Source organism: Benincasa hispida, chromosome 4 (genome assembly GCF_027475165.1).
Source record: "Benincasa hispida cultivar pf3 chromosome 4, pf3_genome.v1.1, whole genome shotgun sequence".
Classification (NCBI taxonomy): Eukaryota; Viridiplantae; Streptophyta; class Magnoliopsida; order Cucurbitales; family Cucurbitaceae; genus Benincasa; species Benincasa hispida.
The window spans coordinates 32,348,972-32,421,060 of record NC_143481.1 but is presented as its reverse complement, the minus strand read 5'-3'; the positions used below and the strand labels follow the sequence as shown (position 1 = coordinate 32,421,060).

The 72,089-nt window shown below is 38.4% G+C and overlaps 2 protein-coding genes, 1 long non-coding RNA gene and 1 other non-coding gene across 7 annotated transcripts; 2 read left to right on the top strand and 2 right to left on the bottom strand.

Moving 5' to 3' along the window:
* Positions 1-18,584: 18,584 nt before the first annotated feature.
* LOC120075480 (hypersensitive-induced response protein 1) lies at positions 18,585-24,573 on the bottom strand. Of its 4 annotated transcripts, none has more exons than XM_090312843.1 (7): positions 24,259-24,419; positions 23,586-24,089; positions 20,336-20,538; positions 20,072-20,192; positions 19,398-19,489; positions 19,212-19,308; positions 18,585-19,129 (listed from the first exon to the last, which is right to left on the bottom strand). In XM_090312843.1, exons 3-7 carry the CDS (start codon positions 20,522-20,524, stop codon positions 18,771-18,773), a joined length of 858 nt encoding a protein of 285 aa, XP_090168969.1. In that variant the 5' UTR covers positions 20,525-20,538; positions 23,586-24,089; positions 24,259-24,419; the 3' UTR covers positions 18,585-18,770. The 4 variants fall into 4 exon arrangements, with proteins under 4 accessions (XP_090168969.1, XP_090168970.1, XP_038884834.1 ...); XM_090312844.1 differs by lacking the exon at positions 24,259-24,419 and adding an exon at positions 21,133-22,797 and having other exon boundaries at positions 23,586-23,730; XM_039028906.2 differs by lacking the exon at positions 23,586-24,089 and having other exon boundaries at positions 24,259-24,573.
* A 15,818-nt stretch (positions 24,574-40,391) lies between these two features.
* On the top strand, positions 40,392-42,994 carry LOC150036644 (uncharacterized). Its single transcript, XR_016529335.1, has 4 exons — positions 40,392-40,871; positions 41,150-41,248; positions 41,468-41,516; positions 42,302-42,994. It is a non-coding gene; the product is annotated as an uncharacterized LOC150036644 (long non-coding RNA).
* Positions 42,995-54,561: 11,567 nt separating this feature from the next.
* LOC150036643 (protein FAR1-RELATED SEQUENCE 6-like) lies at positions 54,562-55,384 on the top strand. The gene is made up of 2 exons (XM_090313194.1): positions 54,562-55,227; positions 55,325-55,384. The coding sequence occupies exons 1-2, from the start codon at positions 54,562-54,564 to the stop codon at positions 55,382-55,384; spliced, it is 726 nt and encodes a 241-aa protein (XP_090169320.1).
* A 2,760-nt stretch (positions 55,385-58,144) lies between these two features.
* On the bottom strand, positions 58,145-58,251 carry LOC150036642 (small nucleolar RNA R71). Its single transcript, XR_016529448.1, has one exon. It is a non-coding gene; the product is annotated as a small nucleolar RNA R71 (small nucleolar RNA).
* Positions 58,252-72,089: the final 13,838 nt, after the last annotated feature.

Sequence of the window (72,089 nt, the reverse complement as noted above, 5' to 3'; positions counted from 1 at the left end):
AACATGTACGAATTAGGATCACTTCGTTTATAGCACTTTACAACTCTTTGTAACAACTACAGAGTAGGCCGCATCCAATAGTGTTACCAGAATAAGGCACCCAACCTTCTTCATACACTATAGATCATTTTGACTATTTACTTAAACCTGATCCACTTTTATGTCTCCACATAAAGTTCAAGTACTCATGTAATAGCCAAGGGTCTTTTAGGCTTATTGGATTTCTAATAAGCAATACATATATTCAATAACAACTTATTGATTTTTTAGAATAAATTTTATTGTTTACAAACCACAAATTTTAGAACATAAAACCCAACAAACTCCCATTTGGGCTAAAACTCCAGTGGTAACTCATATATATATACAAGACTGAGTTTCTGAATTTTATAGAGAAATACAATAAACTAGGGCATCTCATACCCATGGTTATTTACCTGGTGTTCCTAGTCTTACTAGGTGATTCTCAAACACTTTAGCCAAAAGAATCATTGTAAACATGTTAGTTTACAATAGAATTCTTATTAAACTATATAGGGAATGCATCTTATTCTCAATAATGACCAGGAAGTCATACTTTTCTCCCAGTACATTGAGGTACTCTCAACTCTTTGAGTAAGGCGCATCTGACCTGTCTTAACAACTCTTATTAACAGTGTTAAATAAATCTAGAAATCTTTAAATTTTCTATACTCTGATCTAAACAATTTTTAGCCGTTTTTAAATATCTGAATATTTGCAAATGGCTTTTAACTAGTTTGATTCTTAACAGAAGCTGCTATGAGATTGAACAAACATAATTTTCGAAAATGAACATTTCATTTATAACAAAAGTATATACATTTTGTTCTTTACAAGATAACAAATGCAAGTCAGATTATCATCAAACAGCAACATCTCCCACTGGTTAAGCTGAGCAAGCGGTCCTGAGGAACTAGTTTGCCTATTTAGCTTTCTCTGCTCTCTTCTCAGCTAGGTACTAAGGGCAATTTCTCTTCCAGTACTTTTCTTCGTTGCAGTGGAAACACTTTCCTTCATCTACAACATTGTTCTTGCCTTTCTTTTCAACGGGTTTCTTCTTCCCTTTCCCTTTGTTCTTCTTAACAGGAATACTCTTACTCTGTGAAGAGGAAGCAACATCAGGCCTTTTGGAGGACGTTCCTCCCTTTTCAGCAGTAGTAACATTTACTTCTGATTCCAGACCTTTAGTTCTCAACATAGTCTGCTAAACCTGTAACTCATTCCGCAGAGTAGTCAAGCTATATTCAATTTTATTCATGAGTGCATTCGTGTAGAACTGTAGAAAACTCTTTGGAAGAGATTCTAGAATAAAACCGACTTGACTTCTCTCATCAACATTAAAGTGGACCATCATGTCCAGGACATGTTCACGAACAGAAGCCCCCCTCTCTTTCATGCGGTAGTTGTAAACATACTTTATAACATCATGCCTTAGAGAGGACGGTTGCCCGAACATCCCTCATAGAGATTCCATAATCTCTTTAGCAGTGCCTATATCCTCATGTTTCTAAGCCAAAACATCAGATATCCTAGTGAGGATATAAGTGCGGGCTTTATCATTTGCCCTGATCCATCTATCATGTGCATCCTGAACAGTTCGGTTTGTGTTAGAACTCGGAACGGGAGGACAATCTTCTGTTAAGACGAACCGTAAATCGTCTGTCACCAGTATAGTATTCAAATTTGATTTCTAGGTTGTATAATTATCCCCAATCAGTTTATCAGACGGCAACAATTGTACTATTAAACTTGTCATTCTGAAATTATAAACAAATTCTAAAAGTAAATTGCTTATAAACTCAATCAAGTTTTAGCAAAGTAATAATATACCCAAGATTATTTTTGAAACGATACTATAGCAAGACATTCTTGACTAAATACTATCTCCATAATAACTCATATTCCGATAGTCATTTAGCTACCGCCTTTGGTCAGAAATTACTAACACTTTAATAATTCTGTAAGTGTACCCCTCCATCTTCAGACGTCAGAGGTCGACCCCAACTATACTACCGAAATGGAGAGTCAAGGTTGGGAATGGACCTAAGAAATCCTATCCATTCCTGGAGTTTGAGTTATTTCGAATCCTATGTTACAACCCTCCGTGGGGATAGTCGTCGTTAAACGACTAGCAAAGAGCCGCTTAAAGAAAACCAGCAGGTGCAACATAGGAATCTCATGCTTCAAACTAACGGAAGAGATTGCAGGATATGTTAACACATATCCTTCACCCACTTACTATAAACTACTTCCTCCGTTCATCTTATTATTGACTCATACAAACACTTTTCAAATGGAGGTCACTTCCAGGGTGACACGAAGCGTCATATGAATCTCATGGTGTGAACTATGTGGAGATGTGGCAATTGAAATCTATATATCTAATATGATAGACTTATGTTGGAACCACTTCCCCTTATTACCGAAATCTAGATTTATGCTAAAAAAAACTTTTCGATTGGAGGTCACTTCCAGGGTGACACGAAGTACCGCTTAAATCTCGATTGTGAACTCTTAGGGACGTGGGAGCTAAAAATAATGTATTATATTTGTTATTAATCTCCCACTGAAGTGTTCTAATAACTTTATCATATAAAAGTTATTGAACTCCCACTAAAGTGTTCTATTAATTGTGTAAATTTATACTTAGGTTCTTTTCGGCTAATAAAAACAACCCTAAGTCTAAGTGGTTTATCCAAGTATAACACTTATAAATGGATTTAAACCTACGATATCTAGATGATAAACCGTTTTATTACCTCACATCGCTCGCGTATTGTAACGACCCGACTCCCTAGGACTTAGATAAGGCCATTACTAAAATAAATGCTTGCACAGAATTTAAAAACAACGCTCAGTTATTTGCAATAAATGCTAATTAAATAAGAGAAGTTCAAAAGATGTTTATTAAATGCAATTGTTAAAACAGTTAATAGGTTACCCAAAATTCTTAAAGGCTAATCAAAGGCATATAAAAGAAATAATCCTTAGTAATAAATTTTAAACAGTAAAACCAAATAACAAATTTCAAGATGCGGAAGCGAAAAGGTCTAGTCCCAGTGACACGATCATGAATTCCGCTGCGCCATTGCCCGTGCTTCTTTACCTTTTCCTGAAACATCAACATAAGAAAGGATGAGTATGAAATACTCAGTAAGTAACCCCACCACTGGGGTCAGGCTAGGCATCTATGTCCTCTAGATACCCGCATATGGCACATAAACACATGAAATAGACAAGATACTGAGTCTTATCCTATTGTAGTTAAGTATGCCCACAAAACTGGTGAATCCCGAAGGAAACACAAAACTGGTGAATCCCGAGGGAAACACAAAACTTGTGAATCCCGAAGGAAACATAAAACTGGTGAATCCCGAAGGAAACACAAACTGGTGAATCCCGAAGGAAACACAGAACTGGTGAATCCTGAAGGAAACACAGAACTGGTGAATCCCGAAGGAAACACAGAACTGGTGAATCCCGAAGGAAACACAAAACTGGTGAATCCTGAAGGAAACACAAACTGGTAAATCCCGAAGGAAACACAAAATTGGTGAGCATCTAACTAATCAATGAGGATATTCACACAGTCTCAACGTTCAAAGAATCAACACCGTACAATTCTAAAACATACATGAAATCCTTGGTACCATGGCTCCATCACATACACATAATCCTCAACAACATATTATACAACATTCATGTAAACCTTACATCATAATTCTACAACATATAAGTATGCCTCAACACCAGCAGATCAGACGTCGACATATGAAAACACATACCATCACATACTAACAATCAAGTTCTTAAGTGTGTATTTAAACAATTCAGAACTCATGCCAGAACATACTTTGATTTAGGTCATACTATCAATCAACATGCTAACAATTTACCATAGCATACACTCACCATGCTAGCATACAACTAAAGCCTGACCCGTGGGCAATTCTAGTGGTAAGATTACTTACCTTAAATAAAGTCCAAAAGTTAAGACAAGCGAACAAACTCCTTTCTAGCTTTCCACAACTTTCGCAGGGGACGTAGGGGAATGCCAGGTCACCGCAAATGGTGGGCGCATCCGGACGAAAGGACAATTAAGATCGATGGGACAGAAAGCTGATAGCAGTCAGATCCAAATTAAGTTGACAGCCGATAACGGTCACAGAGTACATCCAGCTTTATCAGTGACAATTATCCAGCACATCAATCAAGAATTAAAGCTGTCCCATCTGAATAACCAGGAAATAGAAGTCGCCTTTCACCTTTTGATGCCCTATAAATACCAAGTACATTATTCAGAGAAGGGGTTATGCAGTTGATTAGTTCACCATTTTTAGTTCACGCCTCTGTCCATAGTTTTCTTTCACCTTTTTAAGGCGGACGCAAGGAAGAGCTTTCACAGGGGACGTAAGGGAATGCCAGGTCACCGCAACATAGTGGGCGCATCCGGACGAAAGGACAATTAAGATCGATGGGACAGAAAGCTGATAGCAGTCAAATCCAAATTAAGTTGACAGCTGGTAACAGTCATAGAGTACATCCAGCTTTATCGGTGACAATTATCTGGCACATCAATCAAGAATTAAAGCTGTCCCATCTGAACAACCAGGAAATAGAAGTCGCCTTTCACCTTTTGATGCCCTAGAAATACCAAGTGCAATATTTAGAGAAGGGGTTATGTAGTTGATTAGTTCACCATTTTTAGTTCACGCCTCTGTCCATAGTTTTCTTTCACCTTTTTAAGGCGGACGCAAGGAAGAACTTGTGCTGGTAGATCGTTTTGGCAAGCTTGGGAGAGCATCGGAAGCTACTAAAACGGAGAGAGGGCCCGACTCCTGCGGAAGCGGGAATATCTTTAGTTCAGAATAGAGATTCCAGTGTAAAAAGCCTCGGTCAGCAAGGAATTACCACCAGGCTCTCTGCCTTAACTTCCATTAACATTTTGTACTTAACTTATATATAAGAATGGAATTTCTTTCTCTATATCTGTTCACTCTCTGTGATTCACGCATGAGTAGCTAAATTAGTTGAATGGGTTGAGAAACATTTAGCTAGCACAACGAGGGAATCTCATTCTGTGTGATTATCTTGTTTATGTATGCTTCATTCGTCTATTAGAGATACTCGGGAGGGTAGTCTAAGGATAGGATCTAGACTTGGGAAGGTCAGGTCAGAATCTAGGTTTGGAAGAACCAGATTAGAATGCATAAACTGGAGATAGGCACTTAGGGATGAGCACTATTTGTTAACACCGCATCGCATGCATCTTAGCAATAAGATATGATTGTATGCGGTCACCTTACTTTCTTGAATTTTGCACCAATGCATAGGACAAGAGTAGAGACTTAGGAATAAGCTCTATGGACATTTTGCATGCAACACTTGCAACTTGCATCCTAGATTTAGGAGCATTGCATTTACATTGGAAAATGACTTGATGTGCATGGTAGTAACATGATCACATAGTCTGACGCATTCCCAAGTAACGCTAGCTAAAGATCTTCTCAACCCGTTAATTGCATACTCATTGCTTCTATCAACGCAACTTTGTTTCTCAAATCCACCACATTTATTTATTTCTTTTTATCAACACAATAACAACCCAACCACTTCATTTATTTACCCAGTTACCGCAAGATTTTCATAAGAAAATTATCCACGCAAACTATTTTCACAAGTCCCTGTGATTGGCCCTGGACCTACCAGGAAACTCAGGGGAATTTACACTTGAATTCCGCTGGGGAAACTTGAATGCACAACGTAATTCCACCAATGCATTTCATCCATATTCCACACTAAATAAAACCATGCATCAAGTTTTTGGCGCCGTTGTCGGGGACTTCGGCAAAATAGTTTGTTAACGCTAGTTTTTTTTTTACTTCTTTGTAGGACTCTCATCTCTGGCGAATTACGACCCGGAGATTGAGAGGACTTTTAGGAGGAGACTGAGGAATCGCCATCAGCGACCACAATCTGATAAAGAAGAGATGGCGGAGCAGCCTAGGAATGAAGCACCAAACAACAACAATGTCATTGCAAATCCAATTCTATTGGCCAACGATCGCAATAGGCCCATTAGGGACTATGCATCGCCAAACCTCTATGATTTCTCTTCGGGAATCATGAGGCCTACCTTAGATGGAAGTATATTTGAAATGAAACCGGTGATGCTGCAGATGATCCAGGCTAAAGGTCAATTCGGAGGAAGGCGTGGTGAGGATTCGCATGCCCATCTCCGAAGTTTTATTGAAATCTGTAATACTTTTGTGTTCCTGGATATCTCTGCTGAGAAGGTTCGACTAACGCTGTTTCCATTTTCTCTCTGGGATCACGCTAGGAAATGTGCTTACTCACTCGAACCAGGGGAAATCACTTCTTGGGAGCAGGTGGTGGAGAAGTTTATGAAGAAGTATTTCCCACCGTCAGAGAATGCCAGACGAAGAAAGCTTATCACTAATTTTGAACAAGACATGGACAAATTACTCAGTGATGCCTGGGCGAGGTTTAAAAGGCTGGTCCGAGATTGTCCACATAATGGGTTTCCAGACTGCCTTTAGATGGAAATTTTCTACCACGGTTTGAATCCTGCTTCGAAGACTGCTGCCAATGCGGCAACAGCTGGTGGTCTGCTTGACAAGACTTATGATAAGGCGAAGAATATCCTGGATCATATCTCCAAGAATCATGAAGACTGGAGGGAGACCGACCAGAGATTAAGACTCAAAAATTCTAACGCAAATAACGGTGCTATTGTTTCACTACAGAACCAAATGACCACAATGATGAACTTGATCCAAGGAATGACGATCAATAGCCCAACACCACAAGGTGGGCAAATCAACACAATAAGTCAAAACACCGCAAGGTGTGCGACTTGCGGTGATGGGCATGTTATGGAAGATTGCCCACAAAACCCACAGTCTGTATATTTTGTAAAGAACAATCCTTTTTCCAACACCTATAACCCCAGGTGGAAAAAACCCAAACTTTTCTTGGAAGAATCCACAACAAAACTTTCAATCTGTGTCACAAAAAAAAGGGCCACCAGGATTCTTTCAATGCAACAACGGTCAACAGAGCAACCAAGCAAGTAGCTCACAACAACCACCGCAATCTTCTTCCCTATAAGGCCTATTGAAGCAATATATAGAGAAAAATGAGACGGTTCTTCAGAGTCAGGCTACGTCCATCCGCAACCTTTAATTGAAAATGGGCCAGATTGTAAATGAGCTCAAAAGTAGACCGCAAGGGATGCTGCTAAGTTCAACCAAGCTTCCACGCAACCCAGGAGGTTCAGGTAAGGAGCAATGCCAGGTTGTGACATTGCGTAGTGGAAAAACTGTGGAGGGAGAAAAGAAGGAGCAGAACAGATCAACCTCCATCGCATCTGAACCTGCAATTGTGGTAATGCAAGAAGAAGAAAAAGAAAATGAAGCATTAGAACCTAAGGTTGCGTCAACCTCAAAGTCAAATGAAATGGGAACCGTGAGAGTCCAGTTACCACCTTTCCCTCAGAGGCTAAAGAAGAAGAAAAATGAAGAGGTACAATTCCAATGCTTCATGTTTATGCTTAAGCAATTACATGTTAACATTCCTTTCAGTGAAGCAATTGAGGAAATTCCTGCCTATGCCAAGTTTCTGAAGAACATGGTAACCAAGAAAAGAGGCGCTGGAAAATTTGCCACGGTGGCACTAATGCAGAGTTCCAAATCTATTATCCCACTGAAGATGAGTGATCCTGGGAGCTTCACTATTCCTTGATCCATAGGAGGACTCTATATTGGGCAAGCCCTGTGTGACCTGGGGGCCAGCATAAATTTGATGCCACTGTCAATCTTTCGACAATTAAATGTGGGGGAACTTGTGCTCACATCCGTGACTCTCCAGTTGGCTGACAGATCTCTGGTTCATCCAGAGGGTAAGGTGAAGGACGTGTTGATCACCATTGATAAATTTATTTTGCCAGCTGACTTCATCATCTTGGATTATGAGGCCGATAAAGATGTGCCCATCATTTTGAGGCGACCTTTCCTATCAACAGTTCATGCTCAAATTGATGTGCACAAGGGAGATATCACTTTGTGCATCAACGGATAGAAGCTTAAATTTAACATAATTCGCGCCATGAAATTTCCTGATGAGGAAGACTTGCCAGATCCAGAAGATGAATTGGATCTGATTGAAGAAGAAAAGTCTGATGAAGAGTATGAAGAAGAGGATGCCAACGCATCCGTAGCTGCCTGCAATGCGATCGTAGCAAAGACAAACAAAGAAGAAGAATCAATCGCAACGTAAGAAGAAGAGCTAAAGGAAGAAAGAAAAATAACGCAACCTTCTCTCGTGGAACCACCAACCCTTGAATTAAAAACCCTACCAATACATCTGAAGTACGCATTTCTGGGGCAAAATGAGAAGCTGCTGGTAATAATTTCCTCTGCGCTCAACGAAGAACAAGAGAATGCGTTGATAAGCATTCTCAAGAAGTATGTGCAAGCAATCGGCTGGACGCTCGCTGATATCCGAGGAATTAGCCCCGCGTACTGCATGCACCACATTCATCTTGAAGACGACCACAAGGCAACCATTGAAAATCAACGCAGATTTAACCCTACGATGAAAGAGGTTGTCAAAAAGGAGATTAGCAAATGGCTGGATGCGGGCATTATCTATCCCATTGTCGATAGCACGTGGGTCAGCCCTGTACAATGTGTGCCGAAGAAGGTCGGAATGACGATAGTCCCCAATGAGAACAATGAATTAATACCGTAGAGGACCATCACTTGATGACGCATCTGTATGGACTACCGCAAATTGAATGTGGCCACAAAGAAGGATCACTTCCCACTGCCATTTATCGATCAAATGTTGGACAGACTAGCAGGGAATGATTTTTACTGCTTCTTGGATGGATATGCCAAGTACAATCAAATCATGATAGCTTCTGAAGACCAAGACAAGACTATATTCACCTGCCCATATGGGACATTTGCTTTCCGTCGCATGCCGTTTGGCCTCTGCAATGCGCCAAGCACGTTCCAAAGATGCATGATGGAAATCTTTTCAGATTTTCTCGAGGAATCAGTAGAAATATTTATGGATAACTTCTCCGTTTATGGGAATACTTATGAAGTCTGCCTAGCCAATTTGGAGAAAATTCTGAAAAGATGTGAAGAGACGAACCTGGTGCTTAATTGGGAAAAATTTCACTTTATGGTGATAGAGGGTATAGTGTTGGGGCACAAGGTCTCTAGAGAAGGGTTGGAAGTGGACAAAGCAAAGATTGACACAATTGAAAAGCTTCCACCTCCAACCAACGTGAAGGCAATACGAAGCTTCCTGGGGAATGTCGAATTCTACAACGATTCGTTAAAGACTTTTATAAGATAGCAAGACCATTGAGTGTGTTACTAGAGGCAGATAGAAAGTTTGAATTTGACAACAATTTCCTCAACACATTTCGAATTTTAAAGGATGCACTGATTACCGCACCCGTCTTAATTACGCCTGATTGGACACTGCCATTCGAAATCATGTGCTACGCAAGCGGGTATGCGATGGGAGCTGCATTAGCGCAAAAGAAGAAAAATATTTTGCATTAAAACCCTGAACCCTGCTCAACTTAATTACACCACCACTGAAAAAGAGCTCCTGGCTGTGATTTTTGCGTTGGAAAAATTTCGGGCATACTTGCTGAGAACCAAGGTACTCGTTCATCCTGATCACTCGACAATCAAATATTTGATGACAAAGAAGGACGCAAAGCCAAGATTGATCAGATGGGTTCTCCTTCTTCAAGAATTTGATATCGAGATAATTGATCGAAAGGGGATAGAGAATCAAGTTGCGGATCACTTGTCCAAACTGGAGAATCCTGAGGTTGATCGCAACGAATCTGAAGTGAGTGTCGTGTTCCTTGACGAGTATCTGTTTCACATAGAAGAACTGCCATGGTATGCAGACATCGTTAATTATTTGGTCTGTGAACAATTTTCTGAAGATTACACCTACCATCAACGGAAGAAGCTCAAGAATGAATGCAGACACTACTATTGGGATTAGCCGAATCTGTATAAAAGAGGTGCAAACCAAATCATTCGATTATGCGTACCAGATGCTACTCAACAACGCATATTCTCACAGTGCCACGATTCAACTTATGGAGGGCACTTTGGAGGACAATGCACTACAGCCAAAGTTTTGCAAAGTGGATTATTTTGGCCTTCATTATTCAAGGATGTTGCTGACTACGCAATGAAATGTGATCAGTGCCAACGCACTGGCAACATTTCATGGAAAAAACGCAATGCCGATGAATACTATCCTAGAGCTGGAATTATTCGACGTATGGGGGATTGATTTCATGGGACCATTCCCTCCTTCAAACGGTAAGCATTATATTCTATTAGCCGTTGACTATGTCTCCAAGTGGGTAGAGGCAATTGCATGTGCCACAAGTGACGCGGCAGTAGTATCCCAGTTCCTGAAGAAAAATATTTTCACGCGTTTTGACACTCCCCGTGCCATCATAAGTGATGAAGGTTCACACTTTGTTAACCAAAATATAAAGGAGCTACTGCGCAAGTACAATATCCTCCACAAAGTGGCCACCGCATACCATCCGCAAATAAATGGCCAAGCTGAAGTGTCCAATCAGGAAATTAAATCGATACTTGAAAAGGTAGTCAAGCCTTCACGAAAAGATTGGGTAATGAAGCTTGATGAGGCTTATGGGCATATCAAACCACATTTAAAACACCAATAGGTATATCCCCCTATGCGTTGGTATTTGGCAAGGCATTTCATTTGTCTTTAGAGTTGGAGTATAAGGCATTGTGGGCGGTCAAGAAACTGAATTTTGATTTAGATAAGGCAGGGGAAGCGAGGAAATTGCAACTGATCGAGCTAGAAGAATTGAGGAACAACACATATGAAAATACGAAGATTTATAAAGAGCACACCAAGCGCTGGCATGATCAACGCATATGCGGTAAGAACCTCCAAGTCAGGCAAAAAGTCTTACTCTTCAATTCGAGATTGCGACTCTTCCCGGGAAAATTAAAATCGCGCTGGTCCGGTCCCTTCATCATCAAGGAAATATTTCCACATGGTGCAGTGGAACTGATCACCGAGGATGGCAGCCGAACATTTAAAGTTAATGGACAACGGATAAAGGCTTATTGCAGAAGAGATTTCCAGCCAGACAAGGCCTCCGTAAATTTGGAAAACCCGAACTAATCCTTACTCAACTCTTGAACATTTCACTCTTCGTCATTTTGCTATTATCAGTTTTTCATTTCTTTCTCTAAAAATAAAATTTTAAAAAAAAAAAAAAAAAAAAAAAAAAACTCTTGTTGTTTTGTTAAAATCAGTTCACCCTCTCTTTGTCTGCTTACAATAATTAAGGCACGGGATTGTGGAGATATCACCAAAAGAAGTAAATGATCTCCGTAGTAGCAAAGATCACCGCAAGGATGAATGCGTCAATCTAATGCAGGCGACAGCGCAAATTTGGGGGTGTACTCTTCCTTATCATTTCAAATTTTGCGCCATCGAATTGAATTTTTCTTTTCAAAGTTTTACCATCGCATCTTTTTTATTACCGTAATTATTTAACAAGTAGATAAATTTAGTAGTTTACCGCATTTTGTTTCTTTACCGAGTAAGATTTCAATGATGAAAAATATGCTTCTATTTCTTTCGTATATATTAGAGTCAACTAAATCTTAATATAGTCACCTCATAAAATATTTCTAGAAGTTAGGGGTTTGTTAGTTTTTTATTTCAAACTCTCTTTACAACGCATTCTAGAACATCGCATAATTTATTTTCATCTTTTGGCAATGGGGACATTGCCGCATTTTATATTTGGGGGTGAGGTATTTACTTTCGACCTTGCTATGTTCTCTCTAAAAAAAACATTTCGGAAAATAAAAACTCCACTGTCAATGCAAAGGAGAAACTCATGTTGATAAGAGTTAAGTTGTGAAAGGCACTTACCTGTAGTTGGATGTCCGCATGACACACGTGGGGGCAAGCCAAAACGAAAGTAACTTACCAGGATCAACGCATAAATCGATGACCGCAACTCCAATGCCAAATCGAAATGAGTTTAGTCTGAGAAAGAGTGCATTGCTCGTAGTTGGATGCCCGCATGACACACATGGGGGCAAGCCAAAATGAAGGCAAGGCACTTGGATCAGCGCAAGGTCAGAAAAAAATAGCAATAAAGAATTTTTTTGTGCAAGGATAAATCTTTTGTCACCCCGGTAGAAAATTTTCTTTTGAAAATAAATCATGTGATGTTCCGAAATTTAGTAAAGTCCTTTTGAAAGTTAAACTTGCAGTCCCTAGGTCTTAAAAATATTTTAAGAATAGACTTGAATAAGACTTAAGGAAATTCTAGTATATAGGATTTAAATGAAGTCTCCTTGAGAAATCTAGGAAAAGAACTTTGCGGTGGACTAGCTAAAGGAATCTTTAGCTTATGCTGGAGGACAAGTATTGTTTAAATTTGGGGGTGTGATAATGGGCAGGAATGCACGTTATCATAGTACTAAGTTATTAAACAATGTTGGATTGCGTTGATGAAAAATGATAAATTGCATCCATTAAGCATAGAATCTATAATATTGCGGTCGCGTGCGTTAGCGTATTGGAACTATTGAATTTTGTATTTTTTGTGCAGAATATGCGTTAACACATTACAGAGATTGCCATCATAGGAATTCATCGGTCGAGCGCAACTTCACCGCAAGACTTTGCGATGATCGTGCTCGCAAATATTCACCAAAGAAGAATCACCGCAACATGGTGGACGCATTCGGACGAAAGGACAATTAAGATCGATGAGACAGAAAGCTGACAACAGTCGGATCCAAATTAAGTTGACAACCGATAACGGTCACAGAGTACATCCAGCTTTATCGGTGACAATTATCCGGCGCATCAATCAGGAATTAAAGCTGTCCCATTTGAACAACCAGGAAAGAGAAGTCGCCTTTCATCTTTTGATACCCTATAAATACCAAGTGCATTCTTCAGAGAATGGGTTAAGTAGTTGATTAGTTCACCATTTTTAGTTCACACCTCTGTCCATAGTTTACTTTCACCTTTTTAAGCCGGATGTGAGGAAGAAGTTGTGCCAGTAGATCGTTTCGACAAGCTTGGGAGAGCACCGGAAGCTACTAAGACGGAGAGAGGGCCGACTCCTACGGAAGCAGAAATATCTTTAGTTCAGAATAGAGATTCCAGTATAAAAAGCCTCAGTCAGCAAGGAATTGCCACCAGGCCCTCTGCCAACATTTTGTACTTAACTTATATATAAGAATGGAATTTCTTTCTCTATATATGTTCACTCTCTGTGATTCACGCATGAGTAGCTAAATTAGTTGAATGGGTTGAGAAGCGTTTAGCTAGCACAACGAGGGAATCTTCATTCCGTGTGATTATCTTTTTTATGTATGCTTCATTCGTCTATTAGAGATACTCGAGAGGGTAGTCTAAGGAAAGGATCTAGACTTGGGAAGGTCAGGTCAGAATCTAGGTTTGGAAGAACCAAATTAGAACGCATAAACGGAAGATAGGCGCTTAGGGATGAGCACTATTCGTTATCAACGCATCGCATGCATCTTAGCAATAAGATATGATTGTATGCGGTCACCTTGCTTTCTTGCATTTTGCACCAATGCATAGGACAAGAGTAGAGACTTAGGAATAAGCTCTATGGACATTTTGCATGCAACAATTGCGTCCTAGATTTAGGAGCATTGCATTTACATTGGAAAATGACTTGCTGTGCATGGTAGTAACATGATCGCATAGTCTGACGCATTCCTAAGTAACGCTAGCTAAAGATCTTCTCAACCCGTTTATTGCATACTCATTGCTTCTATCAATGCAACTTTGTTTCTCAAATCCGCCGCATTTATTTATTTCTTTTTATCAACACAACAACAACCCAACCACTTCATTTATTTACCCGGTTACCGCAAGATTTTCATAAGAAAATTATCCACGCAAACTATTTTCACAAGTCCCTGTGATCGACCCTGGACTTACCAGGAAACTCAGGGGAATTTACACTTGAATTCCGCTGGGAAAACTTAAGTGCACAACGTAATTCCACCAACGTATTTCATCCATATTCTACTCTTAATAAAACCACGCATCAGTATCACTCACTCAGCTTAATTCGAGTTCGCTCCAGTACTTAATGTGTTTATTTGATGATTTTGTATGCTTCCGCATTTATGAGGTAGAATCGAACATTAGGAAAAAATTGAGCTAAATCAAAGCATTTGGATCCTTAATTCAACAGTTGGGTCAAAGAGGATAGAAAATTACCAAAATGCTTATGGACCAACGTTGCAATGCTACAAAGCAATAGTCTAATGTCATGATGCTCTCGAGAAGTAGAATCTAGGCAGTTTGCTTGACACTACAAGGAACTAGGATTTTTGGGATAGCGTACTCCCTTAGAGCATTAACATTGCGACGTTATTAACCTGATATATGGTCTCTTTCCTTTTCTAGGTCAAGTTAGTTGCATACTTCTTAATGTTTGTCCTGCAAGGAACTAGTATTTTTGGGATAGCGTTGCAACACTCCCTTAGAGCATTAATATTGCGACGTTATTAACCTGATATATAGTCTCTTTCCATTTTTAGGTCAAGTTAGCTACATACTTCTTAATGTTTGTCGATTTCTTTCTCTTTTTCGATTGTATTTATTCTATTTTTACTATTTTGGGACTGATATGGCTACCTTAGAGATTAATGATGATTATCAGTGGCTACGGTATGCCCTTTGGCTTAGGATTAAGAAGAAACCCAATTGTATGTTGATTGTGAGGACTTGAAATTTATGAATTATTCGTTAAATACTTGTGATTTTGGATCTCTTTTTAATTTCAATGCACTGAATTTATGTTCGATCAACCTTGCATATCTATTTTTTTTTACTAGAGATTAACTCATGATTTGTGATAATTAGTTATCTGTTTAATCGTTAAGTAGCACGAACTAAAAGCATGTTTTTGATTAATTAGTGGTTTAGTTTACAATCATTGCATGATCAGTTTGGTTCAGAATGAAATCGATTAGTCTATTTAGACATTATCTAATAGTTAATCATCTTAGTTTTCCCCATAATTGTAATGTGGGTGTTAGATTTTTATACAACGTTATCATGACCAATTAATCTAGTGTCTAATTTAATTAATCATCTTTATTAATTTTCTAGGGCGCTTGTTTCGACGTTTATGGGCAAGTTGATTAAGCACTTGTATGAATGAGTGATTACTTTTAGAAGCCTGTGATTTCGGTAAATCTGAACTCCTAGGCTAGACTTTTAAATTTTAGTTAACCTACTTTTCAATCCTCCCATCTTTACCTTTCATGCAATTTAAATTCTCATCTTTACGTTACATTAACTATTCCAATCACAACCCCCCAATCATCTTGAAATTTGATTCGTAAGTAGAGAAAGCAAAACAAGGGAATTCAACACGTCCTGCTAATGCAACTGTTTTACTGAGATAAATTTGTTTGGCTAAGGGCCTCAAAAACCCTTCAGTTGTTCCTTCCATCTTCACTTGTCCATTCTCCATTGCTTCTTAAAATACACTCTGCAACAATCATATCATACAAACTCAATCTCTTTGAAAACAGAGAGTTATTCACTTTCTCAATCATACCTTTGTTACCTTGTAAAGCCTCTTGCATTCATATAAATATATTATTATACTTAAAAAGGAGCTAAAATCTTCTTCAAATTTTCCCACACTAATACCTTGTAGTAAAACTAGCTGAAACTCTATTTGTCAGACAGCCACAAATAACCTACCTTGAAGTAAAACAAGTTCAAAAAATCTGCAAGAAACATTTTGAAAAACAACCAAATTAATAGATTGCCAAACAAGGCTATCTTCTAAACAATTGGTAACCAAATTCTAAGAAAATTAAAATTGAGTTTCAAAAATTAAATAAGATATTAAAAAATATTTGGAAAGAGAATAAGAAATCTAAAAGAATGGAAAAGTAGTTTAGTTACCTCCTCTGTAAATTGAAGGGCAATTGAAATTCATCCAGATTTTGTAGGTGGCTTTATATCAATAGGGTTTCTTTTTACTTTTACCATCTTTCAATATGACAGTGTAATTTTTTTTTATATGTATAAGAACAACTTTCATTGAAAAAAAAATGAAAAAATACACAGACATACAAAAAATCAGCCCACGAAAAAAGGGAAATCCCACTACAAGAAGGGACTCCAACTAAACAAGATCATGTCAATTGAATAATTACAAAAAACCTTTGAAATCGAAGCCCTGTGAGACACATAAAAGTGAACAAGAGACAAACTCTCCCTAGCATCCCTCTCAAGCCCCTTAAACACCCTACTATTCCTCTCACCCCACAAAAGCCAAACTATAGCATAAACACTAGCAAGCCAAAGAAAACGTCATCTCTCCCCAAACGGCGGATTGAGGAGGAACTCCTCGATCATCTCTCTAAAAACTCTGTGACGAACACATTATAACTTGTAGAAATACAAGTTATTATAGTTTTTTACTTAGAATAATAAGGATAGATAAGGAAAATATGTGTCAATTTTGTTAAGAATTCATGCTATATAATAAACATGCACCGAAGTATCTCATAAACACCCACTGACAGCATATCATGAATTATGTTGCGCCAAAGTGTCTATTTTGCAAACTAATTGCAGGACTTTGTCGCATGCGTGAAACCCCTATCCGATGAACAAACAATTGGTCGCATGCCTCGATCTCTAAGTCGGCACTAGCAAATCGCATGGCAAGTATTGAGAAGATTGACCATGATAGCAGTGTTGACATTCTCACCTACTGCGTCAGACGACAGCGATTTATCAGAGTGGGAATCCCACCAATTGTCAGTGCACGGCTCTATAAATAGAGTCTTGACGCCATGAAGAATAGAATCTACAAATGGAGAGACGGAAGTTTTTACGAGAGAAAATCTCACTTCAATACTTCACCCCAATTCATCATCAAAGCTTCGTCGGAGCAAGAGTCTGAGAGGGCCTTCACCATACACCCAACCATTATATTACCAGCAGCCCTGACATTCATCTGTGGGAAGCAAGAAATTGCTAACAACAGCTCTTACCTTATCTCTTCAATTCTTTAGTTGTTGTATTGCATTTTGTTTAAGAGATTACTCATATGTGTATCTAACAACAATATTTCTATTTCAATATCATCATGTCCACTTTCATCATCTTCTCTACCTTCACTTCCACTTTATCTGTTCATCTGTGTATCTAACAACAATATTTCTATTTCAATATCATCATGTCCACTTTCATCATCTTCTCTATCTTCACTTCCACTTTATCTGTTGTCATGAGTAGCTAAGTCCAACGGGGTAAGGGGAAAGATTAATACCATGATCTAAGTAGAATTCATGGGAGTTATTCTATTTGCTTAATGTATGAATATTAAAATGCTTACCTATGAGAACTCATTGAGTCAAGTAGCTACGACCAACTACCTAAGAAGGAAAGTAGTTGTGGATCTCATTAAGCAAAGCAAGAAGTGTTTCCAGAGATAAAAACAACCTTACCATCATGGCAATTTTATTCATGCATCATAAAAATATGATAAATGTGGTTGATCGCTGAGAGGTGTGCAATAACCTAAATTGCGAGCTAGGACAAACTCTCACTATAAGCTTAGTGATACAATATTGATCTTCCCCAAACTCTGCCTTCCCATATATTTTCCTTCATGTTAAGACTACTATTTCTCTCAAGTATTCCCATAATTTTATCTCATGGTTGTCTCTGTTAGTTAGAAACTCATAATTTTGTTATACTTGGCTCGATGACGAGAACTTTTGATTAGCACATGATTGCTGCATCTAAACATATAATATTGATATCACATCTTCAATCTAGTATAGCTCACAATAGACGCATGATTAATATCGCAACAGCACACATCCACCCGAAAGTCTAGAAAAGTAGCCCCAAACAAGGCTTGCAAACTCAGTGCCAAAGAACATGATTCAAGTCTTCCTCTACCTTCCGACAACGAATACAACAGAAGGAGCCAACCAGTAAAGGCAACTTTCTAACAAGCCTATCCAAAGTACTAATACGCTCATGAAGAACCTACCAAGTAAAGAATCTAATCTTTCTAGGGACCTTAATCCTCCATAAGGAAGAAAAAACTGACTCACTCGAAGGAGAAGGATTAACTAGACACTAAAAAAAAAATACTTACACGAGAACTAATCCAATGTTATAAGGCTCCAAACTCTCACATCTCACCTCCCAAGATAGAAGTGATAGACATCCAAAAAAAGAGAGGAGAGCAACACATCCTGTCATTTCTCTATTGAAAAGAGCACAATAGAACCCCCAAAGGAAAACGAAAAGTATTGGAAAGAGCACGATAGTGTAAATAAATTCGGTCCAATTTCCTTGTTTAAAGCGTACTTCAAAAAGTAGATGTTTTTTTTAGTCCAACAACGATAAACATTCTTTTTTTCTAACTTCCTATTCTAAAATTTTAGTTTCATCAAAAATAGTCTTTTAATTAATCTAAATGGTTTAACACACTATTTTAAATGAAAACTATATGTATCACTCAGAACAATGAAAATACGCAAATAAAACAAAACAACCAAACCCATTATACAAATATCATCTTCTATATACTTAATATACCATCTTCACAAGTGTCTTCAATCTTTACCCGTCTACTGAGTTCGGCCTGCTTGGAGAAGACCATCTCTGATCTGTGAAGCAATATCTTTAACTGCACCAGGTCCATGTGGGATGAAAACAGAATTAGACTTCGATGATGCTCCGATCTCCTTCATCGTGTCAAAGTATTGAGTCACAAGAACCATGTCCATGACATCCTTAGATGTCGTTCCAGGGACGTTTTCAGCAAATGCTAGCACACTGTCTCTGAGCCCATCAACAATGGCTTGACGCTGCCGTGCAATACCGAGCCCAGCCAGATACTTGGATTCGGCATCTCCTTCAGCTCTCTTAATCTGCAATATCTTCTCTGCCTCAGCTTTTTCACTTGCAGCAACTCTCAGTCTCGCAGCTGTTTATACAAGAAAGTGACTCATCCACCATATCAAAGGTTTGAACTAGCATTCATCACTAATTGGTTAGTATTTCATTACCTGCATTTATTTCATTCATTGCTCTCTTTACATGCTCGTCTGGTTCAATGTCCACAATCAGAGTTTGAACAATCTCATATCCGTAAGCTGACATGGCCTACATGACCAAAATACAACAAAGATTAAGATTTACATCCTCAAGTTGGTTAATTCTGGATCATGAAGGGAGAGAGCAAAACAAAGTACCTTCTCCAGCTCGTCTTCAACGGCCTTTGCAATATCATTCTTCTGTTCAAAAGTAGAATCTAGGTCCAACTTTGGAACACTTGCCCTAATAACTAAAACAACAAAACGATGCAACATCTACTTTAGTTATTGCTCGACAAATTTATGACCAAATTAGGGTCAATAGTAAGAGTTTAAATAAAAGGCAAGTGCTGAAAGAAAACTTGGTGCCAATCTCTCACTCATAGTTCAGTAATTGTTTTGAAATCTTAGCCCGACACCAAAAATTTGTCTCTAAGATTTCAAAAACGGCAGAAAATAGAATACGAAACATAAGATATGGTCTTTAGATTTCTTTGGCAAAGAATGCAAGCCTTAAATCTTTCTAACAAGATAGAGCAATATAAAATGATTGGTGTGCCTATCAAAGTTTCCTAACAAGATACAGTAATAAACTGAAGATGGTTGATGTAACTACTACACTGCAAACATTATTTATGCTAATTAGAATTTCTTCCCTTAGCGAATTATTATTTATTCTATCACATTGGTCAGATATTATACCCAAAGGAAAATGTTTCCTGGTAGTAGTACCCATCAAGACATAGTAAATGGGGAAAGGGGAACCATCACTTAAAAACCACTTGAAATTAAATTCCTACTAAAGTATTGAACAAAAGAATTTCATAGTATACCATCGAAAACATATGCTTGAATCTGTTCTCTTGTATTGCTAAGCTTATAAAAAGCATCCGAAGCCTTGTCTGCTAGGGCTCGGTATTGAATAGAGGCAACGACAGTGACAAAAACATTATCCTGAAAAAATCCAGACAATAAATTAACATTAAGAATAGTAAACTTATAAACATTGATTGCTCTGAATCTCTAGCTAAAGGAGCTTCTTATTTCCTCTTCTAGAAGAGAAGACAACCAATTGTTAATGTTTTGCAGAAACAAACCTTTGTCTTCGTCTCACAGCGAACGTCAAGCTGCTGGAGACGTAAAGAAAGATGACCAGCTACCTGGCTTCCAAGGCACCATGGTAGACAATGGCAACCAGGTTGAAGCACATCGTCAAATTTCCCAAATGTTTCTCTGATGGCTACAGTTGACTGGTCAACTTGAATGCAACCAAAGGCTTGACCCATTTTTGAGTTATCAACTGTTCAACAAGAGAAGTACATGATCACAAAGAACAAACTAATAGTAAAAAGAAAAATGATTTTGAACTTGTATCTTCTTCAAGAAAATATGGTTACAGTTTAACTAAAACCATCCACATGTTAAAGTCAGCAAATAATTACAATTCTTCTTTTGACTCTCGGGACACAATAAGTGAAGTCAGTTCTAACTATTTATTATATAATTTTTAAGAATACAATTTATTATCTATTCGTTTCCAAAAAAAAAATACAATTTATTATCTATAAATCTGATAGAAATCATTCCTATTATTGGTACTCAAGGATTTAATCTCTCCCGAATACTCACTACTAGGCTAGCCAAAAAGGATACCCCCTTCTCTAACGCTCAGCCCCACCCCCCACCCCCCAAAACACACACACACACACACAAAATTCCCCCAAATAGTCCGAACAGAAACTGACATGGGCCAAGCATAACACCATAATTTCTTCAGTCCATTTTCCCTTCTTCCTACCATAAAGATATACACATTCTTAAAAGGCGCTTCTATAGCTGAGAGATAGAATGAAATGAAAGAATATTCAATAACCAAACTTTTAGAAGGACGTACCGAGACTCGCTCCAAATTGATGAGTGACATTCCTCCGACATATAAAAACTTATGAATGATATTACCTTATTTAATACTCTAAAAACACAAAAGCCAAACAGCTTTAAATTATATAAGCCAACACCAAAAACTGCATATTCAAACTTAGAGATTCCGTGCAGGTAATTAATATTAGAAATTAATTTCCTCAATCCAATCATGCGTAATCTACAACTTTCTGCCAAGATCTTCACATTAAAAATGAAGATTATATGGCTCTGGAGAAATTAGAACAAATCACGCTAACTTTCTTTCATAGGATCCATTTTGAAGTAGTCCAGATTCTTCCATCCAGAGAAAGATCTGAGGAAAAAGGGGGAAAGAAATAGGCCTCTAGGCTTAAAATCATCAAATTTAAGACCTTATATGGTATGTGTATTGAGGATCGAGAGCAGATAAAAACCATTGGCACTTCAATTAATTTTTGGCTGGATGAGCAGGAAGAGCATATAATTAGAAAGAGAAATAGACTTAAGATTAAAATGCCATCATTCCTACATAACCATATTCAGGATAAGGAACTATGTTCAGGGTCACCATTTTGAACCAAAAACAAACTTTTTATTGATATATTAAAAAATTCACAATAACCAAGTTCTTTAATGTTTCCCTTTTCGATATCTAATGCCAAAGATTTAAGATCTATCTAAGTTAGCCTTCAACTTGCAGACCATTTCAAAAACCTTAAGTATAGGGAACAAATATTGGATTTTTAGGCAATAAGCAAGTTAGCCTTGCTTCAAAGAAGCAAGATGTGTGCAGCAACATGCCTCAGTATGTTTTTTAGTTAGTTTTTTTAGAAATAAAAAGATTGTTTAAATATTCTCATTTCTTTAAACAAACTCTTACAAGTGCATCAGTCTTATACACGCTTGAAGTTAGGTTTACAGTGCAAAAATCTCAACTTTGCTTGTTTTCTCTGGTATAAGGAAGATGAAAGTTTAGTTTTAGAACTCAAGGATACAGTTGTACAACCTATAGAACAGATCTTGTTCAAGTAAGGTCATATTGATGACAGATATTTGATCTAAAAATTCAAATAACCCTTCTAAGAAATTCTTGGAACATATCCAAACCTCTCTGCTCTATCAAAATTTCTCGCTGCCCATAAAAATTTGTTACCCAACCTACCACCCCCCATGAGATTTATGGACAACAAGAAGGCCCTTCCAACACATTGGAAAACAGCCACCTTCCTCTCACCCCCTAAGATCAATTACCCCCACTGAAGGTCCCCAAGATTCAAGGTCAACAACCCCTCCCCATCTTGAACTCCATAGAGTTTTTATCACTAACCTGTATTTATTATTATTTAGTATTCTTGAAACGTGAAGAAAAAAGAACAAAAGTCCAAAATAATCTGTTTCAAAGTAGCTCTTTTCCCCAGACCCCTCATATTCTAGCTAAGAATATTCAAGGAAATCTAGGAGAATGAATTCTTAAAATTATGAAGGAAGTGAAGCTCTTCTTTGGGTCAATTTCTTGTGATATGTGAAGGAAAAATCCTAACAATCGTTTATCCTCTATCAAAACCTCCTAGACTATAAGTTCGCTAAGATTATTTGTTTGCACATCCTCAAGCTGTTCATATACAGTTGAGCCCCCCCCCACCAGCAATGCAAGGACCTACAACATAACATCTATGTATTCAATAATATGGGAGTGATTCGCAACACTGTACATGTCAAGATTTTGGTGGTTTCTAGATATCTTTAAAAAAATATATAAAAAAAGGTATTGGATGCTAAACAATTGAAGAAGATTGAAACAAGAATCCAATCTTCAAAAAACAAGTAAAAACTTCATCAGGAAAGAGAAGAAAAAATACCGTAAAGCATGTTTTAAATTAGATGATCATAAGATAATATTCATGTGATAGCCGTATACTGATGAATAAGAGGCCTCATCTTAAAGAGAGAAGCCAGCAGATAAAGCCCAACTGGCTATCATATTATTAGAAATGTTAGCTATTATATCTTATGCCATCTTGCAATACAAAACGAACTCAGCCCAAGTCTAGATATACCACCGAGAGACTTGAACATAAGGAGGAATTATATTCCCATATACACCCTATAATCCACAACTCTACTATAAATAGGAAAATGTTTAGCTATGTTTAGATTAGCTATAGAATGACTTCATAATTTAAACATAAAACAACCAAAAAAAATTAACATATCTAACACGAAAAGGGAAGCAAACCACAATTAAAGCAAGGAGATAAACGACTATTACAACATTGAATTAGATAAATAAATAATCCATATGGATTCAAGAAGCTTCTTTTGCAATCAAGAGCAAAACATTCTAATGCAATAGACTTTCTAGCTAATTGAAACATGAAATGGCACAAAAGTCAACAAACACAGTTAACAACATGAAACGGTACAAAGGATTAAAGCAACGCTCACCAAAAGTCACTGCTGAAGTCCAGAAAAAGGCAAAATAAAAAAAAATCAAATTTAGGTCTGGAGCATCCCTTGCCACAGTTGCAAGGAGTTGAAATAGTTAGGAAGACAATAAGTCGAATTAGAGGATATTTTTAATAATTTTTCTAATGATTCCAATGAAGACTTCGTATTATGATGTGGATGAAAACCGATAGCGAAAGCAAAAGGATCTGTCAAATATTTGGTCCCACCACAAACGTTGATGGATAGATATTAGAGGATAAGGCCAAAAAGTAGAAGTAACCAATTAATTGATTCCTTTGAACAGGTCAAGCAACTGAATAAAGTCGAGAGCATTAGAAAAGTAAGCGCCAGCGTCTTCCCAAAAGGATAATAAAGAATTCCACACATAGGTTCATACATCATATAATGGGAAAAACAAAGTTATAAGGATATAGATAGCATCCATTTCACGATTCACTTCAATTCTTCCACCAAAAACAGAGCCCTCCACCATCAACTTTTCTACAAGTAAACTCATGAATTCAACTAAAACATATGTGACTCAAAAACTCAAAAGGAACGTAACCCTAATTCTTAAACATGGGAAAAATTTTCAAAAAAAAAAACCCTACTGATAGCAAAAATTGAAAGCAAATAATGCAAGGAAGGGGTTGAAAGCTGTTACACTGACCTGGAAAAAGCTCTGGTTCTTGGTGGGAGAGCAGAAAATCAAAGAGAAAGATGAACAAGAACTGTGAAACGGATTGATTTTAAATGGGTTTTGTGGAAATAGAAGGAAGCCGGAAAGAGGGCTGTGATTGCGTCGAAGAAACAAACAGAAACCAACGGGCCTTCGCTTTGTAGTTAGCAGCGCTTATTATACTTTTCGTTGGCGATTTGCGCGTTTGGCTTTGGACTTTTCAATGTACCAAATTTTCTTATACTATTAGATAACACCGTTTTGTTACGAATATTCTAATTATGGTTTCAAATGTTATTCCCTAGCTTAAGAATTTTTTTTAAAATAATGTTTTTTTTTAAATATAATGACAAAAATAGGGTTGGAGGAAAAGTATTCTCAAAAATAGGTTTTTAAATCGTGTACCGGTTACACAATTAGCTCTAAATCGTGTACAGGGTACCCGAGTCCCTGTCCATCTGACACGCTCAGTCTGTCGTGGCAGTCATGTAGGAATGCAGTCAGGTAGGATTGACTGAGGTAATCGTGTGCTAAGTCGTGTACCCGATACAATACTTCCTCTCCATTAAATCGCCGCTTGCCCCTTCTTCTTCCTCACTGAGAGCTTTCTGCCTTCCGAACGAAAATTTCTCCGTCCGAACGGTTTTGCTTCTTTTGTTGCGTTTCTTTGTCCAAAATTCCAAAATCTTCTTCATTTTGCTTCTGTCTTGTGCATCCAAACACCTCCATTTGCTCGAAATCATTCGTCCGTTCGTCCATATAACAGTTGTGTTTCTCCATTTGCTCCAAACGCCCTCGTCCGTACAAAATTGTTCGAAATCGTCCTCCATTTGTTCATCCGTCCAAAATCGTCCGAACGCTTCTGTGGTAAAATTCTTTCTCTAGTTGTTTTTTCAATATATAATCGTCCGAACTTAGATCTTATATTTTTTTATTTGTTTGGACTGATTTAAACTTAGAAATATATGTATGTTAAAATTAGAAATATATGTATTTGTTGGGTTGATCTTATATGTATATGTTTATAAATCTTAAATATTACATCTTATATTTTTTTTATTTGTTTGGGCTGATTTAAATTTAGAAATATATGTATGTTAAACTTAGAAATATATGTATTGGTTGGGCTGATCTTATATGTATTTGTTGGGCTTATGTATATGTTTATAAATCTTAAATCTTTGATTTTATATTTTTTTTATTTGTTTGGGCTGATTTAAACTTAGAAATATATGTATGTTAAACTTAGAAATATATGTATTTGTTGGGCTGATTGATGCGTTATTTTATGGAGTGAAATTATGGATGATATGCGATGGTGAAATTGCGTTGAGCACTCAAGTTTCCTCAGCGGAATCCAAGTGTAAATTTCACTGAGTTTCCTGGTAAGTCCAAGGTCGAACTCAGGGATTTGTGAAAATAGGTTGCGATGGTAATTTTTATGAAAACTTTGCGGTAATCAAATAAATCAATAGTTGTTGAGGTTGTTGTTTATGATGATGAAAAATAAATAAATGCGGCAGAGTTTGAAAAGAGTTGATTAAACGGGAAATGCGATGAGTATGCAGTGAACGGGTTGAGAAAAGTTTCGGCTAACACTTCCTAGGATGCGTTCATGCTATGCGATCATGCAACATGCATACAACAGTAAACCGCCTCCCGGTGCGAATGCCACGACTTTTAAGGCTAGAACGTGTGCAATATATACGATAAGTCTATAGGACCTACACATAAGTCTCTATTCTTATTTATGCGATGACAAAATGACACACACACAAATAAGGTGACCACATAATATCATTCCCATCTCTAGGATGCATGCGATGCAGGTTGACAAACAGAGCTTATCTCTAAGTCCCTATTTCTTGTTTATGCAATTCTAATCTTGCTCTCTCAAGTCCAGATCCTAACCTAGCTTTTTCGAGTCATTAGGTTCTTTCTTTAGACTTTCTCTCGAGTAGCTCTAAAGGGGTATTGGGCATAACATAAAACAAGATAATTGCCATCAATGAACTTCTTAGGTCATGTTAGCTTAGTTCTTCTCAACCCATTCGACTAGTTTAGCTACTCATGCGTGCTAAGAGAGTGAACAGATGTAGAATAAGAACTTTCATTGTATAGATATAAAGATGAAGTACAAAATAACAATGCAAGTATAGAATAAAGGGTCTGGTAGTAATCTCTTGCTGTCCAGGCTTTTACACTGTTTTTCTACTCGTGTTCAAAAGATAATCTCGCTCTCGCGAGAGTCGGCCCGTTCTTTGCTTCTACGCCTCAAGGTTCTCTCTCGAGTTTCCCTGAGCGATTTCCAGCGTCTTTACTCTTCTCTTGCTCCGCCTTAAAATAAAAAGGAAAAACTATGGACAAGGACGAGTTGAGCTCTTAAATTCATAAACAGATGAACTCGTTAACAGCTGAACCCCTTTTCTGAAGGATGCCTCTGGTATTTATAGAACTTCCAGGGTGAAAGGTGGCTTTTCTCTCATGATTGTGCAGATGGGAGGGCTTTAATTCCTGACTGATGCAACGAATATTTGTCATTGAAAAGCTGAATGTACTTGTTCGTTAGCGGCTGTCAACTTAATTCGAATTCGACTGTCATCAGCTTTCTGTCCCATCGTGATTAATTATGCCTTTCACCCAGATGCGCCCATCATATTGCGCCAACCAAGTTGCAGCAATCCTTCTTGGGCAAATGTTTGCGAACACAATCATCACAAAGCCTTGTGGTAATGCTGCGCTCAACCAATGATTTTCTATGATCGCAATTTCCGCCTTGCGTAAACGCATATTTTGCATAAAAACACAAAAATCAACTTCCTATACGTTGAACGCATGTGACCGCAATATAATAAACTTAATGCTTTTTGGACGTAATTTAACATATTTTATCAACGCAAGCCAGCATTGTTTAAGAACTTAGCACTATGATAACGTGCATTTCTGCCCGTTATCACACCCCCAAATTTAAACAATGCTTGTCCTCAAGCATAAGCTAAAGACTTCCTTTAGCAAGTCAACCGCAATGTTCTTTTCCTAGATTTCTCAAGGATACTTCGTTCAAATCCTATATACCAAAGTTTTCTTAAGTATTATTCAAGTCTCCTTTTAAAATATTTCTAAGACCTAGGGACTGGAAGCTTAACCTTCAAAAAGACTTTACTAACTTCCGGGACATCGCATGATTTATTTCAAAGAAAAAGAAATTTTTTTTTCAACAGAGTGTCAAATGGTTTTATCCTTGTATATTTCTTGACATTGTTATTATTTTCTTTCTGACCTTGTGCTGATCCAAGTGCCTTGCCTTCGTTTTGGCTTGCCCCCACGTGTGTCATGCGGACATCCAACTACGAGCAATGCACTCTTCCTTAGACTAAACTCATACCTACTTGGCAGTGGAGTTGCGGTTATTTATTTATGCGTTGATCCTTGTGACTTACTTTCGTTGTGGCTTGCCCCCACATGTGTCATACGGACATCCAACTACGGGTAAGTGCCTTTCACAACTTAACTCTTATCAACATGGGTTTCCCATTGCGTTGACAGTGGAGTTGTTATTCTCAAATTCTTCCTCTTTTTTTTTTTCAAAATAGCAAGGTCGAAAATAAATACCTTACCCCCAAATTTAAAATGCGGCAATGTCCTCATTGCCAAAAGATTGAAATAAGTCATGCGATGTTCTTAGAAAGCTTCATAAAAAGAGTTTGAAAGAAAGCTAGCAAACCCCTAGCTTCTAGAAATATTTCATGAGGTGACTATCTTAAAGTTAAGTTGACTTTAGTATATATGAAAGATATAGAAGCATATTTTTCATCATTGAAATCATAATTAACAAAGAGACAGAATGCGGTAACTTACTAAATTTATCCATATCAAATAATTACGGTAATCAAAGAGGATGCGGTGATAAAACTTTTAAAACTAAGATGCGATGCGATAGTGCAAAATTTGAAATAGAGATAAGGAAGAATACACCCTCAAATTTACGCTGTCACTTGCACTATATATTAATGCATCCATCTTTGTGGCGATCTGCCTTCTTTGGATTGCGGTGATGGAATAAAATAAATTACTTCTTCGTGCATCATCTCCGCAATCTAGCGCCTCAATCCTTGCAAGAAAAACAGAGAGAGGGTCAAATAATTTTAAACAAAACAAAATTCTTCATCGCAATCTCCATTTTTTTTTATGTAGAATAATAAGAGTAAGAATAGATAAAGACTGAAAAGATACAGTGAAGATATAGTGAAAATTCTGAGTGCAGATTCCATGATTCCCAAAACTTGCGTCCCTTATGGATTGCGATCGTCTGATAACGTAGGGACCTCCTACTTCCTTCTTTATTCAAAGTTCTTGAGTTCCACAGAGTCGACTTGGCGATGCTAGCCTTCTCCATGATACGCCTTTACTCGCTGTCCATTAACTTTGAATATGTTGGTTCCGTCATCATTTGATAATTCAACCGCGCCATGCGAAAATACCTATGTAATTACGAATGGTCCGGACCAACGTGACTTTAATTTTCTCGGGAAGAGCCGTAGACGTGAGTTGAATAGTAAGACCCTCTGCCCGACTGATGCTTGAATTTTATGAAGTGGAAATTATGGATGATATGTGTTGGTGGATTGTGTTGTGCACTCAAGTTTCCCCATAGGAATCCAAGTGTAAATTCCTCTGAGTTTCCTGGTAAGTCTAGGGTCGAACACAGGGACTTGTGAAAATAGTTGCGTTGGAGATTTTTATGAAAACTTGCAGTAACCAGTTGAATAAATAAGTGTTGGGTTGTTGTTGCGTTAATGAAAATAATAACGAATGCGATAGAGTTTGAAAAGAGTTGGTAAACAAAAAATACAATGAATATGCAGTGAACGGGTTGAGAAGGGTTTTGGCTAACACTCCCTAGGATGCGTTCATGCCTTGCGATCATGCAACATGCATACAATAGTAAACCACCTCTCTATGTGAATGCCACGGCTTCTAAGGCTAGAACGCATGCGATAAATATGCGATAAGTCTACAGGGTTCATACATAAACCTCTATCTCTATTTATGCGATGACAACATGATATTCACACAAATATGCGACCACATAATATCATTCCTATTCCTAGGATGTATGCAATGCAAGTTGACAAATAGAGCTTATCTCTAAGTCCCTATCTCTTGTTTATGTAAGCCTAATCTTGCTCTTTCGAGTTTAGATTCTAATCTAGCTCTCTCAAAACATTAGGTTCTTTCTTTAGATTCTCTCTTGAGTAACTCTAAAGGGGTATTTTGCACAATATAAAACAAGACAATCGCAAACAATGAACTTCCTAGATCATGTTAGCTTAGTTCCTCTCAACCCATTCAACTAGTTTAGCTACTCATGTATATTAAGAGAGTGAGCAGATGTAGAAATAGAACTTCCATTGAATAGATATAAGATGAAGTACAGAATAATAATACAATTATAGTAAAAAGCCTGGAGTAATTTCTTGCTGCCAGGCGTTACACTGTTTCTACTCGTGCTCTAAAGATATTCTCACTTTCGCGAGAGTCAACCCGCTCTCTGCTCTTACGCCCCAAGGTTCTCTCTCGAGCTACCTTGGACAATCTCCAACGTCACCACTCTTCTCTTGCTCCACTGTAAAATGGAAAAGAAAACTATGAACAGAGGTATGAACTTGTAATGGTGGTGAGGTAATCGACTGCTTAACCCCTTCTCTGAAGAATGCACTTGGTATTTATAGGACATCAAAGATGAAAGGTGGTTTCTCTCCCCTAGTTGTGTAGATGGGACAACTTTAATTCCTGATTGATGCGCCGGATAATTGTCATCGATAAAGCTGGATGTACTTTGTGTCCGTTATCGGCTGTCAACTTAATTTGGATCCGACTGCCGTCAGCTTTCTGTCCCATCAATCTTAATTGTCCTTTCGTCCGGATGCGTCCACCATGTTGCGATGATTCTTCTTGGGTGAATGTTTGCGAGTACGATCAACGCAAAGTCTTGCGGTGAAGTTGCGCTCGACTAATGTATTCCTATAATCGCATTCTTTGCATTGCGTTAATGCATTATTCTACACAAAAATATAAAGATCAACTGCTCTAATGCATTGGACGCATGCGACTACAATATTATAGAATTTATGCTTAATGGACGCAATTTAACATATTTCATCAACGCAATCCAACATTGTCTAAGGATTTAGCACTATGATAACGTGCAATTCTTCCCGTTATCACCGACCTTGAGGTTTTTACCGCATATGTGCTTGTCGTGCCAGCGCTTGGTGCGCTCCTTGTAAATCTTTGCATTCTCATATGTGTTAATGCTCCATTCTTCTAGCTCGACTAGTTGCATTTTTCGCGCTTCTCCTGCTGTCTTCAAATCAAATTCAGCTTCTTTACCGCCCACAGTGCCTTATATTCCAGCTCCAGAGGCAAATGAAACACCTTATCGAATACCAACACATATGGGGACATACCTATGGGTGTTTCAGTCTGGTATGCCCACAACGCATCGTTGAGCTTTGTTGCTCAATCTTTTCGTGAAGGCCTTACTACCTTCTCAAGTATCAGCTTGATTTCTTGATTGGACACCTCGGCCTGACCATTCGTCTGCGGATGGTATGCGGTGGCCACTTTGTGGAGAATGTTGTATTTGCACAGCAGCTCCTTAATAGTATGATTGATAAATTGTGACCCCTCATCACTTATGATGGCACAGAGAATGCCAAAATGAGTGAAAATGTTCTTCTTTAGGAATTGAGAGACTACCGCTGCATCGTTTGCAGTGCACGCCACTGCCTCTACCCACTTGGATACATAATCGACGATTAATAAAATATAATGTTTATCATTCGAGGGAGGGAATGGTCCCATGAAATCAATCCCCCATATGTCAAACAATTCAAGCTCCAAGATGGTGTTCATCGGCATTGCATGTTTCCATGAAATGTTACCTATGCGTTGGCACCAATCACACTTCATGGCATAGTCAGCTGCATCCTTAAATAGTGTAGGCCAAAAGAATCCACTCTGTAGAACCTTGACTGCAGTGCGCTATCCTCCAAAGTGCCCACCATATGGTGAGTCATGGCATTGCGATAATATGCATTATTGAGCAGCATTTGGTATGCATAGTCGCAAGATCTGGTCTGCCCCCCCTTTGTACAGATTCGGCTCATCCTAGTAATAATGTTTGCATTCATGCTTAAGCTTCCTTTGTTGGTGGCAGGTATAATCTTCAGGAAATTGTCCGCAAACCAGATAGTTGACTAAGGCAGCATACCAAGGCAATTCTTCAATATGGAACAGCTGCTCATCTGGGAACACCGCACTTACCTCTGATTCATTGCGGTCAACATCAGGGTTTTCCAATTTGGACAAGTGATTCGCAACTTGGTTCTCTGTCCCCTTCCGGTCAATTATTTCTATGTCGAATTCTTGAAGGAGGAGAACCCATCTGATCAACCTCGGCTTTGTGTCCTTTTTTGTCATTAAGTACTTTATTGCCGAGTGATCAGTATGGATGAGTACCTTTATCCCCAACAGATATGCTCGAAATTTTTCCAATGCAAAAATTACCGTCAGAAGCTCTTTCTCGGTGGTGGTATAATTTTTCTGAGCAGGATTTAATGTTTTACTCGCATATGTGATGACATGCAGAAATGCATGTCATCTTAGGCCTTTTACTTAGAATTATGAAGGTTGTTAGGCAGAATATGCGTCAATCATGATAGGAATTCACGAGAAAGTGAGCCTGCATCGATCAACATGTTGAATCTCAGCTAACCTGTTATTTTGCGTCAACTATGCGTTCAATGTTCTATTTTTTGTAGCTAATTGTTGATTCGGAGGAAAATTATTATTATGGACGGATGGGGTTGTATATGCAATCATGCGTTAGACATGACTTAAGCTATGCGTTTACACCTATACATCTGAGGTAATGTGTCGGAATGAAAATGCATTAATTTAGTATGCAATGATCTCGCGTTCCTATCACAAGTTTTCTTATGCTCGCACCAAGTATAATGCAAACGTAAGTTTCTCGGGTAATTCGAGGTCGAACACAGGGACTTGTCACTCAATAATGCTTGTGAAGCAATGTGTTTGAGGCGATGAAAAGAAAAATAAAAAGAAGAAGTTTAATGGATTTACAGACTACTCCTACTCCTAACTAAACAGATTGAGCAATAGAAGACTTGCAATGAGAATAGGTAGATACACAATAACCATTAACGCATAGTAATGTTTATTATCTTAAATCGCCTGAGTAATCCCAGCTCATTGCACTAACGCATCACACACCTCTCGGTGGTCAGCCACATGACTATATCTCTCTAGTGCATGGTTGCGTCGAGCATAAGATTATGCCTATCTCTAGGAACAATTCGAACTTTGCTTTATTGCGTTCCATCTCTTACCTTCTCAGGCAGTTAGACGCGGCTATTTAACTTATAGACAAGCATTGCAACATCCCATAGACAAGCGTTGCTATAGCCTTTCACCAAGAAAAGAGGATTAACTCACTATACTCGCACAACGCACACCTCTCGGTGGGTTGCTACATGTGTCCTATCTCTAGGCTACACGATTAAGAATGCGGTCACCTTTGATAAATAAATGCTGAAGATAAACTATGATAGAGATGAAGATGATGAAGAAGACGACAATGAAGGAATCAAGATTTGCATTGATCACAAAATGTCTTAATATCTTAAGCTAAAATGTAATAAATACAGAGATTAGAAGAGAAATGAAGGACTCTGAGTCAAGGCTGCTGGTGGTACCATGGACGACTGGTGGAGATGTCTCTCTCGAGCTCTATCTCCGGTGAAAGCTCTGATCGTCACTCGGTCTGGTTTGTGGAGATGAAGAATTCTCACTGAAAATCTCGTTCAAGCTCTCATCTGTGATCGCAAACCTCTGCTTTGAGGCAGAAGTTCGGGTGTCTTGAAATGAAGGTCAAAAGGCTTATTTATAGAGTTTAAACGCCGACAGCTATCATGATTGTGTTTGGCTCACTGATGCTTTTGTCGCGGTATGGGCAATGTCACATCGTCTTATCTTGTTGATACTTCCAAGTTATGCGTCCGAGCTTTATTCAACTAAAGCATCAACACGTTCTACCCATCTTGCGATCATTCTTCTATTATGGTTGTCACTCTGTGGCCGCAATTCCAAATTGATCGCCACATTTGCTTGATCACCGTAACTTTCATGCAATGGACGCATGCGATCACCACAACTTTCAGCGCATGCATTTGTCTTTGTGATCACCTGGCTTTAGTGCATGCATTTGTCTGCGATTGCTACAAAAATAGACACTTTGGCATGGAGTAACGCATAATATTGGCGTCAGTGAGGATTTAGGTGCTAATTGACGCAAAACTCATTTTTTCGTAAATTATAAGTATTATCACCGTATTTTCTACTTATTAGCCCTCATGATTCTAAATAAAAGGCTTATAATAACTGGCATTTCTGCCAGTTATCACCCCCCAAACTTAGAATCATGCTTGTCCTCAAGCATGCGTTATACTCAAGAAATTCTTAACTCACTTTCTAGCGTCTCTTTGTGATGATCATCTTCTCAGAATATAATTCACTCGTGCCTCTAACTATGGACGCAATGCTCTCCTCTACTTCGGTTGCTTCTCTAAAGAAATATTTTCTAAGTTAAATTCAGCAAGCTTTTGCTCAAAATCTTTTTATTCATTCACTGCAACTTTGCGTTCAGCTCTTGAGAATGCGTTCGTTCAAAACAATTCCAGATTATGCAATTACTTAATCGAATGCGGCATTAAACCTGGTTACACTCTTCGTTTTGGCTTACCCCCACGTGTGTCATGCGGGCATCCAACTTTGGTTGCGTTCCATATTCAACTCAACTCATGTCTTACTTAATTTGGCTTGCGCCAGATAGAGGAGTTGCACATATGCGTTGATCCTGGCGACTTACCTTCATTTTGGCTTTCCCCCAAGGGTGTCATGCAGACATCCAACTACGAGTAAGTGCCTTTCACAACTCAACTCTTATCAACATGGGTTTTCCCATTGCGTTGTGATAACTTGTAGAAATACAAGATATTTATACTGCCTTATCTAGATATTGTGGCCAAAAGATAGTGAATATGCACTGATTGTATGAAAATTAGCTCAGAATTACAATAATTATAAATTATCACAATTACACCCACTAACATCTTTAAGATGGAAGAAAAGGAGATTTTACTCTGTTTTGCAGGAAACCGAGTCACCGCTTGCGCTCAAGGCTCAAGAAGAACTGATCAACGCATCTCTGTCACAATATGCCCATCAATTCACAATGAAGAGATGATTAATGCAATGACGGCGCAATGCGATAGTCAATCCAGAGCTGACTTTCAACCGCATGTAGTAATAAAAACAATACCGCATGCGAACTCACGATCGAAAGATGCAGCTGAGCAACACAAAAGTGGAGGATTGAGACACGTGTACAACTAACGGTTGTGCAGAATTAACGGTCTAATTGCATAACAGAAGGAATAATATCCCTCCATCTTTGGAATTTCCATAACAACAAGTGGGGACCACAAGGCCGGAGTCAAAGATCCTCACCTATAAATACCCCATAGATTTCAGAGAAAAAATATGCTACTGGATACGGGGCTAATTGCTGCTAAAGTGTTGAGAGAAAAGGCTGAGCTGGGTGCTTAACTGAAGAAATCTAGGAAGAAGACGAGAAAGGCCGAGAGGTGAATCTTAGTTCTATTTTGCCAAATACCCGTCGAGAAGCTCTGTGCTGAGAACCCTACTACCAGTTGAGCACGCCTGAGAGGAAAGCTCATCCATCCATCTGATCAATCCAATCCAGCAAGCAGATCTCCACCCGAATCGATGCCAAGATGTTGGCGCTTGTTTGTATCTGTTCTATCTCTTTTCATCATTGTATTTCACTTTCTTTATCTTTTCATTCACACACCATGTACCAAACGCTTAATAGACATATTAATGTTGGATTTTATGTCCTAACACTCGTAGTTTGTAAATTAATAAATATATTCTGTTTTGTTTTTCGATAAAGTTGTTATTGAAATTGTAATCTTAAATCCAATAAACTAAGGTTCCGAGGCTATTTAATGTAATTTGAACTTTATGTTGTGACAAAAATGTGGATCAAGTTCAAATATATAGCCAAAATGGTCTATAGTATATGAATAAGGTTGGGCGCCTTATTCTGGGGACACTATGGATGCAGCCTACTTTGTAGATAGTACAAACGATATGATCCTGAATCATTCATATAGAGATATGTGAGTAGGGGTATCCTATGTAAAGAGTTTACATAAGACTGAACCATGAAATAGTCACTTTTTACGTTCTAAATACCGTTTTATGTATAAAACTGACTATTTCGTTAATTGATGACCTAGGTAACTTAATCTTAATCTTGAGCTAACTATGAACTCCTGTTCACTCAGAATTATCCTTAGATCTGCATAGGTGAGGGCAGCTCAATATCGCTGGCCCAATAAGCCTCCCATTTCAGGGGTAAGATCGGGCGGATAGCTGGGAACATAGAGTGCAAGACGGAATTCACTCTTACCCGTTATAGGGACAGTAGATAGGTTGTTCCCTTTAGTACTAAATCCAGGTCTTGAACAAGGGGCCCCACCCTCTCCTTGGCCCGAGAGGGATTCGGTTTATAGGTTGGACCTTAAACCAATTGTTCATTAGAGGATCAGTGGAACTTAAGGAATAAGATGTAATCTTGGGGGTAAAACGGTTTTTATGACCCAGCCGAGATTACGAACAACCTGTGAAGGATTAACTTACTCATCATGGTTATATCAAATGGACACAAATATATCTATGGTGAAGGGAGTGCAACTACGGGACTTTAGTGGAATGACCCGTTAGTTAACGAATGTTGATTAACTCCATCTAAAGAGTTTAGCTAGCTAATCTTGGATCTTTGGAGCCCATGATCTATAGGTCCATTAGGTTCCCCTACTAGCTCATATGGAATAAATATAGAACAATATGATAGAATAATTTGAATTGTTCGAATTAGGTAGAGAGAGAGAAACCGACAAGTATATGTGATATAGTGGTCGGGTCTTTTTTAGCTTAGAGATACAGCTTTAATATTTAAATGTGATTTAAATATCAAGAATATGAATACGTTCATATTCGGAAGCTCGAAAATGATGGAAATGGTCAAAGTTGTAAAAAGTCAAAGAGTTGACTTTTGACTTTGAAAAGTCAAAACTTTGACTGACCTTATATTCAAATGTGATTTGAATTTCGAGAAAATGAATGCGGATTCATACTCGGGAGGTCAAAATTAGTCAACACGGAAAAAAATCATAAAAAGTCAAAATGTTGACTTTTTGGTCAAAGTTTGACTTTGACCAAATGACTATTTTGCCTTTTGACTATAGTTAGTGTGGAAAAACCAAACTTGTATTGGATAATTCCACTAACAAAATAGTGGGCTAGATGTTGGCTTATAGTAGAGACATTAAGCCCACTAAGTGAGTGGATTCTAGGTGTTGGGTTTTTGTGAAGATTTTTCATGCAATTGTTGCATGCCTTTTTTCTATAAATTGGGCTCTTCAATTTAGTTAAAAGACTTTTGCCATTTTAGAAAAAGGGTGCTCTAAATTTGGGTTGGAAAATCCTATGTTCTTTGAGTGAAATAAAAACCCAAACTCAAATTCATCTTATTTTCCATCTCTTTTCTCTCTCTCAGTTCTCTTCATCCACCGGGTCCCACAACTCGGTTCTGAGTCCAGAGGATAGTAGGTCAACTCTAGTAGTGGTCCGAAAGAGTTCAGGTCGAGATTCAATGAGGAGAAGTGGGTTTCGGGGGCTTCAAAGGTAGTATCCTACACTTTTTAATCCACTGTTTTTTCCTTCATGATGCATGCTTATTTCCTTTAATTTAAGAGCAATTAGAGTGTAATTAGATCCTAATTCCGCTGTGTATGTCTCGAGTTCCATCAATTAAATGTTTTTATTGCTTTCATATTCCATTTTCTGTCTACTTCCGTTCCTCCGTGAATCACTTTCTCCATGATGTCTTCTTAATCCCCTGGTAGTTAATATGAATTAAATGAGTACTTAACTTGTGTTAAAGAGATAACTGCGTTTAGCTAAAGCATGCTAGACGGCATCTTCACCTGTGAGAGAAGAAGTGAAGATGCCATTCTGATCTATCGAGAGAAGGTTAGAAGAATGCGTTAACTAAAGCGAGTAGTACTTCCAAACATGGAAGCAACCTTGCATTCATTACGTTCGTCTCTAATTCACCACAGACATGTGGGAGCGTGGTTGATCACTGAAAAGTGTACACCAAGAGAAAAACGGAACCGTACTTATAACTTCAACGCAATTAAGAAACTTGCACTGTTTATATTAGTTATCTTCCTCTTTTTGTGTTGTACATAAGACTTGTCGCCGCATTCCATGCTCTTTGCATAACCTTCACAGCCAGCCTGGACCCCAACATCTTGTATCATGAATCCTGTATCTTGTATCATCTAGCTTAGGTTTACTGTACTTATTTTATTATCGCATTTTATTGCTTTCCTTTACTTTACCACAATTTTATATACTTGTACAAAACACTCTTTAAAGATTGAAAAACCTGGTCGCATATACCACGAACATACCACAATAACCTCAAACAGTCCCTGTGTTCGACCTCGGATCACATCGAGAAACTTGTGGTGGAATTACACTTGGTTCCAATGTAAGGAAACTTGTGACAACGCAAGGTATACTATAAGAATATTCATAAGTAATGCATATCTAGAAGTAGTATCCCATATTTGTCCACATGCTTAAAGATATAAATTTTAAGTGATAAGTTTATGGCGCCGTTGCCGGGGATTGGTTAATGGTTTATGTTTGAGTGTGTTTTTGGTATTTTACAGGACAGATCTCTTTGTACTGGCTGTTCAACGCAGAGAGCTGTCTGACGGCTTGTGAGTGCTGGAGTAATCTAGTGACTCTAAGCGGACCCAGAGATCAAGAGTACTATTCGCACTAGAGTTCATCAAGGCCAAAGTAATTGGAAGTATGGCTAATGAAGATATGGCACCGACAGGAAACCAAATGGGAAATTTACCAGCGCAAGATCTAGTTTTTCTTGCTGCTGACCATAATATCCCTATGAGGGATTATGCGTTGCCAGATTTTTATAATTTCTCACCAAGAATTTCAAGACCTATGGTTGAAGGGAATGTAAGCTTTGAGATGAAACCTATTATGCTGCAGATGATTCAGAATGTGGGACAATTTGGAGGATTATAAGGTGAAGACCCACATGCGCATTTGACGAATTTTGTAGACATGTGCAGCGTATTCTCCATACCTGATGTGACTCAAGAAGGGTTTAAGCTATATCTATTCCCGTACACATTACGGGATGAAGCTAAGAGGTGGGCTCAGGAATTAGAGCCGGATGAAATTAATGAATGGGAGCAGTTGGTTGATACGTTCATGAACAGATTCTTTCCTCCGTTTATCAACGCAAAGAGAAGGAGGATGTTTTGAATTTCGAACAAAAGGGTTACGAAACCTTGAGCATTGTCTGGGTGCAATTCTGGCAGTTAGTGAAGAGCTGTCTGTACATCGGGATTCCCGATAGTATTTTGATGGAAACCTTTTACAATGGCTTAGACCAATCAACGCAATCAGTTGTCGATGCCTCTGCAGAAGAGGGATTAATGAATAAATCATATACAGAAGCAAAGAACATATTGGATCACATCTCGCGACATTCTGATGAGTGGGTTGATACCGGGCTCGAGGTAAGAGGTTGGGAACAAGAGAGAGTAGAAAGTACTGATGTGTCAATAGACACAATGAGCGCACTAGTCGATCAAATGACCACAATGACCTCACTCCTCCAGACTGTGGCTAATCAGCAGAAAACTCTCTCTCTAGGATCAGCGCAAGTTAATGCGGTGACTCATGTAGCCGTAATGGATTGCACTCAATGGGAAAAGAGACATCCAGTAGAAGCCTGCCCATGGAATCAACAACCCATATATGCGGTCTACAATGAATCATTTAGCAACATCCACAACCCTGGTTGGTGGAGCCATCCAATTTTTGGTTTGGATGAGAATCTCAATCAGGAGAGCCATAGTTTTTATCAATTCAGTTATCAAGGGGATCAAGGCAACCCTCCAGTCTTCACTAATCCAAACTACAGCCCAAGTAATTCTCAAGGTATGCCACTCTGTGACCAACCGTTCTTATATGATACCTCTTGCAGCACCTCGTCTCTGGAGACATCGTTAAAACATTATATTGAAAAGAGTGAGGCAATGAGACAATCGCAAGCCGACTCCCTAAAAGAATTAGAAAAACAGATAGATCAGCTTGCGAGGGAATTAAAGAGGATAATGCCTGGTACGCGGCACAGAAACTCAGGAATAGCGGGACCCAGGGGTAAAGAACAATGTCATGCAGTGACATTGAGGAGTGGCAAAACAACAGCCTCTACTATGCCTAAAGCGCTAGATGCGGCAACAACACCAATAGATTTGACAATTGATGATGACTAGTTGACTAATATTGGAAAAAGTACCAGTTCAGAAGTAAGTTCACCTACAAAAGATGAAGCTCTTCAAGATTCGAATTCTCAATCGACGCAACCTCCAACTAACGAAACACAGCAAGCACCAGACCTCACCAGACAGCCATGTTCTCCACCATTCCCGTCCAGGCTAAAAAAGAAAGATGATAGCAAGCAATTTCAGAGGTTTTTAGATGTTCTCCGACAGCTACACAGTAATATTCCCTTGATAGAAGCATTAGAGCAGATGCTGAGTTATGTAAAGTTTCTCAAGGATATTCTCGCCAATAAGAGAAAGATTGGGGAAAATGAAATAGTTGCGTTAACATATGAGTGCAGCGCTCTGTTTCAAAACAACCTCCCCACTAAAATGAAGGACTCTGGGACCTTTACACTGCCCTACACGATAGGAGGGAAGATGGTCAGGAACGCGTTGTGCGATTTAGCGGCAAGCATAAATCTAATGCCCTTGTCAATTTTTAAGAAGCTGGATATCAGCGAAGCAAGACCAACCACGATCACATTACAGCTGGCCAATAGATCGATAATGTAAACCCGAGACTTTCCTTGGCTTATTTGCTCTTGTCACACATTGTAGGATGTTGGATTTAAGTTATTGTTGTTCCATTGTTGAAGAAAATGGCAAAGCTTTTGGTTGAAGTTGTCTTTAATAATTTTAGAATTTATAAATAAAGAAAAGAAAAGAAAGGGAATAAAGAAAAAGAAAAGAAAAGAAAACAAAAGGAAAAGGAAAAAGGAAAAAAAAAAAGAAAATGAAAGAAATTGGAAACCCATTCGGTGCTTAGGGTTTAAAGTGAGAACCCACTCATTTCAGCCCATTTCTCCATCATTTCCCATTCTATTTTTAGAGCATTTCGAGAGAGAGAGTGAAGGAAGAGGAAGAAGAAGTTGCTGCAGGTTGGAGGTTGAAGAAGGGAGGAAAAGCTCATGCAAGTGCAACCTTGGAAGAATTTGGGTTCAACCTACCTATCTCTGGTTTTTAAGTCGGTTTGAGCTACACAAGAAGAACTAAGAGGTGAGGCCTGAATTTCTTGAAAGTTAATCTATTTTCTAGCAAATTTCATGAAGGAATCTTGAGCTAAATCTGATGTTAAGTTAATGGTTTTTTAAAAGGAAAACAGAGCACAGAATTTTCGTGCAAATCAGAAGGATCTCTGCTTTTTTCGAACATTTTAGGGTGTACAGATTGGATTAAAAGCTAAATTGAATATGGTTGAAAATATTATTCAATTTTCTATAACTTTAATGAAGAATTCGTGAGCCAAAAATGATTAGAAGTAGGTTTAATTTCAGGAGAAAGGCAGAGGGTAGCAGAGAAGCACGAATCTGTATTTGCTGTGTTCGAGGGATTTTTGGACAAATCCGTTGGGAATCTCGTTTTTATTCCTTCAGGTAAGTTGTAGAGAGTTCCAAAATGAAGAGTTTTATATATACTACATTAATTTTGGTCAAGTATTGAGGAAGTTATGAGTGTTGGAAGTTAGGGTATTGAATCTGGAAAATCTGGAAAGAAAATGTGAAGTGTGATTTTATTTCTAGAATTTAGAATTCATGAGCATGGAAAGACAAGACAATTTATAGTTCTGATGCTCGGTTTCGGTTGTTTGACAGGTCAAGAGGAAATAGGCCGAGTCTACAGACAAGGGAACTAGCCAAGACTGTGAGTGACAAAACAAATTTCAAAAATGATTTCTAAATTGTAATTTATGCTTAAATGGTTTACATGTTTGAATATGAACTTATGAATGATACATGATTTCTATGAATGGTTTCAAGCATAATTTTTGAGCTTAGATTTTCTAAGGAGGTTTATATACGAGCACGTGATTATTGACTTCTTGAAAAGTAGTTGAAACGATACCATTTAAGGTAAAGTATGTATTAGCGAGTACTGTTTAAAGATTTTCAGTTTTTCACGAGCAAGCCGAGTAAGCTTGAGTTTTACGAAAGATAAAGATAAGCAGGCATGTTTTAATGTGGTTTTCTGAGACTTTTATTGACTACATGACTGAGATATTGAGCTCGAGGCTATATGGTACCGTGTGCACACAAGTTATATTTCGTTGTTGACGTTGAGTGTACTTCGTGACAACGATGCTGTCAGGAGTGCTGGGTGGGCCTCACTACGACAAAGACGATGGGAGTGCTGGGCGGGCCCCACTACATTGTAGAGCTAGTAAACTAGGCGTGCCATACACAACGTTGATTTGTCATGTTAGTTAAAATGTTTTATATACTTGATATGCCTTGCTAGATTTTAATGACGTACTTGCGGAACATTTAAGAAAGCTTTTAGCATTACACGTTTATGTTTAATGCTTTGATTGAACAGATTATACGTTTAAAGGTCTATCACATGTTCTGATTTGCAGATTTACAGTTTTAAATTTAGTCACTCACTAGGCTTCGTAGCTCACTCTTTCAAATTGTTTTCCCACTTTTCAGGTAGAGATCGAGCTCCCGGTGCCTGATAACTGCCAAAGTCTGTTTTCTCCTAAAAGCTTCCAGATTAAGCTTCATACGTGGGTGGAGTTGTACATTGTGTCTGTTTATATTGTAAATGTCTTTGTAAGAACTGGATAGTTTATGGTTGTGTAAGCACTAGATGTAGTGGTTGTGTAAACCCCAGTTGGATATGTTTTTGGTTGTGATATCTCTATCAGGTTATTTTCCAAACCGAGTTATGTCAAGACTATACTTCATGTGTGTCTAAAGGTTTTCAGGGATTCCGCTGTGTTGTGTTACATGTAAAGTATTTTATATCTAAGATTAATATGTTTATCAGGTTCAACGATTCAGCAGGGTCAATAGGTATCGTTAGAGGAGGACGATGTCTGTTGGCTTCACGCCATCTCTCTGACTAAGTTAGCAGGTATCTGGGAAAGGGTGTGGCAGATAAAGCTTCCTGAGGGCAAGATAGAAGATGTTCTCGTGCAAGTGGACAAGTTTATCTTCCCGACAGACTTTTTCATATTGGATTACGAAGCCGATAGAGAAATCCCTATCATCCTGGGTCGACCATTTCTCGCCACAGGGCGAGCGCTGATCGATGTGCAGAAAGGAGAACTGACCATCAGGGTCGACAATCAAAAGGTAAAATTCAATGTACTCAATGTGTTGAAGTACACAGGTGATATAGAAAACTGCCAATATATCGAGGAACTACGGGAAGGACATTGGCACGAACCCCTGGAGGAGCTGGAGGAAGAAAATTGTGAAATCGGTGCAATAGTGGAGGAGGACTACACTGCATTTTATGTGGAAGCAAATTTTGAAACACTCAAGTTGTCTGAACGAACTTCACAGCAGATTAAGCCATCTCTGAAAGAACCACCTGTGCTAGAGTTAAAGTCGTTGCCCATGCACCTTAAGTATGCTTACTTAGGAAGTAACGACACGTTACCGGTTATCATTTCCGCATCGCTGAGTAAGGAAAAAGAAGATGCGCTTATACAGATCCTAAAGAGTAACGCAAAGGCCTTAGGATGGACCTTGGCAGACATTCGAGGAATCAGTCCTTCATATTGTATGCACAAGATTCGTCTGGAAGAAGGAAAGACTGGATCCGTAGAAAGGCAACGTCGCTTGAACCCTGCCATGAGGGAGGTTGTGAAGAAGGAAATAGTAAAGTGGTTGGACGCCGGTGTCATCTACCCAATATCTGATAGTAGCTGGGTGAGCCCAGTGCAGTGTGTTTCGAAGAAAGAGGGGGTGACAGTTATCACTAATGACAAGAATGAATTGATTCCCACAAGGATGACTACGGGGTGGAGAATTTGTATGGATTATCGCAAGCTGAATTTGGCCACTAAAAAGGACCATTTCCCACTCCCGTTTATTAATCAGATGTTAGAAAGACTTGCAGGGAATGCATTTTTTTGCTTTTTTTATGGCTATTCAAGGTATAACCAAATAGCAATTGCATCAGAGGACCAAGACAAGATAACTTTTATGTGCCCATTTGGTACGTTCGCATTCCGACGCATGCCATTTGGGCTCTGCAATCCACTAGGCATTTCTCAACGATGCATGATGGCAATATTTTTAGATTACTTGGAGGAGTCAGTTGAGGTATTCATGGATGATTTCTCAGTCTTCGGCAATAACTATGACTCCTATTTATCTAACCTTGAAAAGGTCTTGAAGAGATGTGTGGCAACGAATCTTGTTTTGAACTGGGAAAAATGCCACTTTATGGTGGAAGAAGGTATAGTTCTAGGTCACAAAATCTCTAAAGCAGGATTGGAAGATGAGCAAGCAAAGATCGATGCAATTTCCAAGTTATCCCCACCAGTGAACGTAAAAACACTTAGGAGCTTCCTGGGACACGCTGGGTTTTATAGAAGATTTATTTGCAACTTCTCCTAGATCGCAAGGCCCTTGAGTGCACTCCTTGAAGCTGACCGAGAATATAACTTTGATGATGCGTGCACCAAAGCATTCAACACATTAAAAGATGCGCTTGTCTCTGCACCCATTTTGATTGCGCCAGATTGGACGCAACCATTTGCGTTAATGTGCGATGCCAGCGAATATGCTGTGGGTGCAGTATTAAGTCAATGCAAGGACAAGGTATTGCATCCAACTTATTATGCAAGTAAAACATTGAACGATGCATAGGAAAACTATACAACCACAGAGAAGGAAATGCTCGCAGTGGTATTTGTACTTGAGAAATTTCGACAATACTTAATCGGAACAACCGTTGTGGTGTATATGGATCACTCTACGATCAAGTATTTGATGACAAAGAAGGATGCAAAACCAAGGCTTATACGGTGGGTGTTGCTACTGCAAGAATTTGACCTAGAGATTAAAGACCGGAAGAGCACCGAGAACCAAGTCGCAGATCATTTGTCAAGATTGGAGAATTGCGAGGTTGAAGGTAAATAAAAAGATATTGAAGAAAGATTCCCTGATGAGCTGCTGATGGCAATGGGCATTAATGTTCCCTGGTATGCGGACATCGTGAACTTCATCATTTGCGGTCAAATACCAGATGACTATTCTTACCAGCAGAAGAAAAAGCTAAGACATGATGCCAAATTCTATTTCTGGGATGACCCATTCCTATATCGACAAGGACTTGATCATATATTACGTCGATGCGTGCCTGAGCATGAAGTCAAGCACATTCTAGAGCTTTGTCATGAGTCCCTGTATGGAGGACATTTTGGGGGGCAATGGACTACCGCAAAGGTTTTACAATGTGGCTATTTCTGGTCAATGTTGTTCAAGGATGCCCAAGCCCACATTGTGCAATGCGACAGATGTCAGAGAACGGGAAATATCTAAAAAAGAAATGAAATTCGATTGACATCAATCTTAAAAGTGGAATTATTTGATGTTTGGGGAATTGACTTCATGGGCCCGTTTCCACCATCAGAAGGTCATCACTATATCCTGGTTGCGGTTGATTATGTATCAAAATGGGTTGAGGCTATCGCATGTGCCAAGAATGATGCGGCCACAATGGCGAAGTTTCTGAAGAAGAACATTTTTGCTCGATATGGGACGCCACGAGCCTTAATCAGCGATGAGGGCTCTCACTTTATCAACCGCATAATTGCCAACCTGTTGACTAAATTTAATGTCAGCCATCGAGTTGCAACTGCTTATCACCCACAGAATAATGGACAGGCAGAGATTTCTAATAGAGAGATCAAAACCATCTTGGAGAAGGTAGTCAATACTTCAAGGAAGGATTGGTCACCCAAGCTTGATGAAGCACTGTGGGCTTACAGGACTGCCTACAAAACACCAATTAGCATGTCTCCATATGCCTTAGTCTTTGGAAAAGCTTGTCATCTGCCGCTCGAATTGAAACATAAGGCAATGTGGGCATGTAAGAAGCTGAAGTTTGATTTAGCAACTGCAGGGAAAGTTCGGAAGCTGCAATTAAATCAGCTGGTCGAATGGCGAAGGGACGCTTATGAAAATGCCAAGATCTATAAGGAGAAAACCAAGAAGTGGCATGACGATCGCATAAACGATCGGACATTCCCCGAAGGTCAACAGGTATTATTATTTAACGCTCGTTTGCGATTATTCCCAGGAAAGTTGAAGTCTCGCTAGTCTGGACCGTTCAAAATCAAGACTATCTTTCCTCATGAGGCAGTGGAACTAACAACTTTAGACGGGAACAATGCGTTTAAAGTCAATGGTCAATGAATTAAGCCTTACTACGGAGGCGACTTTGAGCGACGCATGGACACCATTGACTTGGGCAAGCAAGATTAAACCGCCTACGGAGGGAAGCGATTGCGGTAATTCTAAGCACTTCTTTCAATCAACATCCCTATCTATGTTTACTTGCTTTCTTTACAGTTTCCTTTTACTACTTTCTAAATCATGTATTTATGCTTTTTAGAATTAGCCTTTATTGCTTTATGTAATTCTCTTCGCTTTAATTTTTCATGTCATGTTTAAATCGTTGAGTTTGTATACATTAGTAGCATTGTTCTTTAATTTTTGTGAATGATTGGATGAAATATTAAACACCGCAACGTCTTTTCGACTTGCGTTTCTGATGAATTAAACAGAAAATTAAAAACTGGTATGTAATGCGATGATGGGTGCATAGTGTGTTAACAAGAGACACCTTGCAGCCATTACACTCAAATGCATTGAGTTGAGGGGTGTGTTGCACTCGTATGTGTTCTTTGCCCGTCCTTAGCTAAATGCACTATGCTGAGGTATCCTCCAGAAAGGTGTTTAGTTAAGGGGAGTGTTGCGGGGGTGTATGCATTGTTGCCTGTCCTCAACAAAAATGTACTTGCATTAATAGAAGCACAGTGTTAATTTTTTATCATGCACACGTCTGAATCGAATTCAAACAATGACATCTCAATTTTTTTATTCTTGTATAGGCACAAATTTTTGTATTGCGTTAATTTTTAATTATTTGTATACTTTGTTAATATTCAATACAATGAGTACATATTCACTCCATTTTTGCCTGTGCCTTTTTCTTTATCATCCTTTGTCAATATTTGCGATATTCTCAATCTTTTACTTTTGTGTTCTTCATTGCGTTGCTATGATGTAATATATGTTTGTACTTAGAAACATTTCCCATACTAAGTAACACTTAGTTAATTCTTAGTTTAGCAGTACTTTACCTTTTATCTTTCAAAGTTTTGCTCAAACCTTCTTTTTGAAATTTTCTTCTAAGTGTTTGTCTAGTCTATCCAAACAAGGCAATGAGGACCTTGCTCATCTTTACATTTGGGGGTGGGGAAGGTCTGAGCAGATGAGATCAACAATATGCAGTATTTAAGAAAAATGCAATATTTAAGAAAAATGCATCCATTTTCTGTCTAATTAAATGAAAAAAAACCATACAAATCTCCAATGTCAGCGCAAGGGAAACCCTTAAAATGTTCCCAACCTGATAAGAGTTTAGTTGTGAAAGAAGCCTGCTCGTAGTTGGATGTTCGTATGACACCCGTAGGAGCAAGTCAAAACGAAGGTGGGTTTCCAAGAACAACGCAATATGAAATAGAAAAAGAAAAGAAAAATAAATGCGAGAGAAAACTCCTCTGAATATCATGAGTTAAAGTTGAAATTGGCACACAACCGTAGTTGGATGTTCACATGACACCCGTGGGGACAAGCCAAAACAAAGAGTGTAACCACGACCAACAATCTCTAAATAAATGATGCAAACATTTTGACCACCGCATATAGATACATCGAGTTGTTTTGACAAAGAAGAGAAAAACATTCTATTTTGAAAAATTAGAAAAGCATTTTTTAGCAGAAATTTGTTATATAGAAGAATAAAGTAGGGCTTTGTTAAGAATTAACAAGAAGGAAATTGCGATGTCAAGTAATGTGCCTAAGTGTAACATTCGAAGCAACCAATTGTCACAAAAATATAGGATAGGAATTGAGCATGATTGCCTAAGTAGAAGATATGCTTGAGGACAAGCATATATCTAAATTTGGGGGTGTGATAACTTGTAGAAATACAAGTTATTTATACTGCCTTATCTAGATATTGCGGCCAAAAGATAGTGAATATGCGTCGATTGTATGAAAATTAGCTCAGAATTACAATAATTATAAATTATCGCAATTACACCCACTAACATCTTTAAGATGGAAGAAAAGGAGATTTTACTCTGTTTTGCAGGAAACTGAGTCACCGCTTGCGCTCAAGGCTCAAGAAGAACTGATCAACGTATCTCTGTCACAATGCGCCTGTCAATCCACAATGAAGAGACAATTAATGCAATGACGGCGCAATGCGACAGTCGATCCAGAGCTGACTTTCAACCGCATGCGGTAATAAAAACAACACCGCATGCGAACTCACAATCGAAAGATGCAGCTGAGCAATGCAAAAGCGGAGGATTGAGACACATGTACAACTAACGGTTATGCAAAATTGACGGTCTGATTGCATAACAGAAGGAATTATATCCCTCCATCTTCGGAATTTTCATAACAACAAGTGGGGACCACAAGGCCAGAGTCAAAGTTCCTCACCTATAAATACCCCATAGATTTTAGAAAAAAGAATATGCTATTGGATACGGGGCTAATTGTTGCTAAAGTGTTGAGAAAAAAGGCTAAGCTGGGTGCTTAACTGAAGAAATCCGGGAAGAAGACGAGACAAGGCCGAGAGGTGAGTCTCAGTTCTATTCTGCCGAATACCCGCCGAGAAGCTCTATGCTGAGAACCCTGTTACCGGTTGAGCAAGCCTGAGAGGGAAGCTCATCCATCCATCTGATCCATCCAATCTGGCAAGCAGATCTCCACCTGAATCAGTGCCACGACGTTGGCGCTTGTTTGTTTTCGTTCTATCTCTTTTCATCATTGTATTTCACTTTCTTTATCTTTTCATTCACACACCATGTATCAATCACTTAATAGACATATTAAATGTTTTGATTGCTTTCATATTCCATTTTCTTTCTACTTCCGTTCCTCCGTGAATCACTTTCTCCATGATGTCTTCTTAATCCCCTGGTAGTTAATATGAATTAAACGAGTACTTAACTTGTGTTAAAGAGATAACTGCGTTTAGCTAAAGCATGCTAGACGACATCTTCACCTGTGAGAGAAGAAGTGAAGATGCCATTCTGATCTATCGAGAGAAGGTTAGAAGAATGTGTTAACTAAAGCGAGTAGTACTTCCAGACATGGAAGCAACCTTGCGTTCATTACGTTCGTCTCTGATTCACCACAGACATGTGGGAGTGTGGTCGATCACTGAAAGGTGTACACCAAGAGAAAAGCGAAACCGTACTTATAACTTCAACGCAATTAAGAAACTTGCACTGTTTATATTAGTTATCTTCCTCTTTCTGTGTTGTACATAAGACTTGCCGCCGCATTCCATGCTCTTTGCATGACCTTCACAGCCAGCCTGGACCCCAACATCTTGTATCATGAATCCTGTATCTTGTATCATCTAGCTTAGGTTTACTGTACTTATTTTATTATCGCATTTTATTGCTTTCCTTTACTTTACCACAATTTTATATACTTATACAAAACACTCTTTAAAGATTGAAAAACCTGGTCGCATATACCACGAACATACCACAATAACCTCAAACAGTCCCTTTGTTCGACCTCAGATCACACTGAGAAACTTGCGGTGGAATTACACTTGGTTCCAACGTAAGGAAACTTGTGACAACGCAAGGCATACTACAAGAATATTCATAAGTAATGCATATCTAGAAGTAGTATCGCATATTTGTCCACATGCTTAAAGATATGAATTTTAAATGACACGTTGGCAGTGGAGTTGTTATTTTCAAAAGTTTTTTTTTTTAAGGAAGTGACCGCGATGTGATGAACGCAATTCTCCGAGATCGCTGCCACCCCCAAACTTAGAGGGTGGCAGCGTTCTCACTGCAAGCTAAAAACAAACTCAACAGAATGTGATACCAAATGTTTGAGCAAGGGTTTGCACACAATAAAACTATAGACTTTCACAATTTAAAGAAGCTATTAAAAGTATGGAGACCCTTGTGATATTAGTTAGAGGATGTGGTGAATTATTTGTACCATTATAGATGCATCGCAAAGAATTGCAATCAGACAAAGAGAATTTCAAGAGGATAAGGCATAAAAGATAACAAGAACAAAACCTTAAGTAGAACAACACATGCGACAATGCGTTGGAATTCATGCGATTGAAGCCATGCGTTGAGGGATGTGAAGGATTCTTCCGTTGTAACTACGCACCGAGGAGAGTTATTATCGCACCTACAAGGAGTAAACGCACCACAACCAAGTAAGCAGCCGCATATCCAAAAGAACAATAAATAAAACAATAAACTAAACTAAGAAAGCAACGTAAAGATAGAGTAGAAAGACGTCCCTGGAGAAAGTGGAGTGTTGTCACCGCAAGGAGTCTCCCATGTAGGAGATGGCTCTCAACTGCTTGGATCAAGGGGCTCGCTCTGACCATTGGAGCTTCCAGCAATTGTTGGGCGCATGATGGTTGACATGCGTCTAACTACTTTCAGCTCATGCGACGGATAGGCTTCCTATCTCGAGGTCAATATTTTACTTTCAACGCATCGCCTATACTTCAAATATTGTTTGTAGCTTGGTTGCACAATCTACAATACGCATAAGATTGAAAGGGTGCCTGCGAAAACACAAAACTTCACAAAACATTAGCTGCCAAGTCCCTAGCAACGGCGCCAAAAACTTGTTGATTGGGAGGAAAATTATTATCATGGACGGATGGGGTTGTATATGTAATCATGCGTTAGACATGACTTAAGCTATGTGTTTACACCCATGCTTCTAAAGTCATGTGTCGGAATGAAAATGCATTAATCTAGTATGTAATGACCACACGTTCCTATCACAAGTTTTCTTACGCTCGCGCCAAGTATAACGCAAATGCAAGTTTCTCGGGTAATCCGAGGTCGAACACAGGGACTTGTCACTCAATAATGCTTGTTAAGCAATGCGTTTGAGGTGATGAAAAGAAAAATAAAAAGAAGAAGTTTAATGGATTTACATACTACTTCTACTTCTAACTAAGCAAATTGAGAAACTGAAGACAGGTAGATACACAACAACCATTAATGCATAGTAATGTTTATTATCTTAAATCGCCCATGTAATCCCAGCTCATTGCACTAACGCATCACACACCTCTCGGTGGTCAGCCGCATGACTATATCTCTATAGTGCATGACTGTGTCGAGCATAAGATTGTGCCTATCTCTAGGAACAATGCGAAATTTGCTTTATTTCGTTGCATCTCTTACCTTCTCAGGCAGTTAGATGCGGCTATTTAACTTATAGACAAACATTGCAACATCCCATAGACAAGCGTTGCTACAGCCTTTCACCAAGAAAAGAGGATTAACTCACTATACTCGCACAATGCTCACCTCTCGATGGGTTGCTACATTTATCCTAACTCTAGGCTACACAATTAAGTATGCGGTCACCTTTGATAAATAAATGTTGAAGATAAACTATGATAGAGATGAAGATGATGAAGAAGACGGCAATGAAGGAATCAAGATTTGCATTGATCACAAAATGTCTTAATATCTTAAGCTAAAATGTAATACAATACAGAGATTAGAAGAGAAATGAAGGACTTTGCGTCAAGGCTGTTGGTGGTGCCATGGATGAATGGTGGAGATGTCTCTCTCGAGCTCTATCTCCAGCGAAAGCTCTGGTCGTCACTCGGTCTGGTTTGTGGAGATGAAGAATTCTCACTGAAAATCTCGTTCAAGCTCTCATCTGTGATCGCAAACCTCTGCCTTAAGGAAGAAGTTCAGATGTCTTGAAATGAAGCTCCAAATGCTTATTTATAGAATTTAAATGCCGACAGCTATCATGATTGCATTATGGCTCACTGATGCTTTTGTCGCAGTATGGGCAATGTCACATCGTCTTATCTTGTTGATACTTCCAAGGTATGCATCCAAGCTTGATTCAGCTAAAGCATCAATGCGTTCTACCCATCTTGCGATCGTCCTTCTATTATGGTTGTCACTCCGTGGCCCCAATTCCCAATTGATCGCTGCATTCGCTTGATCATCGCAACTTTCATACAATGGACGCATGCGATCACCGCAACTTTCAGCGTATGCGTTTGTCTTTGCGATCGCCTGGCTTCAGCGCATGCGTTTGTCTGTGATTGCTACAAAAATAGACACTTTGGCATGGAGTAACGCATAATATTAGGGTCAGTGAGGATTTAGGTGCTAATTGATTCTAAATAAAACGTTTATAATAACTTGCATTTCTGCCAATTATCACTAATGCAGGAAATGAATGCAAACGCGAAAACCAGACCACCGCATAGACGACTGCATGTGGAAAAAGACTCCATCGCAAAGGCAAACGCATCAATCAATGCATGGATGTTGCAGTAATCAGCCGTATGCGTCCATCGATGGGAGTTGCGCTCGTCAAGCAATTGCGGTCATCATGTAGAGTTGCAGTATTAAGCGAATGTGGCCATTGAATGATTGTGGCTACGCGACAATGGAAACTAATGGGATCAATGCAAGGTAGGTGGAATGAACGTATCAACGCATCTACCTCGAGAAAATCCAAAAGATGATTTTGACATTTCACCTACCACGCCGTTAGTGGCAGAGGTTCAGAAAAGGACTAACGCGCCAAACGTCAGACTCAGAGCAGTCCAATTAATGTTGTCGGTGACCCAAGCTCTATAAATAGAAGTCGACGAGTTGAAATACAAGTGATCCGGAGATTATCCTTCAAACCGGGGATTTTTCCCGCGATCCAGACAAAATGTGTAAGAAAATGCTAGAGAGTTCTTCACCTCCTTCATTCATTCTGAGTGACAACCGGAGCCTTCGAATAGCTCTAAAGGGGTGTTGGGCATAACATAAAACAAGATAATCGCCAACAATGAACTTTCTAGGTCATGTTAGCTTAGTTCTTCTTAACCCATTCGACTAGTTTAGTTACTCATGCATGCTAAGAGAGTGAACAGATGTAGAATAAGAACTTTCATTGTATAGATATAAAGATGAAGTACAAAATAACAATGCAATTATAGAAAAAAGGGCCTGGTAGCAATCTCTTGCTGCCCAGGCTTTTACACTATTTTTCTACTCGTGTTCAAAAGATAATCTCGCTCTCGCGAGAGTCGGCCCGCTCTCTGCTTCTACGCCTCAAGGTTCTCTCTCGAGTTGCCCTGAGCGATTTCTGGCGTCTTTACTCTTCTCTTGCTCTGCCTTAAAATAAAAAGGAAAAACTATGGACGAGGACGAGCTGAGCTCTTAAATTCGTAAACAGGTGAACTCGTTAACAGCTGAACCCCTTTTCTGAAGGATGCCTCCAGTATTTATAGAACTTTCAGGGTGAAAGATGGATTCTCTCTCATGATTGCGCAGATGGGAGGGCTTTAATTCCTGACTGATGCGCTGAATATTTGTCACCGAAAAGCAAAATGTACTTGTTCGTTAGCGGCTGTCAACTTAATTCGGATTCGACTGTCATCAGCTTTCTGTCCCATCGTGATTAATTATGCCTTTCACCCAGATGCGCCCACCATGTTGCACCAACCAAGTTGCGACAATCCTTCTTGGGAAAATGTTTGTGAACACAATCACCGCAAAGCCTTACGATAATGCTGCGTTCGACCAATGATTTCCTATGATCGTAATCTGCACCTTGCGTCAACGTATATTCTACATGAAAACACAAAAATCAACTGTTCCTATGTGTTGAATGCATGCGGCCGCAATATAATAAACTTAATGCTTTTTGGACGCAATTTAACATATTTTATCAACGCAAGCCAACATTGTTTAAGAACTTAGCACTATGATAACGTGCATTTCTGCCCGTTATCACTGATCTTATATGTATTTGTTGGACTGATCTTATATGTATTTGTTGGGCTAATCTTATATGTATATATTTATAAATCTTAAATCTTATGTCTTATATTTTTTTTTATTTGTTTGGGCTGATTTAAACTTAGAAATATATGTATTTGTTGGGCTGATCTTATATGTATATGTTTATAAATCTTAAATCTTAGATCTTTTTTTTTTTTTAATTTGTTTGAGCTGATTTAAATATAGTTTATGAATATTAGATTTAGGCTGATTCAAATGTATAACATTTAGATCTTATATGTTAAACTTGAAATTGGATTTTGTTGGGTTGACATATTAACATGTTTTTTTGTCAACTATAACAGTTGAAAAAATCATAATAAATATGTCGATGCGTCCTGAAGATTTAGTTATTCTTGAACCTAGAAATGATGAAGATAGTGATATTGACATTGAAGTTGATGAATTATTTGGAAACGATAGTAGTGGGGAACATGATCTTAAGTTGGTACCTCGGAAATGTTCACCCAAATAGATTGGGAAATGACAAATTCAACTTGTGAGCTAGGGTCTACTTTGGAAGAAAGGAATTTAGGTGTAGATAACTGTAGTTTAGTACAAAAAGGAATGTTGTTTAATACCAAAGAAGATTTATAGCTTGCTATAAAAAAATATTGTGTGACAGAACACTACGAAATTATTGTAGTGGAATCAAATCAGGATCTTTGGTATGTTAAATGTAAATCATGGAGTGACGGTTGTACTTGGAGGTTAGGGGCATGTCCGCGTAAAACTCATGGGATATTCGAAATCACCAAACTTCAAGGAGAACACTCAAATTTGTTTTCAGAATTGACACAGGATCATTCACAGCTTGATTCAAATTTCATGAGTAACGAAATTCAAATTTTGGTTAGAGGTGATCCTGGAGTAGCTGTGTCCTTACTCCAAGAAACCATTAAAAAACAATATGGCTATAATGTCAATTATAGATGGGTCTGGAAAGTCAAGGGAAAAGCATTGATTGTTGTGTTTGGTGATTGGGAGAAATCATATTCGGAGCTTTCGTATTGGTTGAGTGCTCTTGTTCATTACAATCTAGGAACACGAACAGATTGGTTTTTCCTTCCCTCTGATGTGCTAGGTACGACTATTTTTGGACGAGTTTTTTGGTCTTTTGGTCTTGCAAGAGAAGGTTTCAACCATTGTAGGCCATTAATTCAAATTGATGGAACTCATCTCTATGGAAAGTATAAGGGAAAATTATTGACAGGCTTATCTATTGATGCAAATGGACATATATTTCTCCTTGCTTTTGCTATCGTCGAAGGTGATAATTCATCTAGTTGGTCATGGTCTTTGTGGGCATTGCGTGAATATGTTACCCAAAAAGAGGGTATTTGCTTGATTTCTGATATACATAAGGGCATTCTTGCTGCAGTTAATAAGGAAGAAATTGGTTGGAGTGAACCCAGAGCGTACCATCGATATTGTCTTTGTCATGTTGCCAATAATTTCAAGACGAAATACAAATCAAAGCAACTAAAAAATTTGGTGTTTAAGGCCGAAAATCAACACCAAAGGCGTAAGTTCATTCGGTGCATGAAAGAATTGAAACAATTGCACCCTGAATGTCTTGAATTTTTTTCAGACATTGACTTGGAAAAATGGACATAGTCACACGACAGTGTGTACTGCTATGGGTGGATGACAAGCAATGCAGCTGAATGCATGAACGGTGTTTTCAAAGGTGCTAGAATGTTACCAATTACTTCTTTGGTTAGGCTAACATTCTATTGCACAATACTGTATTTTGAATGCCGGAGACAAGAAATCAGTGAAGCACTTGATCGTGGGGACATATATACAGAATATGCCCTAAAAAAAGTTAAGAGGTGGGAAAAATGAGCATCTGCACATACGGTGACATCCATTGACAGGGAAAGTCAAACTTTTGAAGTACAAACTGGCATAAGTATGATTTTTCCCTATAAAGGACAGCACACCTAAGTTTTGAGCTTGAAAGAAGGAACATGTTCTTGCAATAAGTGGCAATCATTCAAGATTCCATGCTCTCATGTAATTACAGTTTGTAATTACATGCGTATGACATACCTACCACTTATTGATGAATGCTACAAATTGTCCAATTTCAAGCGTTGTTATGAAGGCCGCTTCCATCCAATTCAACACCCAGATTATTGGCCAGAATTATCATTTACAGAAGTTCATCCAAATGCGGACTTACTAAGAGAACAAGGTCAGCCAAAAAGTACGTGCATTCATAATGAAATGGATTGGAGAGAAGCAAGCCAAAAAGTGCGATGTACAATTTGCAAGAAAGAAGGACATAACAGACGTACTTGTCCACAACGTACACTGGGTGCTTCGTCGTCTACGGGTCATTAGGTGTATTTTTTTTACGTGTATATTTTATGTACTTGTATTCTTTATGTACTTATATTTTTCATGTAATTTATGTTTTATGTAATTGTATTCTTTATGTATTTATATTTTTCATGTAATTGTATATTTTATGTACTTGTATTATTTATGTACTTATAATGAATTTATGTAATAAATTTATTTTATGTAATTGTATATTTTTATGTACTTTTTATGTATCTTTTATGTCATGGATTTTATTATGAAATGTAATTTGAACTTCTTAGGTAATGGAGTCTGGTCCTTCTAATCCTATACAATTATACCAACAAAATACGCATCATTCACAAACAATATGGGATAGTTCTTCCACTATAGTGTTGAGTTGTCGGAGAAGGGAGGTGATTGCACAACATTCTATCCTCTTTGATCACTGCATTATTCCATATGTTCAGCAAGCAGGTTTTCTTAGGGTTGAATAAATTGGTTTTATCCAGCTTGATTGGCACCTTATTACTGCTCTAGTTGAGCGTTGGAGATCAGAAACCCACACATTTCACCTACCTTGTAGGGAACGTACGATTACGCTGAAGGATATTGCCATACAATTTGGGTTACGAGTGGATGGGCAATGATAACGGGCAGAAATGCACGTTATTACAGTGCAAAGTTATAGAACAATGCAGGATTCTGATGGTAAAAATATATAATATTGCGTCCAAAAGCATTAAGTTCAAAAAATTGCGATCGCATGCGCCCATCGCATTAAAATAGCTAACTTATGTATTTTTGTGCAGAAAATGCATTGGCGCCAGGCAGAAATGCGAGTGAACAGATGTAGAATCTAGACTCGAGAGAGCAAGATTAGATCTGTATAAGCAAGAGATAGAGACTTAGAGATAAGCTCTGTTTGCCAACATGCATCACATGCACCCTAGAGATAGGTTATGGTAGTATGCAGTCGCCTTGTATGTGTGTGTGTCAATCGTCATCGCATAGACAAGAATAGAGGCTTATGTGTAAGTCCTATAGACATCATCGCATATATCGCATGCATTCTAAAACTAGAAGCCATAGCATTTGCATTTAGAGATGATTTGCTGTTGTATGTATGTAGCATGACCGTATAACATGAACGCAATCCTAGGGAGTGTTAGCTAAACCCCTTCTCAACCCGTTCCCCCGCATACTCAACGCATCTTTCATATTATTAACTCTTTTCTAAACTCCGCCGCATACACTTTATACTGTAAACAACAAACCAACCAACCCCTTGATTTATTTGTTACCGCAAAGTGATCTAAAAATTACCATCGCATACTATTTTTCTTAATCCCTGAGTTCGACCCTGGGCTTACCAGGCAACTCAGTAGGATTTATACCTAGATCTTGCCGAGAAAACTTGCATGCACAATGCATTTTTCACCATACCATTCTTTACCATTATTTCATCGCATAACAACATGCATCAAATTTTTGGCGCCGTTGCCGGGGACTTCGGCAATACATTGTGCTAGGTAATTTTTTTATTTTCTTTGCAGCTTTCAATCTCTGGCGAATTATGACCCAGAGATTTGAAAGAACATTCCGATGAAGATTGAGAGACAGCCGCCAACAACAACAACAAGAGAAAGATAACATGGCGGAACAACCAGGAAATGGAGCACCAAATGAAAATAATATCATGGTGAATCCCATCCTATTGGCGAACGACTGCAATAGGCCCATTCGAGACTATGCGTTGCCCAACCTCTATGATTTCTCCCCAGGAATCATGAGGCCCGTTCTTGAAGGATCGAGGTTCGAAATGAAACCGGTGATGCTGTAGATGATCCAAACTGCCGGACAGTTTGGTCATAGGCATGGCGAGGAACCGCACGCCCACCTCCAGAGTTTCATTGAGATCTGCAACACTTTTATGTTCCCAAACATCTCCGCTGAAGAGGTTCGATTAACATTGTTTCCATTTTCGTTGTGTGACCAGGCACGAAAATGGGCTTATTCTCTTGAACCAGGGGAGATTACATCATGGGAGCAAGTAGTTGAGAAGTTTATGAAGAAGTACTTCCCTCCGACGGAGAATGCCAGAAGAAGGAAGTTGATCACCAATTTTGAACAGGATACTGACGAATCGCTCAGTGACGCTTGGGCGAGGTTTAAGAGGCTGGTAAGAGATTGCCCGCACAACGGCTTACCAGACTGCTTACAGATGGAGATTTTCTACCACGGATTAAACCCTGCATCGCAGACGGCTGCCAATGCGGCAACAACTGGAGGTCTGCTGGATAAAACTTATGATGAGGCCAAGAATATCCTTGATCGCATTTCTGAAAATCATGAAGACTGTAGAGAAAGTGATCAAAGATTGAGAATCAAGGACATTGACGCGAATAATGGGGCTATCGCATCCCTTCAGAGTCAAATGACTGCGATGATGAACTTGATACAAGGAATCGCAATCAATAGTCCAACAATGCATAGTGGGCAAGTCAACATAATCAACCAGACGAACGCAATCACCCTACCGAGAGGTGATGTGCATGTGGCAGTTAAATAAAAGAATGTTGGAGGGGTTGCTAAGTTAATTCTACTCCTACTCCTATCTAACAGACAACGCAATGAGAATATGCATGAGAGGTAGAGATACGACAACACTCAACATGAAATAAATGAATGGGAAAATAGATAAAATGCGGAGATGTTTTCATTGCAACCCTTAAGAATGACCGCAAGGGCAACCTTAGTCAACGCAAACCATGCAATCATGCTACACACACGTGAACCTAACTCTAGAACGTATGCGTTGTATCTGCGATATTGCTGAGAAGCCTATGCCTGCCTAGACCTCTATAACCAGCTCACTAGCTCCTACGGCATGAGCATGGCTGCCACATAACCCCTTATCCTACTTCCTAGACGCATGCAAATCCATTCTGTAGGGTGCATACGCTGTGTGAAGCAAACGGAGCTTATCCCTAAGTTCCTCATTCTTGCCTATACGTTCCAATTCGCTCTTCTAAGTCCTATATTTGTGTTTTAGACTACTCTCCCAAGTATGTCTAAATGATGAATGATGTGCTCATAGGACAAGGTAACCGCATGAACTTTGCTGACCTAAGATTGTTACTATCCCTAATGAACAATGCATGCAATGCTTAATGCGACCAACCACTTACCCTCCCAGGCAGTTGATTGTTGCTGACTTCACTCATAGACAAGCAATGCGTTAGCCTATAGACAAGCGTTGCAGCAGCTTCACACTAAGCAAATAAGATTACTCACATACTCGCGCAACACACACCTCTCGGTGGGTTGCTACATGCTTCATATCCCTAATCCACATGACTAAGTATGCGATACCCAAGCGATCCCACTAAGTGTTGCAATGAAAGTAAAAATGCTAAGCAAGAAGATGGAGATAGAGTCGAAGGAAAAGAGAAATGCATTGAAAACAAATTGTATTAATTCCATAATCACAAAATGTCATACAATACAATATAAGAAAAGAAAGAAAAATGAAATGACCGGCTGGAAGCAAAGACTTGCTTCCAGTGGATGTGCGTCAAGGCTTCGGTGGTGCCATGGATGGGCGGAGGAGCTAACTCTCTTGAGATCTAGCTCCGGTCGAAGGCTCCGGTTGTCACTCAAAATGGATGAAGGAGGTGAAGAACTCTCAGCATCTTCTCATGAATTTTGTCTGGATCACAAGGATCCACCCTAGGCGAACCTCAGGCGAAAACCTTGGATAACTTGAATTTCAGCTCATCGGGTTCTATTTGGGTTGCCGACAGCATTAATTGAACTATTCTGAGTCTAACGTTCGGTGTGTTAGTCCTTTCTGAACCTCTGCCACTAACGGCGTGGTAGATGAAATGTTAGCATCATCTTTTGGTTTTTCTCGAGGTAGATGCGTTGATGCATCCATTCCACCAACCTTGCGTTGATCCCATTAGTATGCATTGTCGCGTAGCCGCAATCATTCAATGACCGCATTCGCTTAATACCGCAACTCTACATGATGACCACAATCGCTAGGCGAGCGCAACTCCCATGTGATAGACGCATACGGCTGATTACCGCAACATCCATGCGTTAATCGACTTGTTCGGCCTTGCGATGGAGTGTTTCTCCGCATGCGGTCGTCTATGCGGTGGTCCAATTTCCGCGTTTGCATCCATTTCCTGTTTTAGCTACAAAAATAAAACATTGAACGCATAATAATAGGTTAGCTGAGATTCAACATGCTGATCGACGCAAGCTCATTTTCTCGTGAATTCCTAACATGATTGACGCATATTCTTCCTAACAACCTTCATAATTTTAAGTAAAAGGCCTAAGATGACATACATTTCTTTGATTTATTAACATGATTTACTATCAACACAATAGGAAACCCATGTTGATTAGAGTTAAGTTGTGAAAGGCACTTAACCGTAGTTGGATGTCCGCATGACACACGTGGGAGCAAGCCAAAATGAAAGTAAGTCACCAGGATCAACGCATAAATAAATGACTGCAACTCCACTACCAAGTAGGCATGAGTTTAGTTTGAAAAAGAGCGCATTGCTCGTAGTTGGATGTTCGCATGATACACGTGGGGGCAAGCCAAAACGAAGGCAAAGCACTTGGATCAGCACAAGGTCAGAAAAAAAATAATGAAAAGAAATATGCAAGGATAAAATCATTTGGCACCCCAGTGGAAAATTTTCTTTTTGAAATAAATCATGCGATGTTCCGGAAGTTAGAAAAGTCTTTTTGAAGGTTAAGCTTGCAGTCCCTAGGTCTTAGAAATATTTTAAGAAGAGACTTGAATAAGACTGAAGGAAACTTTGGTACATAGGATTTGAACGAAGTATCCTTGAGAAATCTAGGAAAAGAACATTGCGGTTGACTTGCTAAAGGAATCTTTAGCTTATGCTTGAGGACAAACATTGTTTAAATTTGAGGGTGTGATAACGGGTAGAAATGCACGTTACCATTGTTCTAAGTTCTTAAGCAATGTTGGATTGCGTTGATAAAACATGTTAAATTGCGTCCATCAAGCATCAATTTCATAATATTGCGGTCGTATGCGTTCATTGCATGGAACAGTTGATTTTAGTGTTTTTATGCAGAGTTGACGCAATGCAAGAATTGCGATCATAGGAAATTATTGGTCGAGCACAATCGCAAGGCTTTGCGATGATTGTGTTCGTAAACATTCGTCCGAGAAGGATTGCCGCAACTTGGTTAGCACAACATGGTGGGCGCATGATAACTTATAGAAATACAAGTTATTTATGCTGTGTTATTTAGATTATGCGGCAAAAAGAAGGAAAAGTTGCGTCGATAGTATAAGAATTGGCTTAGAAATGCGAAAATTATAAAGTGTCACAAGCACACCCACTAACCTCATTGCGATGGCGAAATGGAATGTCCAAGTCTTTGTTTTGCAGGAAATAGGTCACCGCATGCGTTAATTGCTCAAGGAAAAAATGTACAACGCATCTACACAGCATGCGCCAATCAATCTAAAACGAAAAATGATCAACGCAAATGTAGCGCATGTGACAATCGATCATGGATTCAAGCGATCAACACATTTCCACCGCATGCGGTAATCAAAACAACTACACCGCATGCGACGATCGATCAAAGATGTGAAGAGTAATGCATTCGCGGGCGATTTTGACGTGTACAGCTTTCTGTTGTATGATTCTAATAGATTGATCGTGGAGCAGAGAGGACTTTTCCATTGCGCCATGGCAGGAATTATCAGAATTACATAGTGGGGCCACCAATACAAGAGCCAAGGACTTGTCTATAAATAGCTTCCTTGAATTCATTACAAAGGAGGCATGTCTGAAGAGACTTTATAGATAAAATCCGGGAGAACGACGAGACAAGGCTGAAAGGTGAGTCTCTGAGCAAGAAATTCTTTCCATTCTCGAAGAAGAAGCTCTGTGCAAGAGGTCACTTCTACCTGGGAAGCAAGCCTGAGAGGGAAGCTTTCTACTCCATCTCATCCACACGCCGACAAGCACAACGTCTCCGATTGGGATTTGTGTCAAGACATTGACACTCTTTCCGTATTTATTTCTATTCTTTCATTCATCTACTGTGTTCATCTTCTTTAATCTTTCATTCACAAATCATGTATCAAACACTGATCTTTAGATTTAAATATCATTATCGTCATCATTATCATCTCTCTATTCCTTTCCATACATTTATCATCCATTTTCTCCATTTTGTGTCCTTAATCCCCTGGGTAAAGGGGAAGGATTAAGCGAGTGAGTTAATCCTTGTTAAGGTAATCGGCTAAGTTTAGCTAAAGCATGCTCGATGGCATCTTCACCTATAAGAGTAAAAGTGAAGATATTATTTCACCCATCAAGAGAAGGTTGGAAGAATGCGTTAACTAAAGCGAGAAGTATTTCTAGAGATGGAAATAACCCTGTGTTCATTACGTTCATCCCTGTTTCACCATAGACGTATGGGAATGCAACCGATCACTGAAAGGTGTAAGCCAAGGGAAAGCAGAACCTCAGTTACGTCCTTAACAGGATTGACGAACTTGCGATGTCCTCTCCTTCAACTCATTCTTTTTCTAATTCATTCATAAGACTTGCCACCGCATTCATTAGATTCTTTTGTACAACTTCACAGCCAGCCCTCACCCTGTAACATAGTAGTTTAGACATTTATTTTATCATCGTAATTTACTTTAATGCATTTTATTTTCATTGCAATTTACATTTTCTGTGCAAACCAAATTCTTTATTCTTTATGATAAACTAGTCGCATTTACCACACTAGTATCGCATCTAAACAACAACAATCCCTGTGTTCGACCTCAGGTCATTCTGAGAAACTTGCGTTGGAATTATACTTGGTTCTAGCATAAGAAAACTTGTGACACGTACTACATCATCGCATACTACGAAGCATATTACCATCAACGCATACACTTAGAACGTAGTATCGCAACAATATATTTATCGCAAAGTACTTGAGCGTATAGAGCATCATCATATTCATATTCATTCATAAGCAGCACAATAGATAAAGATAAATACAAATTTAAGATTACAAGTTTTTGGCATCGTTGCCGGGGACAAGAACTTCATTCATTCATTCATCATTAGTGCAAAATCGATATAGAATAAAATAATTTTATTAATTTTTTATATATTCAACAGCGCATCTGGGTGAAAAGCTAATTAATCGCGATGAGATAGAAAGTTGATGATAGTCGAATCCGAATTAAGTTGACAGTCGATAACGATCACAAGTACATTCAGCTTTTCGATGACAATTATTCGGCGCATCAGTCAGGAATTAAAGTCGTCCCATCTGTATAATCATGAGAGAGAAGACGCCGTTCACCTTGGATGTTCTATAAATACCAGAGGCATCCTTGAGAAAAGGGGTTGATCGGTTCACCATTTTTTGTTCGAAGTTTCATACGTCCTTGTTCATAGTTTTCTTTCATTTTAAGCGGACGAGAGAGAGAAGGTTGTGCCGATAGATCGTTCCGATAAGCTTGGGAGAGCCGAAATCTTCAAGGACAGAGAGAGGGCCGATGCCTGTGGAAGCGGGAACATCTTTAGAACTGAATAGAGATTATAGTGTAAAAGCCTCGGTCAGCAAGGAATTGCTACTGGGCTCTCTACCTTTAACTTCCATTATTATTTTGTACTCCACTCATTTATTGAAATGGAATCTAATTCTCTATATCGTTCACTCTCTGTTATTTACGCATGAGTAGCTAAATTAGTTGAATGGGTTGAGAAGCATTTAGCTAGCACAACTAGGGAATCTTCACTCTATACGATTTTCTTGTATTATGAATGCTTCATTCGTCCATTAGAGATACTCAGGAGGGTAGTCTAAGGATAGGATCTAGGCTTGGGAAGGTCAGGTTAGAATCTAAGCTCGAGAGAGTCAGATTCGAGAGAGTCAAATTAGAACCCATAAGAAAGAGATAGGAGCTTAAGAATAAGCATTGTTTGCCATTAATGCGTCGCATGCATCCTAGAGATAGGATATGATTGTATGCGGTCACCTTGCTTTTATGCATTTTGCATCATCGTATAGGACAAGAGTAGAGACTTAGGGATAAGCTCTATGGACACTTTTGCATTCAACACATGCATCCTAGACTTAGGAGCATCACATTTGCATTGAAAAATGACTTGCTGTGCATGGTTGTAGCATGATCGCATAGTCTGTCGCATTCCCAAGTAACGCTAGCTAAAGATCTTCTCAACTCGTTCATCACATACTCAGTGCATCTATCACACAACTGACTCTTCTCAAATCCACCGCATTTGTTTATTTTTCATCAACGCAATCAACAAAAAACCAATATTTAATTGAGTTACCGGTCATCGCAAGGTTTTCATAAAAATTACCATCTCAATCTATTTTCACAAGTCCCTGAGTTCGACCCTGGACTTACCAGGAAACTCAGTGGAATTTACACTTGGATTCCGCTGAGGAAACTTGAGTGCACAATGCAATTTCACCATCGCATATCATCCACATTTCCACTTCATAAAAATTACGCATCATGTACCGGATACACGAGTTTGCCACATGGAAATCGTGTACCCGGTACACAATTCCACTATCCCAATTTTGTCAATAGTTTCCCAAAACACTATTCTTAGAAAATGTTTCCATCCAACCCTATTTTTGTCATTATATTTTAAAAAAACATTATTTTTTTTTAAAAAAAATTCCTAGCTTAAACACTCTTATCAAAATAAATAAATAATGATGATAATAATAATAACTCTAATATCTCTTTTTTTTTTTATTCATATTCTAACATAGTGAGAAATTCAAATCTATGTTATGCTAGTCAATGATATATATTTTATTAACGGTTAAGTTGCACTCTCGTTGACAGTAACTTGATCAATTTTAACTCTTATAATAATGTGAGTTGAGCTTCTATTACAACAAAGACAACTAGACTTTGATATAAAGACAATAGATGTTTTAATTTTAGAGTGTTTAATTGTACTAGGAATAGTTAAGAGTGGTCTCAATTTTATAGTTTTTATGATTTAGTCATTGTGAAATTTCTTTTGTCTATCAATTACTATCTATGATCCTAGATATGTCCATGTTAAGAATTAAACTTGATTTGTGTATCAATTCAATTGCTTTCAAGGATGTAAAAACCATGATATATTGGCGATATTTCACCAATCTATCTTTCAGATTATAGTACCGATAGAGATATAGGAAGGTAAGATCGTTTTAATAGAGAATCATAAAAAAATCGTCCATATTATTGGTATTCATCGATATATCAATTGAGAGATATATCGCATATTGATATATGACATAAGAAAGGTGGACATATGTGAAAATTTCACGAAAACTAGATATACCATGACATATCGTGGATTTCATCCAAGTAATAGAATTTGATAGAAAACTACGCAATGGTAAATATATTTTAACCTCGTTTAACTTTTTACATTGAACTTTTGCAATATTTTCACCTCAAATTTAAATTGATGTGAGTCTTGCTTCTTTTACCATAAAAAAACCTTTGTTTTCAAGAAATAAAATTTCAATAAAAAAAAAACCACAAGAACTTATATTTTTACCTCATTTCAATATTTTGCCTTGAATGTTTACATCATTTCACGATTCACTTCAAAACTTGAATTGATGTAAATTTTGTTTCTTTTACCGTCCAAAGCTTTCATTTTCACTCAATAAAATTTGAAGTAAAAAGGAACATATAAATTAATCTCATGGTTATAGTCATGGGTGATAACTTGTAGAAATACAAGTTACTATAGCTCTTTATTTAGAATAATTAGGGAAATTTAGTAGAAAATGCATTAACTCAAGATAAAAATCATGTAAATGTATAAATTTTGCGTGTAAATGTATAAATTTTGCGTTCAAGCATTTATAAAACTTAATATCTTGCAAATTATAAATCTGACATCTTTAAACGCATGACTTTAATGAAAATAAGCAAAAACTAACAATGGAAACAAAGGCTATAGCCATTGGATGCACAAGGAGATCGAATTAACCTCATCTTGCATGCAAAGAAGAATCATGCGTTGAAAAGAAACATATAGAAAGGAAAACGACAAACGCATGGGTGGTGGCACGTCAAATCAAAGTGCAAGTTGGTAGCTAATTTGAGATGGTCACAGTAGAACCAATGAATTTGTGACGTAAAGAATCCAGTACAGCAGGACATGAAATTAAATGTGAAGGTATCAGATCATTATTAGAAAGAAGTTGAAGAACCTTCCTCTTGACGCCTATATATTGCCGATTCACATATTAAAGTTGTTAGACCTTTTGTCAAGAAATTGACTGAAAGTCTACCCAAATCTCTCCCCAATCCACTATTGTCTTTAACCTCTTGAGCTTCTCTTTGAGGGTTTCTTAGTGAATGCTCGGTTTTCATTGAAAAGGAAGAGAGCACCATTAACCTCCATTACAACCATAGTGATGAAAGAGTAGGTAAATATTCGCAACGGAATGATCGTGTCCCAATTTTACTTTTACATAGCATTTAACTAAATAGAGGACGAAAACTAGGATTCATAAATCTAATTAACCATGCAATTCTTAGAAATTTAGAGAGGAAGAAGGGATTATGAGTACTTACCCTTGAAGACCAAAATTCTTCACACAGTCCTCCAAGTTAATAACAAATCGAACTCTTTGAATTTTCCTTCAGACTGACGAACATAGAAACGCAAAAACACATACCACGAGGAATTCTCGATATTCTCAAAGTTGATAATTGATTGAGAGTTGTGTGGGCTTCAATAATTAATTTTGGACGGGAGAAGGATAGTTTTTCTTGAGAGTAATAATCTCACTAAAGGCTCTCTGTGTGATCTTCTGAAAAAAACTACAGGAAGAAGAAGATAACCAAATCCTCAAATCTCTCTACCTCCTATCCCACGTTAAATGAGAGAGAGTTATGGGAGTGTATTAATTAAATTAAAAACAATTTTAATTTGGTTATATATATATATATATGTTGGGTTTTATGTCCTAAACCTTGTGGTTTGTAAACATTAAACTTATTCTGAAAATTCAATAAGTTGTTATTGAATACATGAATTGCTTATTTCGTTTTAGAAATAAATCCAATAAATTAAAAAATCCATGACTATTACATGAATACTTGAACTTTATGTAGAGACCTAGAAGTGGATCAGTTTAAGTAAATAATCAAAATGATCTATAGTATATGAATAAGGCTGGGTGCCTTATTCTGGTAATATTATTGGATGCGGCCCACTCTGTAGTTGTTACAAGGAGTTGTAAAGTGTTACAGACGAAGTGATCCTGATTCGTACATGTAATGACATGAGGAATGGAGGCATCCTGTGAATGAGTTTACACAAGATCGGACCACGAAATAAGTCACTCTTACTTTATAACGTTGTTTACTGTTTAAGACTGAGTATTTCAAAGCGATGACCTAGTAACTTGGTCTTAATCCTGAGCTAGCTAAGAACTCCTGTTTATTCGGGATTATCCTTAGATTTGCATAAGTAAGGGTTGGCTCAGCAGCACCAGCTCAATAAACCTCTCATTTTCATGGTAAGACTGGGTAGATAGCTGGGGACATAGGGTGCAAGATGGAATTCACTCATGCCCACTTTCAAGGATAGTAGACAGGTTGTTCCTTTAAGTACTGACTCTGGGTCTTGAACAATGAGCCATGCCCTCTTATTGGCCCGAGAGGGACTCGGTTTGATGATCGGATCAAAAACCAATTGTTCATTAGATGATCAGTAGAACTTAAGGAACAAGAGGTAATCTCGGAGGTAAAACAACCTTTTGACCTAGCCGTTATTACGAACAACTTGTGAAGGGTTAACTTACTAATCAGGGTTATATCGAGTGGACACAATTATCTACAGTGAGGGGAGTGCAACTCTAGGCTTTAGTGGAGTGACCCAGTAGTTAATGAATGGGGGTTAATTCGATGTAAAGAGTTTAGCCAATTAATCTCGGATTATTGGAGCCCATGATCCATAGGTCCATGAGGTCCCTCTACTAGCTCACAAATGGATTAACCTTAGATTAGCGTGATAAGTTGATTTGAAACATTCAAATTAAAATTAAGGAAATTAGTAATTATATGCGATATAATTACGTATCTAATTTCGGAATTAAATGAAATTCGAAAATCAATTAATATTTAAATATGATTTAAATATTAAATTCGTGAATAGGGATTCATGATGGTGGAATGAGTAATGTAATTTAATATTGATATTGAATTAATTGAATTAATTGAATTGTTTAACTAATTATTAATTATTAATTTTATTAGAAAAATTAATTTTGAATTAATTTTTGTAAAATTAAATATAATTTTAGTTTTCGTTGTTGAATTAAAAACTAAAATTATGTTTTTATTTGCAAATTAAAAAAAAAAAGAAAATTGGAAATGGAAAAGTTAGGATTTTCCCACTTCCATTTCCAACTAGCTTACTCACTTTCCACTTTCAAAATTCAGTCAATCTTCCAAGCATGAGTTGCAAATCATGCAGCATAGTGTTAGCATGATTGTCTGCAATAAATAATGAAGAGGTTGGGTGAAAATCTTTATGCAATCTGTTGTTGAAGCTCTAAAAATCTGGGTGTTGAAGAAGAGTTCTTCAATTGCTGAAACCAAAAAGCTTCCTCCAAATTCCCTTCAATTCAAGCTTATTTTGAGTCCCACAACTCAATCCAAGACACCTATAGCATAGTAAGAAAGGCCTTGTGGTGGTTCATGAGTTGAATTCAAGGAGATAGCAGTTGAGGATCGTGATTAAAGTGTTTCTTCAAAGGTATGACATGAAACCTTCTTGTTAGTTTATGAGCATGTTTAATTCAAAGTCAAAATTAATGAATTAGAATGCTTAATGATCCATTTTTCTTCCGTTGCATGTTTTCTAACTCTAACAATTGATATCAGAGCATAATTTAAACATTCAATTTAGTTTAATTTTGGCTTGGTGGGTATTTTTTCATGAGATATATGAAAATGGTGCACTGATATTTTTTTTGAGATTTGACATTAAATCTCTCTTTGATTCCTTTGTTAAATTTGTAATTGGCTCTTGATTGATGAGCTTATATGTGTGCTCGAGAGTCTGTAATTTATTTGAAGTCATTAGAGTTGAAATTAAGATGTAATTGAAGAAAGAAGTGAAGAAGGTCGAGTTGCTGCAAATTCTAGGGGAGCATCTGTCCAGGTAGCATTGCAACGCTGCTCATGTTGCTGTCCAGACGTTGAAGAATGCCTGCAACGTCGCAACACTAGGGTGAGAGCGTTGCAATGCTGCTCACCCTAACCCAACATGTGCGCTTTAACCCAAACCAGCAGTCTGACTGGTTCGGGTCAAGGAGGTCTGGTTCGACCAGTTTCAACCCAGTTCAGCCCTTTTTGAAGGTTTGGAGGTCCGGTTCAAGAGATCTGGGTCTGCTCAGATACCTTCTCCAAGTCCTTCAATATCGAGCCTGAAGTAACATTAGTCATACTAAGACTTACTCTTTAAAGCATGTAAAGCTAAACGCATAGAAACATGTCTTTAAAGGCTCTAACGCATGCTTTGTGTATAGAACACACATAAATAGTTTTACAACATTCTTTCATACATGGTATGTGTTTGAAAACATAAACTCATAGTTTGCTTGGAAAAACTACTTTGTAAACTAGCTACCATGAAAATAATCTTTCTTAAAATCATGGATTCTTAAAAAACATTATAAATACTTAGTCACTCACAACTTTAGAGCTACTCCTTAAAGGTTGATATGCTTCTAGCAATGGTGTCAATCCTGTGGACACAACAGAATATATTTAGCTACTAGCAATGGTCTCCCTTTGAGACTAACTCTTAATTAAACTTTCATTTAGCCTTCCCCTAGAAGACCTTTACTCAAACGCATACCTGGTTATAGGTCAAGTACTTAGAAATTTCCTTGAGATTTTGGCTCTTGCTATACGGGCAACACACCTCACCAACGCATTCCCACTATGCAACCAACACTTACTCTAAGTGTTCCTTTAGTCGCACATGGTCATTCACATAGGCATCTATGCATCCAAGACTTCAACGCAAGCCTCCTCAGCCCAAACAGCAGGTTAAACGCATAAAGGTGCTCCACCCTTGGTCTGTCCGAGCGCCTACTGTGAGCTACCAACTTACTCAACCCAAGCAACTGCCTACTTGTTCATAGAATTCTAAATTCGACTTACTCATAAATAACTCAAATTCTAAAGTTCATCTCAAGAAATTTCCTTCTACAAACTTGTTTAGAATTGTCTTAGGAAGCTTACCTTAAAATTTCAACTTCAAACTCTTTATGGTTCATCCTGGAGCCTCAATTATTCATCAACGACCCAGAATCACCTGTGAACTGAACCTCTTGTCACTTTCTTCCTTCTCCGGCCTTATTCTGGTGAGATCTTCTTCCGGTAGCACCACCTCTGAAAGTAGACTCTCAGAGTTTTCCAATGACACCAAGAACTCTCAATTTGCACAAAGGAATTATTTAAACTGGCCTTTTGAAGTTCATCCTCCCTTTTATACTGCCTCCCACCGTTTATCATAAATGCTTAGCATGACACCTTCAGCTCAAGTGGACTTAATTCCAGAGATTAGGACAACTGGTGACCCTAATCAGTCGTTTAAGACTGATTACTTCACCTACTATCAATGAATGCTTTCAACTATGTTCAATGCACACCATAGTTCTTACGCAAACCTATTCTAATGCATGTATTTTGTGCCTTAGCATCCTCTCGGCTTCAATCATCATTGCAACTCCAGCCCTTTCAGCTTTGCAAAGCCTGACCAACACAAACTCTACAAATCGCATGCTAAGCTTGACCAACGCACACCCAGCCTTACTCCAGCGCATAGCTCTAACACACACTGAGTAGCCAACGCCTTGTGCTCAACGCCTAGACTGGTCCGCATGCACGCAAAGCCTCAATCGTCTAGCTTTCCGCCCATCGCATAGCTCTCGCTTTTGCTCATCGTCTAGTGCTCATGCTCTCGCTCATCGTCTAGCGCTCATACCCATCGTCTAGCACTTACGCTTATCGTCTAGTGCTTACGCTTATCGTCTAGTTCATCGTCTAGCACATCGTGCAGCCTTGGAAGCAGCTATGCAATCGTCCGCATGCAACGCTCCAATGCCCAATGCCCACACTTGCGCACACTCGATCCTGTCAAACGCATACTAACCTCACAAGACTTGGTTGTCGTATGCCTTGTCCACGCATAGGGTTACTTGCTCTAAACACGGCTCCTCTTAGCGTGCACAACCAACGCATGGTTTCTCTTTATTCGGCTACACTTGGCTTCCTTAAGAGCCCAACTAACCTCAACAAATAAGTAAGGTCAACGCCTAACACCAAGCCAACGCATGGGCTACATAATAACAACACTTAGCCAATTCTAGCTTCACCCAAGAGTCAAGCTTCCAAACTTAAACATTTCTTCTAACTCTTCACCCTTTTCCCTATAATTAAACATTAGTTCTCACATTAACCTACTCACCATACTGGTCTCAATAGTGAACATACACGAGTAGGAAAATTAGGGTTCAGGGTTTACACCTTCAAACACAAAGGGAAAGAATATAAAAATATATATATTTTAAAAGTCTACAACTTGTGATTTAATACTTGGGTGGACTCCATAAAGATGAGTGTGCCCATCATGCATCCAAATATTTTTCTTGATTTATATACTTAAAGTTATAGTTTATTACTCAAATAAGTTTGTTCTAAACTTTTACCCAAAAATTTTGCAATATCTTTTTAAAATTTCCATGATATTTGTAATTTTTCTACCATATTCGTCAATGTATAAATACCAATTGATATATCCATAAATTTGAGATACTGATGTTTGTATCAATGTGGGCATTTTCGTCCTTGGCTGCATCTTTTTTTAATGAATACTGTAGTTTTTTTTTCCGTGAATACCCATGAAAGGTATGAAATTACAGGAGGGGAAGAAAGTCAAACCTTG

Excerpts from the sequence above, each read along its gene's own strand:
- LOC150036643 (XM_090313194.1), top strand. The coding sequence starts at position 54,562 with ATGAGTAACGAAATTCAAATTTTGGTTAGAGGTGATCCTGGAGTAGCT. Across the intron at positions 55,228-55,324 it reads CAAAGCAACTAAAAAATTTG|ACATTGACTTGGAAAAATGG; the intron begins GTGTTTAAGGCC and ends AATTTTTTTCAG.
- LOC120075480 (XM_090312842.1), bottom strand. Across the intron at positions 20,193-20,335 it reads GCTGTGAGACGAAGACAAAG|GATAATGTTTTTGTCACTGT; the intron begins GTTTGTTTCTGC and ends GGATTTTTTCAG. Across the intron at positions 19,309-19,397 it reads TTGAAGACGAGCTGGAGAAG|GCCATGTCAGCTTACGGATA; the intron begins GTACTTTGTTTT and ends TTGGTCATGTAG.